The sequence below is a fragment of the Rissa tridactyla genome, chromosome 4 (assembly GCF_028500815.1).
Source record: "Rissa tridactyla isolate bRisTri1 chromosome 4, bRisTri1.patW.cur.20221130, whole genome shotgun sequence".
Taxonomy (NCBI): domain Eukaryota; kingdom Metazoa; phylum Chordata; class Aves; order Charadriiformes; family Laridae; genus Rissa; species Rissa tridactyla.
The window spans coordinates 1,080,400-1,149,664 of NC_071469.1; the positions used below are offsets into that span (position 1 = coordinate 1,080,400).

General features: G+C 50.4%; 3 protein-coding genes across 4 annotated transcripts; all 3 read right to left on the bottom strand.

Moving 5' to 3' along the window:
- Positions 1 to 11,566: 11,566 nt before the first annotated feature.
- IVD (isovaleryl-CoA dehydrogenase) lies at positions 11,567 to 31,323 on the bottom strand. 2 transcript variants are annotated; one of them, XR_008466288.1, is made up of 13 exons: positions 31,160 to 31,323; positions 28,374 to 28,463; positions 26,410 to 26,461; positions 23,506 to 23,675; positions 21,940 to 22,033; positions 21,342 to 21,478; positions 20,731 to 20,827; positions 18,048 to 18,141; positions 16,722 to 16,803; positions 15,454 to 15,558; positions 14,430 to 14,502; positions 12,905 to 14,288; positions 11,567 to 11,866 (listed from the first exon to the last, which is right to left on the bottom strand). XR_008466288.1 is itself a non-coding variant. In XM_054200604.1 (12 exons), exons 1-12 carry the CDS (start codon positions 31,304 to 31,306, stop codon positions 14,155 to 14,157), a joined length of 1,275 nt encoding a protein of 424 aa, XP_054056579.1. In that variant the 5' UTR covers positions 31,307 to 31,323; the 3' UTR covers positions 11,567 to 14,154. The 2 variants fall into 2 exon arrangements, 1 of the variants encoding a protein (XP_054056579.1); XM_054200604.1 differs by having other exon boundaries at positions 11,567 to 14,288.
- Positions 31,324 to 31,446: 123 nt separating this feature from the next.
- On the bottom strand, positions 31,447 to 37,135 carry KNSTRN (kinetochore localized astrin (SPAG5) binding protein). The gene is made up of 8 exons (XM_054199987.1): positions 36,999 to 37,135; positions 35,856 to 35,988; positions 35,464 to 35,520; positions 35,135 to 35,234; positions 33,334 to 33,448; positions 32,969 to 33,030; positions 32,762 to 32,836; positions 31,447 to 31,876 (listed from the first exon to the last, which is right to left on the bottom strand). The coding sequence occupies exons 1-8, from the start codon at positions 37,060 to 37,062 to the stop codon at positions 31,745 to 31,747; spliced, it is 738 nt and encodes a 245-aa protein (XP_054055962.1). The 5' UTR covers positions 37,063 to 37,135; the 3' UTR covers positions 31,447 to 31,744.
- A 1,765-nt stretch (positions 37,136 to 38,900) lies between these two features.
- On the bottom strand, positions 38,901 to 58,994 carry DISP2 (dispatched RND transporter family member 2). Its single transcript, XM_054200533.1, has 8 exons — positions 58,915 to 58,994; positions 50,278 to 50,724; positions 47,910 to 47,939; positions 45,667 to 45,790; positions 44,582 to 44,697; positions 44,007 to 44,125; positions 42,948 to 43,045; positions 38,901 to 42,317 (listed from the first exon to the last, which is right to left on the bottom strand). The coding sequence occupies exons 1-8, from the start codon at positions 58,992 to 58,994 to the stop codon at positions 38,901 to 38,903; spliced, it is 4,431 nt and encodes a 1,476-aa protein (XP_054056508.1).
- Positions 58,995 to 69,265: the final 10,271 nt, after the last annotated feature.

Below are 69,265 nucleotides of genomic sequence, written 5' to 3' on the forward strand. Positions count from 1 at the left end.
CCTGGTCGTCAGTGCCGGCTGCTTTGGCCAGGTTTGGGTTTTTCCAGAGGGCTGGAGGGTTTGCTGTGTCCCAACGGGAATCAGGACACATCAGCCATCGCCTTTTCCCAGGACACGTCCCCATGGGAGCACCTGCAAAGCACCCTCCTTGTCTGCAGGGCCCCTCCAACCCTGCTGTGCGGGAGGGAAGGTCTGGGCGACTGTGGCCAGCCCAAACCGCCTCATTTCCTTCCCAAAATGTCACGTGAGACCAGGTCTCAAGCCTTCCTAAAGTCAGAATATGTCCCATTCGTGGCTTCTTCCTCATCCCCTCAGCCCCTTCCCTCCTCAGAGAGGGAAATTAGAGAGGTTTGATGTGATCTTTTCTTGACAAACCCACGCTGGCTGCTTTTTATCACCTTGTTATCTTCCCGGTGCTTAAATAGATTCAAAACCCCTGGTACTCCAGGAGCTTTCCAGGCATCAAAGAACAGCAGAGAGCTTTATAATCCCCTTGGTCTTCCTCTTCACACTTGGGAAGAGGAGAAGGAGTCGAGCTGCCCTTCTCTCCCCCACCGCGGGTCAGGATGCTCACGGGGTCAGAAATGGCCGGGTCCTTAAGCCCTTCAGCAGCAGCATCCCCAGCCCCAGAGGGGCAGGTCCATGTCCCCATCCCCAGAGGGGCAGATCCCACATCCCCATCCCCAGGGGGGCAGGTCCATGTCCCCATCCCCAGAGGGGCAGATCCCACATCCCCATCCCCAGAGGGGCAGGTCCCATGTCCCCAGCCCCAGAGGGGCAGATCTCACATCCCCAGCCCCAGAGGGGCAGGTCCCACGTCCCCATCCCCAGAGGGGCAGGTCCCACGTCCCCAGCCCCAGGGCCACAGCGGGCAGGTCCCAAACCCCCTCCCACCTTGTCTTCCCCCAGCAAAACCCCTTCCCTCCCCTCCCGCTCCTCTCCTTCCAGCCGAGCTCCGCGCTGGCGGTGGGAAGGGGGTTTAACAGATGAAAGAGGAATCACCAAAGCAATATTTTCTTTCCAAAGCTCTGTTCATTAGCTATAAACGCAGGGAACTGCTGCGTGGGATACACGTATTTGGAAGAGGGTCATAGCTCTGTGGTGAGAGCAGGAATTGGGGGACGCAGATAAATCTCTGATTTTCTGTTATTTTAAGAGAAAATCATTAGTCTTGGACCAGGGCAGACCTCCTTACCTTTTGGCCAAGCAAGAGCACCCCAAATCTACGACACCCGCAGCACATCAGTCCCAGCACGCAGCATCCCCCATGCGGGCTGGGGAAACCTGGGCAGATGGTGCCGGCGGCCCACGAGCATCCCTCCTTGTGCCGGGAAATAACCCAGGAAAAGAAAGGAAAACAGTCCCGCAGTGTTCGGACACAGGTTTGGTTCTTATTTAGTATTTTCATTAGTAGCCTGGAAACAAGCTGGTGAGCGGGAGCGATCAGCTGAGGGTGAGACGATGCTCACGTAGGCTTCCAGGTTCACTGTGATTCTTTGGTGGGGTGGAGGCACTCATGGGGACAAAGGGGGACGTGGTGCTGGAGAAGATGGGGCTTTCCCTGCACACAGGGAGGTCTGTACCCAGCATCGCTCCAGCAGCCGCATCCCCACCTCCAGGGCTAGAGATGCTGCTGTGACGTGGCTCCAGGTTTCCTTCCTCCCATTAGCAGGGCTGGGACGGAGTATTGCGTTAAAAGCCTGCTAGTCCTGTTTCGGTGGGGAGAAAGAGAAAGGCGTCTTAGAATCATAGAACCATAGAAAAAGGGGTCTTCTTCACAGGCGGCTCGCCTGCTGAAAGTAACCCCCTTGCCAGGAGGGGGGCACACTGCAGCAGTGCCAAAGCAGCCCAGCCCTTCAAGCACCCCCACCACTGCAGGCGAGGACGCAGAGATCCACCCCCCCCCAGCCTGTGGTTCAGAAATGGGAAAATGGAGAAAAACATGGGATTTGCACCCCCGACGGGCATTAAATCCCCAGGAGCTTTCCTCGCGCCTCTCCTCCCGGGCCAGAGGGAGCCCCAGCGGAGCCTGGCCGAGTCCTGCCCGCCAGCCCTTCTGTGCCGCGGTTATCATCCTGAATTCCCGATTTCGCCACCTGCACTACGTTTCATAAAATTTTAAAGCTAATGCTCTGCCAAACCCAAATGGCACCGGAGCAGATGTTTAAGTGCAGCCCAGGATGAATAAATTATGGGGCTCGTGGATGTACAGTGAAGGAAGGAGAGGCTGGATGGCTCTGAATGGAGAGATAATTGATTTAAATGACATTGTCCGTTGTAATCACTCGGGATTAGCTCTTTGGGCACAGGCAGAATAAGAGACGCAGCAATTAAAGATACTGGTCTAATGACAGCAGCAATTTGCCCGCATGCAATCCCCGCTCAGCCCTTCTTTGGGGGGCAGCTCCGCGGGTTTTCTGCCTCTTTATCCCACCTCGATCAGGGAAGGAGAGGAAACCGGGGCTGATGCTGGTCTCGGTCCCCCCGCAGCGGTCCAGGACTGACCTTGCAGCGTGTGCCTGGGGAGCCGGGGCCGCGGGGGGGATGTTGGGGCAGCAGGAGCTGCCGAGGGAAAGCACAGAAATTATTTTGATGCTGGGAAAAAGCTCCATCGTGAGACGCTTCCGGACATCAACCCGTGTGGGTTACCCACCGGGGCACTGGGAGGGGGTTTGATTGCAACGTGCGAGTACCTGTGGAGGAGAATGTATTAGGCACTAAAGAGATTTTTAATTTCACAGAGAAATGCATAAGAAGAATTGATGGCTGGACACCAAACCCAGACCCAGCAGCACCAAGCTGCTTTTTTTAACCGTTAAAAAAAATGACCGTGCCACGGAAGCCCACCGGTATTTTCGCCCTGCGACAGACAACCGTGGTGGCCCTGGGCGAGTGAATCAGCCTTTTTAGCTCAGCTGGGTCCCCTCCGATGGGGAGGGCAGGGTTAAACAGATTAGCTTGGCAAACCCGCGGCTGCCATGGAGTTAATGAGTCCCTCGGATCGCAGGAGCTTGGATGCTGCGCTCCTGGGTGACCGTGTCTCTCCAAGCCGCCCCATTCTGGGGGCTCGATGTCCCCCCTGCCCTTGCGAATAACACCCCGGAGGTGGGATCTTGCTGAACTCCGGGCGTTTTTTGCACTTTCCAGAAAATGGCTTTTTTTTTTTTGCCGCTCTGAAACAAGCTCTGCCGTAGCGCACGGGCGTCTTCATCAGCATCTTGTCGCTGCCGCCTTACGGCTCGCTGGCGAGGAGAGCTGCAGCCTGGCAAACCCTCCCTCCAACCCTCCCCCCTCCCGGGGAGCAAACCCAAATGAAGCAAAGCAGGAGCCGAAGGATTCCTGACTGCACCTGGGCATCGCGCAGAGGCCCGTGCTGGCGCTGAGCACGGTCACCTCCATGCGGGAGCGGGGGTGAGGAGGAGGAGGGGACGGGTGTGGGGCGATGACGGGCGCTGGGGTTTGGATGTGCCCGCAAAGGACACCGGGCAAAAAGGGCTCGATCCTGCCTACGGCTCCTGGGCAATGCTGCCGTGAAGAAAACAGATGTACAGAGACGAAAGAGGTTTTTTTAATAAGAAAAGCAGCCGGGTGGGAAGCTGCAGGGGGAATTCTCTGCGGCTGGCGATGGCTGGTTTTCCAACCATGCTGAGTCAGTGGAGGGCGGGTGCCCCTGCCTGCGTCTCCTCGGGGGAGAAGGGGGTCCCGTGTGATTGTGGCTGCTCCCAGGGGCACGGCCATCCCCGCGGAGGGGTCGGCATCGCGTCCCAGTGGCGACACAGCGCCGGAGCTGCCCGAGGGGGAGCGAGCCCCAACAGCGCCGCACGGGGAGCGGGACAGGGTCCCCGGGAAGATCCAGTAAAGAAAGCGCCCACAACACCCTCCTGTCTCTAGAAACAGGCTCCAGATTCCTGTTCAGGTCAGGGTTTGTCTCTCGAACCTCTCCCCTTGCACAAGTCTAAAGGCAGATCCTGAACGCTCCGATGTGGGGGAGGCCGAGGGGACAGGAGAGGCTGCGCAAGGGCAAACGTCCGTCTGTCCCGCCGGCACGTCCCCAGCGGTGGATGTGTGTGAGGATAAGGATTAGGGACACTTCCCAGGGTGACGCTTTGCAAAATCCTGCTATTAATAGGCTCCGGGACTCCTCGAAACCCTTGGAAAGCGCCAGGATGAGACCTGTCTGTGCTCAGCGTTAATAAATGACATCAAAAAGCGGCTGTGCTCATTTCTCCTCCACACGCGCAGAGCCAGGCAGGGCTGTCGGCTCGGGACTGAGCGCAGCATCGCTCCGTGAGCGGCCCCGCTTCCAACCGGGGCTTTGTCCAAATTCCGCCCGTGTGAATATTCCCTGGATCGCCCTGATGCCACCCCGACACCGGGAAGATCGAAACAGGGCTGGGGGCAGAGGCAGCCCAAGCCTGACCCACCTCTTCAGGCCCACAGAGGGGTGGTGACGCCGGTGACGGTCCCCAGATGGACTGGATCCCCAGCAGCGAGACCCGGCTCAGCATCGTGCTGCTTCATGAGCCGGGTTTTTCCCTCTTGATCTCATGGATCCGGAAAGGAACCGCAGGAAGAGGGGCAGGACCTGCGGAACCAAAGAGGAAGAGCACCGCTGCCATGCTTACTCGTTGATCGCACCCTCGGCTCCTCTGCAAGGCTCAGTGGCTCCGTGACGCCCAGCCCGGGGGGTTTGGCTCTGCCCGAGGGGTTGGGGGCTGATCGCCGTGGCTGTGGGGCTGTGCCCCCTCCTCAACCCCCCTCTCAGCCAGCCCTGGGGGGTTTAGCGAGCTGCGCTTACAAAAGTCAGGGCTGTTTGATGAAGAAAAGGCCATTTCTCCCCCCATTTCTCCCCTCTCCCACCACGGCGTTGCAGGGGGATGGCTGCTTGTGGCACCCCCCCCGCCCCAAGGCTCTCGGAGGCTGGGGGACAGGTTGGCAGCTGTGGGTTGGGTTTGACCCCTCCAACCCATTTGCAAAGCTGCAGAACTCCGTCATCCCCTTTGCACGTCCCTACCATCATCTCCCCATCCCGACAGACCTCCCTGGTATGGTCAGGACCGTCGGAAGCTGACGGGGCGACCTCTGCACGTCCCCAAAGCCGAGCGCGGGCAGGTGGTGGCTGCTGTGGGTGGTCACGTAGAGCAGAGCAGCCTCGGGGCTGCTCCACTTTCTGCCGCCTGCAAACAGCCCCCCCACAGCCATGGGCGACCACCCCAAAGCTGTGGAAAACCACCCCAAAGGTGTTTTACAAGCCGGGGGTTGCGGGAGCCCCACAAGCTGCCCTGCACCCCGGCTGGAGGGGGTCAGCAGGGCAGGACCCGACCCCACGGGCTGCGTTTCTGGCAGGTCTGGAAGCCGAGCTGTGGTTTCACAGACCCTCGCCGGTCCCACCAGGCAGGTCTCTGCGGAGCCGCGCTGCAAACGCCAGCTCTCGGGAACGGCAGCCCCAGGGAGGGCGTTCAGTCGGCAGCGTGACGCCGGCACCGTGGGGAAGCGGGGCCCGGGGGAGCCGCAGGAAGGCTGGTCCTGCAGCGCTGGCGAGAGCTGCCTCGTCACTGCAGGACAGAGACACCCCGGTCGGCCGGACAGACAGCCCGCGGTACCAGCAGCCTCCGAGGCTCGGCAGCCAGAGCCCTGCACGGCACGGAGGGAGCAGCTGCCCGGCTCGGTTGGCCCCAGGTGGGTTTTTGGTTTTAAACCTCCCCGGCCAATGCCGCAAGCTTCGGCTGTGCCGGGGGTGTGGAATAATTACTAAATTGGCCAAGAATACAAAAATACAGCATTGTTCACACATTAAGGAAAGTCATAAAATCAAGAGGCTTCTGAGGTAGAACACAGCCGCAGCTGGCACACGAAGAATGCAACATCTGTGATTCCCTGTACAAGGTTGTTTGCGAAACTACACGAGGGATGGAACGGAACGCGCTTGTTCCTTGGCCTTCCCTTGTGACGAATAGCAGATATGGGGACAAGATGGTACTACGGAACTGATAAGCGGCCTACACGCTACCCGAGCCAACATTTCGTCAAATGTTGATGAAATGCTGTCCTTTTGTGCGAACTTTGCTCACCACAATGTACCAAAACACACCTCCATCCCGGAGGCTATCCGCCCCCGAGGTGTGAACACTCCTCCTTGAGTACATTAATCATAATAAAAGTACGTATGACTAAAGTCACTCAAACTCCACTTTGAAGATAAAAAAATAATATAAAAATAGCCCAAGAGAGAGGGGATGTCAGGGAAGACACCATCGTGAAGAATTCCACCGCTGTTTTCTGGGATCAGTTGCCGGGCTGAGCCTTTCTTCCCCCCCATAGGGACGCCTTTGGGTAAGACTTCGATTACACCGAGTGCTTTCTCAGGGACTTAGAAATTTCTCTAGAGAATCTCTACCCTACATTTATAGCCAGGCTGTATCGTTTATAATTTTGTCGCGCGTTTGTATATTTAACAATATCTTTATTTGCATGTGCTTTGCAGACAGTGTATTTATCACCGGCAATCCTAAAGAACCTGTATATCTGTTCTTTAAATAAACTGCACTGTTTCAGTAGCTAGTCGTTTCGCTTTCTCACTGAACGCGACCAAAACTTGAGAGAGGCCGTGCTAGTTCAGGAGCACGGCTGGACTGAAGGTGCAGTCCACTATTAGTGTATCCAAATTGTAGTAGTTTAATACATATTAAACACCATTGGACTGATAGTGCTGAATTGGGCATCACTCAGAATTTAAACCCAGCCGCACCTGGCCTCCCACCTCGGTGAGGAGTGTTAGAACGCAAGGGGGTTTATCTTCTGCCAAAACCACTTGGCCCTGTTTCACGCAACAGGGGGAAGCATAGGATCATAGAACGTGTTGGGTTGGAAGGGACCTTTAAAGGTCACCTAGTCCACCCCCCTGCAGTGAGCAGGGACATCTTTACCCTTAGCAGGAAGGGATGCAGCAAAAGAAATCGTCCCCGAGGGTTTCCCGGCGGGTCCCGGCGGCAGGGCCAGGGGCAGCCCCTTGGGGCAGCCACGTCTCCTCGTGCCGGCGTGAGCACCCGGGTGTTGAATCCCAACGGGGACCCCGCTGGGCTGAAAAAATAACCGTCTGCTTTTCTTCTCTAGGTCGGACTCACCAGCCAGCTGCTGCTTTTTCCTTTCCTGGGGGGGTCTTTCCAGGGGGTGTCAGGTCTTCAGACCAACGACGGGCTTGTCCTCACTCTGGAGAAGCTCCTTGCTCTGCTCAAGGCACGGGGAGGACACGGGCTGTGGGTTTCCTCATGTCCCAGCACAGCTGCTGCAGGGGATGGTGGCATCCCGTGGTGGGGAGAGCGCGGATCCAGGATGATCCCTTCGCCCTGCAGACACACCAGCTATTTTCATCCCTTCGGCAGCTGCGGGAAACCTCCCGCTCTGCACAAGCAGGCGGCTGCAGGCAGCTCTGGGGAGGGCTGGAAAATCTCCCAGCCGGGCTGACCCAGCTCTGAGACCAGCCATCCCTGTGCAGGAGGGGGCTGTGCTGTGCAGAGCCCATCAGCCCACTGAAACGCCCTCCGGCAGCTCCCCATCCCCTCTCTGCCCCGCTCCGTGCGAGATTTGCTCAGACGAAGGCGATGCTCCGATGGGGTCCGTGCTGAGCGGCGCATCCTGGTGCTCGTCCTACAGCCCAGAGCGATCCCAGCTGGCACCAAGGCACCTCGGCACCCCTGGGTGACAGTGCTGAGCGGTGCTCTCTGGTCCCGCTGCTGCAGGGCACCCCTGTCCCTTCCAGAGCGGGCTGCCAGGCCGTGTGTGACGGCGCAGGGCAGGACCGCGCTGCCCGGGGGGCGGCGGTGGCGGAGGGCAGGGTGTCCTGCACCAGCGCTGCCTCAAAGGCTCGCTCTGGGGGGGCACGCGCTGCACCCACCCGGCTCACCGCGAGCAGGGTGGCTTGGGGAGAGCTCCTGCCCTTCAGGATCGCCCCGTTTCTCCCGGATCCCTTCAAAATGAGGAATCCCCGACCCTGGGGCTGCCCAGACCCCCGTGTGCCGAAGGGGAGCCGGCTCCTCTCCCCCCGCTGCCGGCGGCCGGGCTGCCTGCCGTTCCCTTTGGCGAGCGCGCCCATCACAGCCTTTTTTTTCCCCCCATTCATGCTGACAACTGGGCCCCGGCATCAGCTGCTTGTTGCTCAGCATCAGCCTTTCAGCAAACAGCAGGTGCAGGCGGTGCGACCTCGGGCTCCCCGACAGTAATCCCCGCTCCCCCCCCCCCCCGGGGCCCCCCTCGCACAATGTTGTCCCCTCGGCTCAAGAATGTTTTTGTCTCCCCTTCACAGTTGCGAATTCTTTTAAATGTTGAAAAGAAATCTCTTTCTAATCTCGCTGGCCGGGCAGAGCTGGGGAAGAGCGGGTGCCTCGCTGCAGGGGGGAGCGTGGCCTGGCACCGGGGCGCAGGGGGGGCTGCTCCCTCCCCGGCAGCTGCCCGCAACGGGCAGGACGCGCGGGATCGTGCCCTCTCTGCCGGTGGCGGTGGCAGCCAGAGCCCTCACCCCGGCCCTGGCAGAGAGCCCAGCTCACCCACGTGTGGGAAGCAGGGAGGTGACACAGCAGCAGGTCCCTGCTCCGGGTCCCTGCTCCGTCACCGGCGTTTAACCACAGGGAGCTCTGCCGGGAGCCCCGGGGAAGGCTCTCAGGCAAGCGGGAGCCCAGACTAGCGGAGCTTTGGAATGCAGGGCTGCACGGGGGAGGCAGGAGCAGGAGGGATGCTCGCCAGCGGGGATGGAGCACTGCGCCGCACGATGCTGGGGCACCATCGCGGGGCTCGGCCCCAGCACAGCTCCGTACAGCGAAAACAAGACTCAATGACACTTTCGTTCTGCATCACCCAGTGCTGAAATTGCGCAGCAAAGCTCAGCGCAGGAGGGAAACAGCATCTTCCCCACAGGTTACCAACGCTTCCCTTCCCCTGGACCAGCCCCACCAGCAAGAAACCGCATCCTCTGCCACACGCACGCCGAGACAGGAGCACACACATGCGAAGACATGAGCACACACGCCGAGACACAAGCACGCACGCTCCCCGCTGGCACTGAAGGGGGGATGATGGTTCCTGCCTTCCCATCTGGTAGCCCCGGTGGGCACCTGCGAGACTCGGGAGGAGTTTTCTGGGGGGAAACCAACCCCCAAGGTCCCTGCTGAGAAGGGGGACAACCACTGCCCTGCCCGGGGATGCTGCACAAACGCAGGGCCCTCTCCCGCACTCTGAAGGGCTCAGCGTGGTTTGGCCTCGCAGACTAGATGGGTGAGACCCACTTTACCCAGGGTTCAGCCCCGTGATGCAGCCGTAGCTCCCTTTGCAAATAATCTTCGATATAAAGCACAGCTGGTCTCACTGCAGCCAAACCCCTCCACAGCAGTTCTTTACCTTGCGGGCATATCTTAAAATAAATGTCCTTGGCATGTTTATAAAGCAAATGCTGCCTTCCCGCTGTGGGCATCCCCGCAAACACTCTCTTTAAAGGCCAGGTTTGGGCACTGCTTGGAGAAGGCATGGTCCCATCTGCCCCGAGAAGCAGGAGGCAGGACCCCGGAGATGTCTCAGCCCATCTTCTCCGCTACAGCTTCCACGTCCCTTTCGACATGAGCTTCTGCATCAAACACATTTCTGCAGCGCCCCAGCCCAGCACAAGCCCAGCTTTTCCACCTCAAGCTGGCTTTTCCTGCAACCAGCTCCAGACAGGGCTCACAGGGCAAAGGGGCATCGATCAAGGACACAGAGCAAGTTTCCTCGTGCAAATGCCGTCGGTATTTATCGCAGCCCGGTTCTGCAGCTGAGGAGCTGGGAGAGAGCAGAGCTGCAGTGTCCGTGGCAGGATGGTGGGCAGGACCCAGACCCTCCTGCCCCCTCAGTGCTCCAAAGGGCTCGAGAACCCGCTCTTGGTGGTGGCACCCTTGGCCTCGCACACCCACCCCACCGCAGCAGCTGGCTGAGATCCCGAGGTTAGCACATCCTCGGGTCCAAGCGTAGCTGTTTCTCAGCAGAACACCTTCAGCCGCAAAATTCACCTGTAAGAGACCAAACCAAGCCAGAGCTCTGCTGCCTTCAGGAGATTACACTGTTCCTCCATCAGGTGTCCCACCGCAGGGAAGAAGCCGCAGAGCAGCTCTGATCGCACACAGTGAGAGAGAGATCCCCCGAGCTGGGTGCCCCAGGAGCCAGCAGCTCCAGCACGGGTTTTTCTCCTTTCCAGAAATCAATAATCCGCTATCCTGTGAATCCTGCCCAGCTGCCACAGGACAGGAGCCTCGCACACACAGAGCAAGGGTGGGAGTACCTCCAAACCCATCGGCTGTCGGGTTCTGCTGGAGCAGGTCCTTGGGCCCGGACCAGGACAGGCAGCACCCCTGGATTCCCAATAAGCTACAAGATGTTTCCTTAGGAACCTGCCCCATTCAGAAATCATGGAATCACAGACTGGTGGGGGTCGGAAGGGCCCTCTGGAGCATCCCCTCCAACCCCCTGCCAGAGCAGGGTCACCCACAGCAGGTGGCACAGGAACGCCTCCAGGCGGGTTTGAATGTCTCCAGAGACGGAGACTCCCCCACCTCTCTGGGCAGCCTGTGCCAGGGCTCTGCCACCCTCACAGCAAAGAAGTTCCTCCTCGTGTTCAGGTGGAACTTCCTATGGTCAAGTTTGTGCCCGTTACCCCTTGTCCTGTCCCTGGGCACCACTGAGAAGAGCCTGGCCCCATCCTCCTGACACCCCCCTTTCAGTATTTACAAGCCTTGATAACGCCCCCACTCAGTCATCTTTTTTCCAGACTGAGGAGACCCAAATCCCTCAGCCTTTCTTCATCAGAGAGATGTTCCCGTCCCCTCAGCATCTTGGCAGCCCTTGGAAAAATCTCCACGTTTTATACACGCTGCTAAAATAAACCTTGTGTTTGCCTTCATGACTAATTCCCCCTGCTCCCCACGCTGTCTCTCCCTGCTTGGTGGCCAGCCAGCGGCCAACAGGGCAAGCACCCGGCAGGCCGGGCTGATGCTGCACATCCAGGGCTGCCATCAGCCCAGCGCTCAGCGGGCCGGGAGGATTTCCATCGCAAATTCAGAGCAGACACGGTTCAGAGCCGTCCAGAGGCACGGCGCCCTTGCAGGCTTTCCCTATTAGCTCTGCTGCTCTCCAGAGGAGGCCCGAGGCACAGCCCAGATGTATCACTGTAGGTTTTTTTTTTAAAAAATGAGAGTTAGGGGAAAAGGCTGCGATTGGTAAGAGAGAGGGAGGGAGCCCTTGCCGCTGCCAGCCCGGGCACGCTGCAGTGGGCGCCGGAGAAGGTCTGCACCCACCCTCTGCTGGGAAACACCCCCCGCAGCACAGCCCACCCAGCAGATCTTATTTTATTAGGATTGTATAAAGATTGAAACCCTTATCCCCCTCCCCAGCCCTTCTTTTCCCGCCGCAGAGAGACCCGCCGAGCGCCAAGCACGCCGGCCCTTTCCCCAGGCGGCCCGCGGAAGTGCAGGAGGTTTCGTTGCCACAACCCGGCTTAAGAAGTATGAATCTCCCCCTCCGCCCCGTCCCGTGAGGCGTTAGACAGTGATCCATTTTACCTTCAACTCCCAGGTGCTGATCAGCCTAGAAAGTGAAGGCATTATTTATTATGTGTGTTAAAAAATAGACCTCTCCAACATTAGAGGACAGGTTTAAAGATCTGCAGGTCCCTTCCACCTCAGAAAACCTATTTTTAACAATCTGAATCTTGCAACATCCTGACGCTGCTCTAACACTCGTTAGAGAAGCTCTTCTGGCCAGCGATGGATCATAACACGGTGATTCAGTTCCTGTGCTCTTTTGAGAGTCTTCAAGGCAAATTGCAGTGATTCATTCCCGTGCTGAAGAGCTGAGGAACAGACAGGTAAAATATGAGTTTCTGATAGGTGTTGGAGAGGCTGTGCCTGCGCTCCCACCGCCCGTGCCAGTGCTCCCACCACTCGCCAGTTTGCTTGCACAGAACCACACAGAATCGCAGACTGGTGGGGGTCGGAAGGGCCCTCTGGAGATCATCCCCTCCAGCCCCCTGCCAGAGCAGGGTCACCCACAGCAGGTGGCACAGGAACGCCTCCAGGCGGGTTTGAATGTCTCCAGAGACGGAGACTCCCCCACCTCTCTGGGCAGCCTGTGCCAGGGCTCTGCCACCCTCACAGCAAAGAAGTTCCTCCTCGTGTTCAGGTGGAGCTTCCTATGCTCAAGTTTGTGCCCGTTCCCCCTTGTCCTGTCCCTGGGCACCACTGAGAAGAGCCTGGCCCCATCCTCCTCACACCCACCTTCTAGCTCTTGCTGAGCATTGATGAGGTCCCCTCTCAGCCTGCTCTTCTCCAGCTGAACAGCCCCAGGGCTCTCAGCCTTTCCTCAGCAGAGCAATACTCCAGTCCCCTCAGCATCTTGGTAGCCCTTTGCTCTCCCCTCTCCAGCAGTTCCCTGTCCTCCTTGACCCGGGGAGCCCAGAACTGGACACAGCGCTCCAGCTGTGCCCTCCCCAGGGCAGAGCAGAGGGGGAGGATGACCTCCCTCCACCTGCTGGCCACACTCTTCTTGATGCCCCCCAGGATGCCATTGGCCTTCTTGGCCACAAGGGCCCATTGCTGGCTCATGGCCATCCCGTTGTCTCCCAGGACTCCCAGGTCTCTTCCCACTGAGCTGCTCTCCAGCAGGTCACCCCCAACCTGTCCTGGTGCGGGGGGTTATTCCTCCCCAGGTGCACCCTACACTTGCCCTTGTTGAACTTCATAAGGTTTCTCTCCACCCAACTCTCCAGCCTGTCCAGGTCTGGCTGGATGGCGGCATGGCCTTCTGGGGCCAATGTGATTTTAGAAGCTGTTTCTAGCTCTGGACAAAGTGAAGTTCTATAACTTTTTTAGAAAAACACTTGGTGACCTACCTGACCATCCAAGAAGGATAATTTTTTCTTCAATCTGTGGCATTTTAGAATTCTATATTAGTCTACTGTCACCTGGTACAGACAGATGTCAACTACGAACAAAAAAAATACAGAAAGCTTTAAGCTTTTTTTTGTTAAAACTGCTGGGAGTTTGCCTACATGGCAACTGTTTAATTAATCATTCTGTCATATTTACAACATCCCATTTTTCTTTGTGATTCACTCTTTAAGGCTGGCAGTATACTGTGCAATTTTCTTTAATAAAGCTAGGTAAACGTCAATTTGCTGTATACAATATGCACTGAAAACACCCGCAAACGCTGCTGCGCTTGCTCTGACTTCTCGCGCCAGCCGAAGGTGGAGTGTGAGGAACGTGCTTTTGCCAAAAGAACAACCTTCAGAAAAAAACCCAACCAAATAACCCCAGCCCCAAAAGTCAACCTCCTCCTGCCCGCTCCATTCTTGGCTGTCACAATGCAGGTCTGACAGTTGAACTGTTCCCAGGATGATGGATGGCAACACCTCGGGATGAATAACGCAGCGGGAGGCAGTCAATCAGCGCAGCAAAGACTCGGGGCTGCACCGAAAGATCTCGAGAAGCAGCAGGAACAGGAAAGGAAGTAGGCAAAGAAAGAGATGCGGTATTTTAACGAGGTTTTAGGGATCATCCCCTAAAACACTGCTTGGGCATTGATGACGATTGAGAGTTCATGACAGCCGACCCCATGATGTGGCTGGCGTTGAGTTCCCAAAATGGAAGTTATTAATCCCATTGCAAGGTCACAATGGGAAATTTCACCTTCCGCTAGTAATATGCTAAATGCCAGCTATATAATGGCACTCAGGTTGGCTTTTTTTAAGAACAAAATTGTTCCCTCGTTGTCCTTTTTTTGGGTGGTGGGGGTATGGGGTGACTTTCTGTGCTCAGCAATGGCTGCCCACCAGCCGGCTTCGATGGCAATATGTCCCCTGGATGAACCTCAGCCCTGTGACGCTGAGAATCAGGATGGCCTATGAAGAGGATGAATCAGGATGATCACAAGAAGAGAAAAAACCCACTTTTCCTTCCGTGCTACCATCTGATTCATTTTGTCAAAGCCCAGTCCGGCAGCATCTGTTCACAGAGCAGGCAAAGAGTCCACAAGTGACGACTGCAGAATCACAAGCAGGAAGAAAAAGAGTTGTGCGCTCCAGCCCCTATGGTCAAAGGCCTCATGGTGGTCGGGGTGCTGCCTCTCCACTGGGGGATGTTACTTAAAAGTGGCATTAAAGGCCCTGCCGATGACAAGCCTGCGCACTTCACTGGTGCCGGCCCCTATCTCATAGAGCTTGGCATCACGCAGGAAGCGCCCCATCGGGTAGTCGTTGATGTAACCGTTCCCACCTGCAATCGAAAAGAAGGCACAAGTCATTCCTCCTCCCTGATTTCGGGGGCTGAGGGTGGGACGGGACAAGCACTGCCCCTGCACCGCCCCTGGCTCCCTCCAGCACCCGCCCAAAGAAACAAACGCTGCCAGCGGCTCACCCAGACACTGAATCCCATCCAGAGCCACCTGGGTAGCGCACTCTGCCGCGTACAGGATCACTCCAGCGCAGTCCTAAAGGAGAGCCACAATGACAGTCAGGAAAGGTGTCCCCTGCCCGTCTCCTGTCTCCCTCTGACCTTTCCATGACTCTACAGACACCTGCTCACAAGACTCGGCTACTCGGTCACAAAGGCAAAGGATTCATTCCCCAGCGAGCAAGAAGCTGCAGCAGTCTCTGCCACTGCAGAACACTTGTGTCAGGTCTGCAAAGGCCACATGACGACAGGAAAAAAAAAGAAAAAAGAAAGAAAAAAGGAGAAAGGAGAAAGAAAGAAAAAAGAAAGAAGGAGAAAGAAGGAGAAAGAAGGAGAAAGAAGGAGAAAGAAGGAGAAAGAAGGAGAAAGAAGGAGAAAGAAGGAGAAAGAAGAAAAGAAAAAAGAAAAAAGAAAAAAGGAAGAAAAGGAAAGAGGAAGGAAAAAGGAAGGAAAGGAAGGAAAGGAAGGAAAAAGAAAGAATAAAAGGAAAAAGGAAAAAAGGAAAAAAGAAAAAAGCAAGAATAAAGGAAAAAAGGAAAAAGGAAAAAAAGGAAAATGGAAAAAAGAAAGAAAAAAAAAGAGTGCCCCAGGGGAGGCGTTCTCTCACAAACGCACATCACACCCACAGGAGACCAGCGTCATTTGATTTGGGATGCAGGGCTCTGTGCTCCTTCTGGAAACACTCCATCCCCTCTGACAGGTGTGGTGACAGTGCCCGTGTGGAGATGACAACAGGGAGATGACACCACCTCGGAACAAGGCTACAGACCCTTACGACAGCCAGGATGTGCCTTTGGGCTTCCAGTAAACACCTACTGCTGCTAACTCTGTTGCCTTGTGGAACCCGGCTTTCTTTTTCTTTGGGGAAAAGAAAGCACTTTGGGCTGTGAGCGAGTCGTTTCAACCCCCAGGACAGAAACTCCACCCTCAGGATCAGGGACGGAAGGGAAAGGAGCTCCCTGGGCAGAGGCGGCAGCAGCCAGCTCACCTTGGCATTGAAATGGCCCCGGTCGCAGGCCTTGGCCACGTTGTAGACGTACTGCCGGCAGGCCATCAGCCGCGTGTACATGTCAGCCATTTTGCCCTGCATCAGCTGCACGGCGCGGAAGAGAGAGACATTAACATGAGCGAGAGGAAGATTTGAGGTTCAACAAGGCCAAGTGCTGGGTCCTGCCCTTGGGTCACACCAACCCCATGGACGCTCCAGGCTGGGGGCAGAGCGGCTGGAGAGCTGCCCGGGGGGAAAAGGACCTGGGGGTGCTGGTCGGCAGCGGCTGAATGTGAACCAGCAGCGTGCCCGGGTGGCCAAGGTGGCCACCAGCATCCTGGCCTGTGTCAGGAACAGTGTGGCCAGCAGGACTGGGGCAGGGACCGTCCCCCTGTACTGGGCACTGGGGAGGCCCCCTCTCGAGGGCTGTGTCCAGTTTTGGGGCCCTCACCACAAAAAACGACCTTGAGGGGCTGGAGCGTGTCCAGAGAAGGGCAGAGGAGCTGGTGAGGGGTCTGGAGCAGGAGTCTGGTGAGGAGCGGCTGAGGGAGCTGGGGGTGTTCAGCCTGGAGAAGAGGAGGCTGAGGGGAGACCTTCTCGCTCTCTACAGCTCCCTGAAAGGAGGGGGCAGCCAGGGGGGGTCAGTCTCTTCTCCCAAGGAACAGGCGATGGGCCAAGAGGAGAGGGCCTCAAGTTGTGCCAGGGGAGGTTTAGGATGGATATTAGGAACAATTTTTACACTGAAAAGGTTGTCAAGCATTGGAAGAGGCTGCCCGGGGAAGTGGTGGAGTTGCCATCCCTGGAGGGATTTAAAAGCTGGGTAGACACAGTGCTTAGAGATATGGTTTAGTGATGGCTTTTGTCAGAATTGGGTTGATGGTTGGACTCGATCTGAAAGGTCCCTTCCGACCTGGGCAGTTCTATGATTCCATGATTATTTTCTGCATGAGCACCGCTTCCCCAAACTATCCCAGAGAAACTAGACAAATGAGAAGACGTGGATTCAGCAGACATATGTGAGGCAGCTGGAGGTTCTGTTGAGTCACAGACTCCCAGATGTCATCCACAGTCCCTCACCCACCAACCATGGCCTCAGGTAAAGGGGCTCAGAGATCCCTTCACCTTCTCACCACGCCATTCCAGCAGGCAGCCCCAGCACTAACTCCAGCCAACCTCCATGCAAAGACCTCCCATAACGGAGCTCCTGGTCTTCACATTTTTGAAGAAAAAAAGCATGACAAAAATTTCTAATTCCTTTTCTTCCTCACCTGGAAGTGGCCAATTTTCTGTCCAAACGCTTCTCTTACATGTAGGTATGGAATTGCGTGGTCAAGAACAGCTTGCATGAGCCTAAGAAAAGCGTGGATATGCATGAAAAGGAAAACAACAGAACTATTAATTAATAATAATTAAACCTGGGAAGTGCAATCCAAGGCAAAAGGGTTGTCCTACCTAAAATGACTTGCTGCTGTCTCCCTATAGCTCCACTCAAAGAATGCTAAGAATAGAATCCAAAGGTTCAGTCTTTCTCCCTAGTGCTCTACATATTGCTCATTTGGGACATCTTGTGGTAAGGTCTTACCTTCTTAATTCTGGGGACTGAGACGGAGAGACGAAGAGCTTTCTTACAACTCTGGCCAGGACAGTTTGTGCTGCATCCCCAGAGACCACTAAACTCAAGGAGCACTAGCTAGTAGCACCATAGCTAGTAGCACTAGTACCATAAAAAAAGGGTAGGCACGAATGAGAAGGGTGAAAAATCCTCCTTCTGCTTTGTGGAAGATGGTCTTTCCACATGAGGATTAATACAGAGTCACCACTTGGGAAGACAAAAGGACTGTAGTGTAAAAGTAATTACTGGGGAGCTTAAGGACTGAATAAATGAAGAACAAACCCTTTACCCAGTCCGGTGATCCCTCTATGTGACAGTCTGGATAGTGTTTTAGATTTTAAGGAATCGGTAACGCAAATGGGCTGGTTATTCCCAGAGTATCCCATACTGCAGGGACACACAAGGAAGCAACCAGGGACCAAGGCAGATTTTCCATCTCTGGAAATGTTTTACGTTAAGACGGATATTTTCAAAAGCCCGCTCTGGGGGGGCTGCAGCCTGTGCTACACTGGAAGGCAGAGATGAGCAAACTTTCTTTCTGGCATCGCTGCTTCTACCCCTCGCCCCTCAGAGGGTGTTCCACGTAGATGCTTTCAAACGGAAGATGACTGCCCGAGGAGCGGAGAGGGGAGGAGAGCTAAAGGAAAAGGTGGAGCGCCCGTGGACGAGCCGTAGCTGGCGGGAGCGCCCGGCTGAGTGCCCTCCGGTAGGAGTCCACCAGAGCAGCTACCACAGAGCCAGGGAGAACCCAGCAGGATCTCCCTGCTCCTGCCTCCTCTGCAGCTTCCTTCCTTCCTGCCACTCCGACCCAGCCTCTTCCTCCCAGCCCTTCCTCTTCCCTCAGAAGTTGCCTCAGTATCATGGTTCTCCATCCAAGATGGATCCCACTGGGAGCTGCTGCCCTGGTTGGAGACCCCCTGGTCTGGGTGATTGTGAAGGATCCTTCTGGCCTTACAAGCCATGAGAGATGACAAACCCTTACCCCAGTGGCCCACCAGACAGCACGAGTCTCTCCAGGTCCAATCCACTCATCAGAACGTAGACTCCTTTGCTCAGCGTCCCCAAGACGTTTTCAGCTGCAATCAGCAAGCGGAGGTGATTTACTTACGTGCAAAACCAAGACAAGCTGTTGTCTGAGGGCCTGCGCTCGCTGGGGAGAGGATTCAAACTTTCAGTCCCATCCACCTTTCTCTTTCGGCTGGAGACAAAACGTTGGGGATGAGCTAGACAGGCGCTGAGTTTCGGTACATATACTCCCTACCACTGAAACGTCTTTTCAATCCAAGCAAAGCCAGAAAGGAAAAGGCAGTAAAGGGTTATAAAGTGCATCTACAACCACTGCTCTTCTCTTGCCGATTTTCTAAAGAGTAAGGTGCTCTCCAGAGATCTTCCAGCTCAGCATTTGTACCAACAAGAACAGGAGATTTAATAGCCTGGGAGGACAAATTGGGAGTCCCCTTCACCATCCCATTAGTTTGTGTCTAAGCCAAACCGACAGCCTCACCGCCTGGTGTCTGAGTGCGAGTTTGAAATGAATGCAAAGCCTGGTCCGATGTGCCGGGGTGACCTCCCTGAGCATTCCCAGCACAGGAACCACAGCTTACGCGGGCAAGCAGGCAAAGCTCACCACTTATCACACACCGGAGTGATGTATATTAGTCTTCTGAAATTGAAGAATACAGTCATTACCCCTCCTTCTGTGAGGGGGGGCCGAACAGAACATTGCAGTTGTTAGAAATGAATGTTTTAAAAAGACAAGTATTATTTCTGTGAAAACGGAACAGGAAAATAGCCATATTAGATAATAGGCTGAGAAAAAAACCCCAAGAAACCGTTTCACTTTGGGACAATCTAAAGCACGTGCTGATGTTAACAAGCATCAAAAAAGAAGTAGGAACAAAAGGCTCATCTCAGCAAGGCTCTACTCTTACAATCAGGAGAGAACTTAAAGCCTAACAACTGTGCTTTGTAGATGGCCAGAGATTATCCACTGATCACGCCATCCAGGAGAGCTGACACGTACTGCAGGCTTTGATCACAGGAGATCTGAGAGGTGCGATACGCAAAGTGAAAATGAGACAGGGCTTGGACACATGCAGACACATCCTGAAATAAATAATCTGTTTTTCAGTGGCAGCTCATGGACTGCACTGTCTCCTGCTTATCGAAAAGCACGTTGATGTAGCGTATGGAGAAGCGCAGCCTCTGCAGGGCCATCATCATGACGCTGGAACCAGAAAGAGGAAGAAGAACGAAGCTGGGCTTTCAGAGAAAATGCTCAAAATCCCCTCTGACAAGGAAGAAAAATACTAACAGCAAACACTACTTTGAAGCGCAGAACACAAACGCCAACATCAGTAATAATAAAGTGACAAAGTTGTTCATGAATAATGACATTTCGCAGCTAAAAAAGGACTGAATGGCCTGAACACTTTCCTGTACGTCCAGGAAAAGGGATGGGTAGGTTTGCGGTGAGCTGAAGGACACGTGTGCTGACTGCACAGGGAGGGCAGACCTGCTGGCTGCGTACCACAGCCAAAAAGTAAAACACTGGGGCTCTGAGCCAACTTTCACCAACGCAACACGACCGAATGGATCCGTGGGCAACACTTGCTCTGAGAAAAAACCCAGCCACTCAGTGGAGCGTGGCTGACAGTGAAACCCACGTACTTTAAAGTGATGGAATTGCAGTGCTAGAGGACATCTTGATCTGAGAGAAAGATCCTGCAGACACATGAAATGGCATCAAGCTGGTTCAGCTTCCAAGGCAGAAGCAGCATTAATGGCCAGAGTGCAAAGTGTGTGAACTTTCAACACGGCAGTGATGTGCTTCTCCGAGTTACCAGAAAATGGAAATCCCGTTACCATGAGAACACGCTGTTCTGTACAGATGATTACCCGGGAGATGATCTGAAGACTGGGGCACTGGCCTTTCTGATTTCAGAGTGGAGGGATCCAATAAAGTTAGAAATGACAGATTTCAGCTCAAACTCTCCCACTTACTGCAAAGCAGCTTTTGGTGGTGTATGGGGAGCAGGAGAGTGACCTGCTCTGCAGATAAGCAATTAGGATTTTCATGAGCTCAGATAAGGCATCTCCTCCTCCGCTTGCTATAATAGAGGCCGTAATTTTTCTATCAACACAAATAGCCACCGGAGTAACAAAAACGGCCATTACAGTGGCCCCTGCTGTACTAACTCATGGGGGAAAGGATGTCCATTGTCAGGCCCTGACCCCAAAAGAACTCAGAAATGTTACAGGCAAACCAGAAGTCTGTTGGATAGTCTCCAGCGATTTTGGAGAAAAAAAAAAACAAATTCAAGGCAAATAAGGTCTCCTACATACAAGATGGGGATCCCCAGTGGAAACAAACGTGTTTCTGAGGAAGCCTCACGGAGGCTTTGCAGAAGCCGTGGTTAAGAGTTAGGTCCACCAGGGCGAAAGAGGAGTGACACAGTAAGGGCCGTGCTCCTTCGCTGCCATCCAGCAGACTGCGCTTTTCCAGTTTCACCAGCTCTCTTGCGAGGCTGCCAAGGAGCAGATAACCATCTGCAAAGCCCTCCAGGTCACAGTCTGAACAGGCACGTAATTAGCGATCCAATTTATCTGATGAAGAAGACAGGAAACCACCACATGCCTACTGCCATGATTTGAACCCAGCTCACCGGGGATCTTGCAGTCTTCAAAGATCAGTTCGCAGGTGTTGGACCCTCTCATTCCCAGCTTGTCGAGCTTCTGGGCCGTGCTGAAACCTGGCATTCCCTGCAAAGTCAGGACAGTAAAAATACATTTCAAATCTCAATTCTGACCGACTAAATAAAATCACTAGACGTCTGTGAAATCAGGATCACAAAGGGGCAGTGCAAAAAAACGGGGGGAAGAAATTAATAGCGCTATTTTACTGTCTTGACTTAAAAAAAACCCGACGAAGATAGATAATGGGATAGTAGGATGTATTTACAAGGCCTCCCATATCTCCGATAATTTTTGGCAACAAGCAAGGCCTTTTATATTAGAATCTTGTCCGTTCTCTCTACATTTCTAACCCTAAAGACTGGCTGGATACCAAAACCCAGGAGTGCCCAGCTGGGCATGTCACTGGGGCAGTGCACAAATCTCGTATCTTTATAAAATTCACGCAGAAAGTAGTTTTTGTTTGAGCAAGGGAGTGAGTTACAGAAAGAAAACCAGCTGGCTTCTAAATGCGCCACTTAGGGTGAAGGAGTTAGCTTTAAAAACTGCACTACAATAAGCATGAGAGAATTATCAAACCTACCCTCTCCACAATGAACGCAGTTATACCTCGGGAGGCTGGAACAGCATTAACATCAGTTTTGGCATAAACAATGAGAACGTCTGCATCTGGCCCATTGGTGATCCAAAATTTGTTCCCATTCAAAACAAAGTAGTCTCCTAGAAGCAAAGAGCTGCCATCTGTTAGCTCACAACAGAGCAACACCTGTATCCTCACTCCATTTATTTCAAAACAAGCTTCCAAGGATGCTCTTTAAGACCCCCGCGCACAGCATGCACAAATCCTCCCCAAGTTCAAGAAAACTAATTTCTGGAGTCCAAAGACAGTTTAACAAATACCTGACAAACTAAGGCACCTACCACTGGCTCCGTCATACCACCAACCTCCACCACCACAATCAGAAGTCCACTTTTGGACCTTCAACCATCCACCTTGTGCCTTCACTACCTGCCTATATCACATGTTGAACCTCCTGGGAAGCAGCACAAACCTGCAAACGTGGCCCCGTATACCCAAGACTAAGCACCGTATCTCGGTGGTGTTGGGGAGGTTAGTCTAAATTTACAGGAGATGTTATTTCCACCAGCTGTCTACCCAGGCAGCACAGGATAGGCTTTACCTTTCTTATCTGCCTTCAGCTTCATGGACACGACGTCAGATCCAGCATTGGGTTCGCTCATTGCTAAGGCTCCAATGTGCTCCCCACTGATTAGCTGGAAGAAAAGACAAATATGAGAAAGGGAGGAAGAATGGTCGCATTGTTCCTGTCCCCTCCTTAGCCTGCCTCCCTTTTTTCCTCCCGCGCTGGGTCTCCCCAGCAGCAGTTCTACGCAGGAACTGTCACCGGGAGCCGTAGCTCCCGGCAGAGCCCTGGCAGGGAGCTCCCTTTGCCGCTGTGCCAAGGGAACAGAACCAAATCCCAGTGGGATGAGAAGGATGACTCAACTCAACTCGTGTCTGAGCTACACGAGTACAGCCCTGCTTATAAAACACCGTCCCCAGCAAGGTGCCGAAAGAACCATGCAGGCAGCCATACGCCTTTCCCCCGCTCCCGGTTCCGCGCTTTGCGACTGCCCTTTTGCATAAACAGGAGTTGTTGTACACAAAAGGCCAATGAGGGGGATAAAAAGAGATTGCAAAGCTCTTCGCAATGTTCTCACAGCCTGGTCCCCCCACCGGCACTGCGATAGCAGGTGGACACCCTCCTTCCGCGCCTGCTCGTACCAGGCTCTGGCGTAGCTGTTGCTTCCTTGCTTCCTCTGCACTGTTCCTTTCATCCTGCCCTTTTCTCCTTGCCTTTTTTTTTTCCCCCCTCCCTGTGTACTTTATCTGTCTTCTCCTCCTTTTGATCTCTTTTTTTTTTTTTAAAACAGACTCAATGTGTTCCACCAATCCAATCCATCAGTGCATTTCTCCAGAAGTCTCCCTGATCTGCTTAAAACTGGTTAAGTACCATTAAGTACTCTGTCATGAACCCAGAGGAGAACTAAAGTGATCGCACATCTCATTGAAAGGAAGCAAATGAGGGCATTGAAATACACCTGAGCAGCAATGAGGACAATTCAGGGTTACACATTAATTAGCAGGCTGCACAATGCCTTGAGGAAGCGATGCTGTACTTTGCATGTGGTTTAAATCAAGTTCCTTGCGCTGATAATTTCACTGATGATTTCAGTAGCTGGGATTCAATGTACTAGTTAAGTTTTTCCACGCATTTAAATACTGAAATCTGTTTAACACACTTTAGAGTCACAAACATTAATACCCCAAACAATGAAGAAATTTCACATGTAATTAATTAGCATAAACAAACCACGCATTTGGGCAGTGAGACACAGAGAATATAAAACAGGAAAGCGGCGACTTTCATTCAGAAATCTCAAAACACTTTGGGAAGTTGGAAGAATATCACCCAGCGTCACCTCGAAGCCTCATTTAGGGACACAGCTCCAGAGTCCAGAGAGCTGGACTGTGCTGACCTCAGCTCAGGCCAAGGTCAATATGGATTAACAGGACAAAAATTAACACGCTAGAGAAGGGCAAGTTTGGCAAGTACAATATTTCCTAAAGGCTGTGTCACTGACACTGGCCAGTGCTTAAAATGCTACACACCGTGAAAGACACTCATCCTTCCACGCAGCCAAAACCCACTCGCTTTCTGGTTTCCCCTCTTCCAGCCACACACCTTGGGCAAGTACTTGTTTTTCTGGGCTTCGTTGCCGTTTCGCACCAGCTGGTTGATACAAAGGTTTGAGTGGGCGCCGTAACTGAGCCCGACAGCTGCTGACGCACGAGAAATTTCCTCCATCACCAGCACGTGGTCCAGATACCCCAAAGCAGATCCACCATATTCCACTGAAAGGAGAAGAGAAACCTCACGTTAACCACCATGGAGCACATCACACACCCCCCCCAGGGTCGGGCTCGGTCTTGGCTGAGATCCCCGACACTTGCAAGAGAACTTCTGGTTTTGACTGACGCTGTCCCTGAGCTGGGCACCTCTGCCCTTCCCCATCCTCTCCGAATTTCAGTTTTCTTAATTTAAAGGCACAGTGACACTACTTCTTCAGCATAATCAATTATTTACTTGTACGGCACAGTTTTATACATATAACACACATAAGGACACATCTAAAACATGCTGCTGATGTTTGCAAAATAGCAAGTTCTTCTGGTCAACCATCCTTAAGTGCAACCTTAATATTACCACGAAGATTAAATCACAAAGCGGTGACCTGTATTAGGTGAGAGGACAAGGGAACCCAGGCAAAGTTTGTAAAGTACACGCACGCTTGTCATAACACGGACCCCTAAACAAGTGAGGAATCCTCAAACTGCTCACGATGTGGGGCACTAGGGACTTTTCCAAGCCCACAAATGCGCAGGGGAGCAGCATTTTGATGGGTGGCCGATTTGGAACGAGAGTGATCCATAAATGTAACTGCCGTAATTCACCAGTGGCAAGAATGTGGATTTCAAGAGAGCATGAAGTGAGAGTGAGCAGCGCGATCATTGTAACTGGGAATCTAGCTGGGCACGCTGAGCTGAGTCTGAAACCAGTGGCACAGATTAAAGGGACACGGTAGAACAGGGAGGGAGAAGGCTGAGAAATGCATAATGGCCTGGAGCAGCTGACAGCCTACGTAACTATACACACATATATACCTACACACACTTATATACACACAAATACAGGCGCATCCCAATATAAAAGCTTTGTTCTACAGGCCAGAAGCGAGTGGCTGTACTGTGAAGAGAAGAACTGAAGCGGGAGGACGTAAGGACTGCAGAGCCGTTGGGGACGTCACCCGGGAGCGCTTTCTCCTCATCACCACCAGTGCTGTGAGCGAGCAGCAGCGGCGGTAAGGGCAGATATCTTTGTATGCTCAGAGCGGCCAAAGAGCCGAATGCACAACCTGGGCTGGAAGAGGGCTACTGCCCCTAACTCATCAAATTAACATGATGGCCACCGGCGTTACACGCAGCCTTTCCTCCCTGTCACTTGTCCCGACTCGTGTCCTTGCAGGGCTCTTTAGCCTCTGAAATCGCCTCTCTGTCACAAACCAGAGTTTAGGGGATTACTGTCAATATCCTAAAAGATGGGTTTAACAATTTCTCGTATATGCCAGAAGAAGAGAGCTTTCTATCCATTCCTATAGAGCGGATGGGTTTGGTGCCCACGGATGGTAACCGCCTGCTGTAAGCGGTGCTGGCCCGTGATTGCTTTGTACGGCAAGAAAATAATCCTGCCAGACAACTTCACATATAATACGAACCACAGTGTGATGTGGGATGATGCTGCCCTTTCAAAACTACTCTTTATATATATTATTGTTCCATGGTAGCTACGTATTTGCATTTCTTAACTTAGGTCTTTATAAAATAAACGGAAAATTACATCAAACCAACGTAGTTTCCTTAGTTTTAAGAAGAAAGCAGACAGCACTGCTATTTAAAACGCTCCCTTAATAGACCTGATCCACTGGTGCCCAAACATGCCACTTAATTGAGCATATGCCCTCGTAAGGTTTCACGTTACCTTAAACCCCAGGCTCCACCTCCTACGACAAAACCAATGCCAAAAAAGAAAGTGCACACAACTATACAATCAAAAATAAGGCAAAAAATTCTGGGCATAGGAGGGTTTTAGAGGTAAATCTTTGAGGAAATCAGAAAGGACAGGACTCGTGAGGGGACGGCTTATTTATAATGTGGGAAACTGCTGTGAGCCTCAGGCACAACATCAAAGAAGAAAGAAGGTAAGAGTGAGAAGAAACAGGAGCAGCAGTAAATTGGGAAGAGTAAAGAGAAAGAAAGCAGAAATACAGACTCTTTCAAGCAGACTCAGCGCCACTGAAAGAAACGCAGAGGCATTATTTGAGGGCATTGCTATTCAGCTTGCTTCTGCAGAAGCTTTGCACCCGCACATCCAGAAACACAGACTTTACGATGGGGAAATAAAGGCCCCATTGGCTGCTTTTCTCCACTGAGGGCTTCTCCTCATTACACCGCGTCAGTGCATTCAGCATGACCAGAGCGGCCTCAGTAATCTATAACATTAATCAAAACACTTTTCAACTAACCTGGACAAGGCTGAATAAGATTTACCCTGATTTTTTTCTGACCGGTTGGATGTGGTCAGCTCTCCGTTAGTTATCACAGCTTTTCAGAGCCTTGTTTTATACCCTTTAACTTCTCCTATTAGAGATGGCTGTTTGTTCTAGGATACTTTTTTCTGTAGCTCTCATTCTTCAGAACTTGCAGCAAACAATTCATATTAGAGAAGCGCAAACACAGTCAAGCTGCGTATGTTATACCTGGAGAAACCATTTCTGAACAGCACTTTTAAACTGTGAAAGGCATTTTGCAATTGTCCAGAAGTCTAACAAGGAAAAAAAGATTCTGAGCCAGTGAAGAATAACAAAAGTTGTGAAAGAGTTTTTAAAAGACATGAAGGTAGGAGCTTCTGGACAAAACGGATGTCACATCACAGAGAAGTTTGTTATGAACTGGAAAGCGGGAGTTTAAGAAGTCTCTCTTTTGTTTGAAGGATCACCCAGTGGAAGGTAAAAGGTGGGAACAGACTTACCAGGAGCCGTGATCCCCAGAACTCCCAGTTCCCCGAGTTTCTTCCAAAACTCCTACAAACACAGAAGCAGCAGTCAGTCCAGACCTGCAGTCGGGGTATCAGCGTAAGAAGCCTTCCCAGGTCGCTCACCAGACACATCCATTTACCTTATTCTTGTGGCATCTCAGAGATAAATACACCGACACCTATTCCTCCTGCAGCAGCAGCTCCATCCTTCGGACCAATAACCCAGCCAGACTTAGGACGTTAGTTATGCTACACGTGGGAGTAGTCAGGTGAATTCAGCGAAAAATCACTAAGTTTAATTCTGCAAGGAGAGGTCCTAAGATTTAACTCATTACCCTGTTTAAGGAGATTTTTTTATAAATTAAAACCTCCCATTAATTTCAAAAACTGCACTTCTGGGCTTTCAGGTGCTATCTCTTGCTGAAGATTATTTAGGACTTTATGACTTAAATTTATGCTCGTCTTTTATTTCATGCATCCTTGTTACTGTGCTTTGGCAGCCGATGGGCCCGCGGTTGCCTCAAATAGCTGTTAGCACAAGCTGCCCATGACTGAAACCCTGGAAACTCGTAGAAGAGTTGCTATTAGCTGGCACTTTAAAACTCTTCTAGTAAAACAGAAACTAATAAATAAAGCCAAGGAAGCGTCCTTGGGAGAGATTAAAGAGAGAGGATGTTACAGCTGGGGCAGACGGAGGTGCTGCCCACCTCGCAGGCGGGACTAGGAATGTTATAAAGGGCGTCCACAACAAAGAATTTGTGAACACTTCGGGCTTGTGAAGCTAAAGGAGCTGAATGCACACGGGCCACCCAAGCAGGTAACCTATAGGTTTTCAAGACTGCCAGGACAGCAGGCACACGTGGGGACTGGACGGCACTACTCAGCTATCCAGGCACTACTCAGCTATCCAAACACATACACTACGGAGTTCACCTGCCAGAGGACAAGCTGTTCTCCCTGACCGCCGACTCCTCCTTTCGCCCGTTACCCAGATTTGTCACCCTGTCAATGCCACTGCCCAAGTGACAGCTGCGTGACTGGAGGCACAGGGACAACCCCATCAGCTGTGCCTGGATCACGGCATCACGGAGCAAGAGGGAACCCATGAGATACTGCAGTAGCAGAGGATGTCACCAATGAGGACCACACGAACGCTGGCGGGGCCAGCTCTCTGCTGCTGCTTCAGCCTCTCCTCCACCACATGAGGGACACACAGAGGAATGCTTGTCACACAGTCTCGGTGTCCAGCAATAAGATAATTATCAGTGAATAGTCTCCAGAGACTTCGGAAAGTATTACTGAATAGCTCTGGATGACATCTGGTGCGCCAGGCTAAATTTATACACTTAACTTCAAAGCTGTGCATATATCCCTGAAAATGTCAACATCAGAGCTCTGGGAAATCCTAGCAGATGTTCTGAGCTTTTTAAGTCTTGTGGAGCTTATGAAAACCAATAGTTAGGTCTCTCATTTTCATCAATCAAACCATCCCGTTGCACAGAATTTGTTGTTTTTATTAGGCAGGCAAGTTTCAGCTCGACAGTCAAAGAGCTCTACATTTCAGCATTTGCACACAGTACTTTCACAGTAACTTTGAGAGGGAACTGAGATGTCCAAGAATGGTCTCTGCCAGGAGAATACAAAGCACATATCAGAGAAGGAGTCTGAACAGAGCCAAGCAGAAATGCCACAATGAGAATCCAAACAAAACCATTATCAATCCATTATTTTTTTTTTAATTGCATGCTGGCTGAGTTCTGCCCCAGGTTGCTGAAAGTTGCTAAGAAAAGATAAAACAGGAAATAAAAATCTGTTTCTCGATGGCTTTCAAGTTTGAAAAGTTAATGCATATGTTCCTGTGGTGTAGACTGGGATTCTTCGTCTGGACTAATGCACAGATCAAAGTACAGACACGCTTTCGCTACCATCTATTTCAAACGCACACATGAAATACTTGCCCGCATGCCTTTGAATTCGTTTTCCTGGTCAATCTGTTGGGCCTTCGGAGCCAAATGCTCTTGACAGAACTTTGTCATGGTTTGTCTAAGCTGGGGAAAGAGATGAGGAGAAACACACACGTTACATCTCATCAATATATTGTCATCTGCTTCCCTTGGACACTGCCAGGCGTCTCCAGGATCCCAAACCCAGAAACACGAGACCATGAGGAAATCGACGTTCCAGGTTAGCGGCTGACAGACCATACGAAATGTCCTTCAGCGTCTTAAAGAGAAGATACTGATGTCCTTAAGTTCCTCTCAGCATTTTACCTTACCAATTGTACCCCAAATGAGAGAATGCTACTGAACTACTGCCTGCTGCCGGGGATGGTTTTGGTCAGGGAACTTAGAAAGCTGATGAGCAGAACTTATGATGAATTATCCCCATCCAGTAGCTGCCTACAGTTTCATTTAATTATATGCAGATGCCCGTAATAAGCGTGTATGCATGCTAATTAAAATGTGTTGGTATATCAAACTGGAACTACCTTAGCTATCCCACTATTCCTACAGAGGGGAATTTTGATAGTCAGGTATGTTCATTCATCCAAGTGTTAAAAGTCTCAAAAGCCTTTTCTAAATTTTAAAATCTGAATACTTAGATACATGTATTCTGCAGAAGTCTATATGCACACTAAGAAAATATATACACTGTCTTAAGTGTTTTTAATACGAAGATTTAACAACTTTGTCTAGACGTTATGGTAGAGTTTAATAATCCCATTTTTCCTTTTGGTTCTTTATTCCCACAAATTAAAGCTGGTGAAGGAACAGTCTTAGAGACTGAAAGTCTCTGCTGTTTAACCAGAACCTGTAGAAGGGGCAGAAGCGACAAACCAAAACACGCCCATGCTTCTCTGCCCTTCTCTCGAGCCCACAACCAAAGCAGCCTCTTGTCTACACTTCAGAAGATCTGTTGTTCCCATGGCTACCCAGACCTCCCATTCCAGTACCACCAAACAACCTTACCCCTGGTGAGAGATTTAAAAACTTAAAAAAAACCAAACACTTTAGATATGTTTCCATCGTGTCAAAGTTGACAGAAGTAAACCTGAGCATAAAGCTTAAAAGAAGGGGGAAAAAAGCAGCTTAAAATAATAATAAAAAAAACTTTAATCAATTAGAGACTGAGGGATAGACTCAGACAGGCATCACTGGTACTCTAAGACAGTTTGTAAGAGTTACAGTGCTCTTAACTCACAGCTTAACTAACATTACTAAAGATCTATTTCTGATACCTTTTTTAGTTTTTCCACCAGCCGGATCTGAATTACAAGAATATTTTCCTCCTTTCACTGAATGTAGAAGCACAAAGAAATATTGAGTTAATTCAAGCTGATACGGCTATAAACCATGAACACAAACCTGGTAAAGTATAATTCTGTAGTAAGAAAAAAGCAAGAATGACTAAGTTTATTGTGTACATCCATATGCCTGCGCTGTCATAATTAGCTAGAAAGCATGGCTATAGCTCCTGACCTGAGAAGCACCAAGGAGAAGAGTTTCCTCGGCAGGAGCCTGTCTGGAGCAGCAGGGGACAAGAGCTACGATGGGTAGCGCTCGGCTGCTGTCAAACACAGGAGGAAACAGCAAAGCTAAGAATTATTACCACAGAATCATTTAGGTTGGAAAAGAACTTTAAGATCATTGAGTCCACCACTAAACCATGTCTCTAAGTGCCACATCTACCCATCTTTTAAACCCCTTGAGGGATGGTGACTCAACCCCTTCCCTGGGCAGCCTCTTCCAATGCTTAATGACCCTTTCGGTGTAAAAATTGTTCCTAATATCCATCCTAAATCTCCCTTGGCGCAACTTTGAGGCCATTTCCTCATGTCCCATCGCCTGTTCCTTGGGAGAAGAGACCGACCTGTTCTGGCTACCCGCTCCTTTCAGGGAGCTGTAGAGAGCGAGAAGGTCTCCCCTCAGCCTCCTCCTCTCCAGGCTGAACACCCCCAGCTCCCTCAGCCGCCCCTCACCAGACTCCTGCTCCAGACCCCTCACCGGCTCCGTTGCCCTTCTCTGGACACACTCCAGCCCCTCAATGCCTTTTTTTGTGGTGAGGGGCCCAAAACTGGACACAGCACTCGAGGTGGGGCCCCATCAGTGCCCAGTACAGGGGGACGGTCACTGCCCCAGTCCTGCTGGCCACACTATTACTGACACAGGCCAGGATGCTGCTGGCCTTCTTGGCCACCCGGGCACACTGCTGGTTCACATTCAGACGGTTGTTGACCAGCAACCCCAGGTCCTTTTCACCCATCCTAAATCTTTAAGACCCCTATTGGGCAAGAGAACAAGCTGGGAGAGCTGCAACACTTCTTTTGAGAGGATTTGATGAGTCTCAATTAACTCGTTTCATTGGTGACCACATTTCTGATTACACAGGCCCGACGGGAACGCAGTAGAATTTTTATTTCCCTCTCCGCAGCGCTCCGCTGTGCGGTGTTTACGGTGAGGAGACGCCTTCCCCCGACGATGAAAGGCCAGGCCGAGCCCCGCGGCCGGGCCCGCCGCGATCGCTCCCGCCCGGGCCTGGCGCACACGTGTCCGAGGCGCGCCCTCGCCGCGAGGGGCCGCGCCACGCCCCCTCTGCGCGCCCGCCGATAGGCCAGCTCCCCCCGGCCGCGGCCAATCACAGCCCGCCACCCCGACACACCCCCACGAAGGCGCGCCGTCCGGGCCCAGGCTCGTTCTCCCCCTTCGCCCTCTCGCCCGGCGGCCGCCTCCGGGGCGTCCCATACCTGCCGCTGCTCGTCGCTCAGCCCGTTGACCGTGTCATCCACCGCCAGCCCGGCGCAGCCCCGCCGCAGCAGCCCCAGCCTTTGACGCCGCCGCGCCCCGCGCAGCCCCGCGCCCGCCGCCGCCCGCCCGATCACCGCCGCCGCCATGGCTGCCCCCGGGCCGGCACCGGCGCGCAGGCGCGGCCCGGCCCCGGGGGAACGGCCCGCCCCGCCACCCGCCCCTCCGGTGGGGCGGGGAGCTGCTCAGCGGTGCGGCAAGGGCAGTAACGGCGCGTCTCCTCCTTCCGACACGTTTAATGGGTTAAAAACGGGAATAATCACAACGCGGGGACGGAGCGGGCCAGACGGGCCCTCACCGGCGCCGGGTGCGGCGAGACAGGGCAGGTACAGCCCCGGCAGACCTGGGAGGCGCAGCGGGAGCGTTCGGCACACGGGCAGTCAGCCCTTGCTGCCGCTGTCCCCCAGAGCCATCACCCGCTCGGGGTTTCAGACCACCAAACGTAAGAAGGAGGTTGGTGAAGTAGAGACTACCGAACTAAGGGTAAAACATCCAAAAAGAGAGACAATGCAGTCTGTCCTCGTGCCTCACATGGCCAGGAGCAGCTCCAACTCATCAAGTATTGCTGAACATTCCTTAATTTCCCCTTGAAAGGAGGAATGCTTCTCCAGGGACTGCTGGCTCCCTTCTTCTGCTGATTTCCACTTGGCCATCGCTGTCTGCGTAGAGAAGTCAGCATTTTACCAACACCAAAGTACCAAAAGCAGCTCCAACTAAAATACTTGAACTATTTAGCAGAGTCTTGTCTGCTAAACTATGATTAGTCTCGCCTGACTGGGATGTCTTCTACCTTGGCTCCTTGAAGAAAATGGCAATTTATCTGTGACCAAAGTTTAGGAAGTCTTATATAATAGCAATTTCATTAATTAGCTCTTAAGCTTCTTACCAAGGATTGTAGAACTGTAATTTAATGACTCTTTTGGTCATTACACAGACAATATTATTGAAGCTGCTTGTGCTTGCATACTTAGCTCCCAGAGAGACTACCCGGGGTCGCTGGTCTGCAACACTTTCCAATTTGGATGAAATCTCCTGAATTCCAGTGTGACAGCCAGACTGTGGATCAGTGCTCTGCCGATCTGTGGATCTTTGCTCTGGGGGCTTACGGTCACTTGCAACAGAGTCTGGAAAACTCTCTCTCTCAAGAGGAGCTGGTCTAAGCAGAGACAGCTCCATTCCCAGTACCAATATCCACCTTTACTTTGGAACTGATACAGCCAAACTTGAAAGCTGTCAGTCATTAACATCACTTCCACCTTCTACCTTGTTTCAGGTTCAATTGTACACAATACAACTTGAAATGACTGAGATGAGAATTAATGTTGCCCCACCATAAACTTTGCTTTAAGCCCTCTATTTAGAAGAGGAGCAACACATACAGTTTCCTTAACACACGTAAAGACAAACCGTCTGGTTCGTTTGGAGACTAGAGCAATGCCAGGAGGAGCAAAATAACCTTCAGAATCTCACTCAGCACCAAGTTCTCATTACCTGCACCAAGTGCTCATGACCTGATTGAGCCTGAAACAAAGTCACAGTCTTACCTGAAGCTCTTCGTTTTCCTTTGTGGCTGTTTGATTAAATAGCCTCAATTCTTCTATGAGCTTCTCGGTTAACAGCTGAAGAGCCAAAAGGAAAACGCTTTAATATAATGCCAACAAATGCAAGTCTCAGCAGCTGTTTCCAGGGCAGTGGCACAAAAACTTCTCCAAGCCCATTTAACCCCCTTCGCTATTTCAAAATTTTCTTACCGTTGTCTGCTTCTGGCATTCTTGTGTCCTTTCTTCCTCCTCCAAAATGTTGCTACCTGTAACTAATTTATGACATGCATTAGTGAAACTCTAACATACAGACAATTTTGCTTATAAGAACAGCTTTTCAAAGTAACTTTCTATAGCAAGAGAGAATAAACTATTTTCAAAGTTTATCCAGAACAGGGCCTACTACAGGAAGTAGTTTTTTCTCTTGAGCTAGAAAAAAATAAAATCCCCTGGAGTTACAGCAATATTTCCTTAATGAGGAAGCAGAGTCCAAATGTCTTACGAACAGTCACAAAAGGGAGGGAGCATTCTGAAGAACGAGTACCGGAATGGTATAAGAAGTGCTTAGTCCTTACCAGGATCAATGTTTCTGCTTTCTAAAATCACCATGCAAGTCTCCTGGAATTTCTTCAGCTTCTCAACTTCTTGTACCAGGCCTTCATTTTCCTCCTTTAACTCCTTGATAGTGCCCTGTCATTAACACAGGTTGTAAGTGAATCAAGTTTCCAAGGAGATTTTCTTCTCGTTAGTAATACCAAGTGTGATGCTAATGGCTTAACAAGTGCTCCACTAGCACCAGGAATCAGACCTTGCCCTTCTGTCTCTACCACCACAGCAAATGAGTCTGCTGTAGAGCCTTCCTCTTGCTTCTGGACAGGATTAATACATTTACCACATCCACATGTCACAGCAATTACTAGAAAAATTTGATTCTAGAGATAAATTCCTTTTAGGCAACCCCAGCATCTCTTTTCTTGTGCTCCCTCTCATATACATAAATAATTCAAAAGTTGTATTGAGGAGCATATGAACACCTGGGAGGAAAGGGCATCTTAGAATCTTTAAGCCGCAGCATTATCCCCTACACAGTTCAGGCAATTGGGTAAGCTGATCAACCCCACAAGTTCAATGGGATTCTCCAAGAGAATCGATAAGCGTGCGGATTAGGGTGATCCAGCTGATAGTGTTAGAAGCTTTTTGAACACGTCATAGGAGGTCTCAAAGGCTCTTAAAGAAATCAAGCTGTGAGATAAGAGGAACAATCATCTCACAGATTAGTAACTGGCTGACAACTAGGAAACAAAATGAGCTTTTACGACCGAAGGTTACCAGTAGGGCCTCTTGCACATGACAGAAATTGCGCCAAGTGTGTCCTAGAGTGATCTGTAAGAGGAGGTGAACAATGAGGTGCCAATTCTGAATCTAAACTTGATTCAACAAAGTCAAATCTGTTTGAAACAGAATCCACTGAACAGTCCCAACTCTCAGCCTTTCCTCCAGTCCCGTAATCATCTTAGTGGCCCTTTGCTGGACTCTCTCCAGTACGTCCGTGTCTCTCTTGTACCAGGAGTCCAGAACTGGACACAATACTCCACATTTGGCCTCACCAGTGCTGAGCAGATGGGAAAAAACTTGCAGAAGAATACAAAGACACTAAAAGATTAGGCAACAATATGACACAATAGCGCAGGAAGAAACATTAGCTTATATGAACTGAGCTCCACGTTAAATATTCAGAAGAGAATGAGGTCACTGCCCCTCCGACTTAGTGCACAGCAGTGACCAAAATCCCAGTAGTGTTCTTCATTACTAAAATGAGACCATACACATTCCTGAACTCACATCTTCAATACTGTATGCATTTTCACACCACGCTATGCAATGGGTTAATAAAGCTAGGAGAGACTGGGCAAAAGGGACAAGGAAATTGAATAGCTTGTCTACCATATGTTAGGAGCTACAGAAGAAAAAGAATTAATAGACCTCAAATCATCAGTGGCAAGTGATTATTTACAGTTTCTCTTGATGTTGCTAGGAAGCATCTGGCAATGTTGAGGCTGTTTTAATAAAATTTCATGCGAGTGTATAGATGTGAACTTGAAATATTCTCCCACAATGAGTTTAAAATGGAATTAGAGCTCTTAATTAACAGTGATCTGGATGCATTATCCATCCAGATACATCTGCAGTTCTGCTGATTTCCAGGTTCTAGCAGACAACACGAGTTTCAGAGGAGAAAACCCAGCCCACTCAAACTCTACTGACTTCTGATGGAGACAGGAAAATGAGCAAGACAAAGCCTTTGATCTGACCCTGTAGGGATCAGAACGTAAGAATTATTCAATGATTTATTTATTTCCCTCCCCCTTTCCTTACTTGTGCTCCCGTTAGTCTGGAGTGTAGCTGCTGTTTGGCTGTTTCTAACAGCTGATTCTTGGTCTTCAGCTCTGCTTCTAGCTTGTATCTGTTGAGGGGTCTGTAGAGTCAAACATCAAAGATACAGGGGCAAAAATATCAGTGTTACACACCTTCTCTTACACTTCCACAAACGCGCTCTTTTTTGAAGCATTTGCTCTAGTTTCTGACCAAGAGCTTTAATCAGCAAGCTTGGCAAGAAGGCTGTAGATGGGTGAGAGCTCATCATAACCTTCCAAGAGGGAACATTACTGCATGACAGCAACTAATAGAAATTTGAGGAAACATACCCTCTTGCAGCTGTCTTTTTTGAAAGCGGTTCCACTTTCTTGGCAGATTTAGGCAACCTTAAAAGACAAGTAAAATACAATTACAAAAAGATCACTGTATTCTTGCAGATTAATTTGAGGGTAGAGGAGCACTGGCACAGGCTGCCCAGAGAGGTGGTGGAGTCTCTGTCTCTGGAGATATTCAAAACCCACCTGGACACATTTCTGTCCAACCTGCTCTGGGTGCCCCTGCTCTGGCAGGGCGTTGGACTAGATTACCTGCAGCGGTCCCTTCCAATCCCCACCATTCTGTGATTACCACGTCTGTCAGTTTGACAAAAACTGCAGAGTGCTAAGCCATCTTTAGGACATTTGCCAAGTAACAAATCCATCAATATTTCACTTTCGTTTACCCTTGGTTTGTAGCTTTGAAGACACCATCTGCTGGAATGTTTGAGCTAAAGTTAAAATTGGGATCTTTGTTGAACTCTAGATCTGGTGTTTTGCCGACGCATTGTTTCTTTGAAGGAAAAGCCATTTGCATTTCTGCAAGAAAAAGACAACAATGAGAACACTAGAGTCTACAAGATATCACCATAATACACTGAACTACTGGATCTCTTATGCCTTCAATTTGAGGTAAATCACAATTATATCTGGCTAGAACGGAGACTTTAATGTAGCAGCAACTAAGGGCAGTCTTCAAACTTTACCCAGGATTAAGGGTCCAGAACAAGCCACGGATAGCTCAGTTGGTAGGCAGTGTTAAAACATAGTTACCAGGCTGGTACTAATGAGAGGAAGTTTGAAAGTGGTAACACAGGCAGGATAATAAAGGAGGTCTCAATATCAAGCAGACAGCATGGCACAGGGCTCCAGGCAAAGCGTTCAGTGCCGGAAGCAAAACAAGCACAGCCCCCTTGAAACTCTCAGTTAAGAGAACTTTGTATTTCAATTCACGCTTATAAAACAACACTATAGAGAACTAGCTTTCTATGTAAAGTTTGTTCAGCTTTAAAGCACAGCTGTTTGAGTATATAAAGCTTTGTTCACACAGTGGGTTTAGGAGTCTTTTTTTCCCCCCAAGGTAAGCATTTTTCAAACAACATACCCATAAGCACATTGATATTACAGTAACACGGGAGTTCCCACTGATATAGACTAGCTCCCACGTTTTTAATGTTAAGCCTGGGTGTGTCACATTTCCAAGCTGCTGTAAGTAGTGCCAAAAAGCTTTTATAAGAGCGAGCCTCTGAAATAAAATATCTTTACCCTCAGCAGGCACCACCTTCAGTGAGGGGAGATACAGGCCCTTGGGCCCGCACCAGATTGTGCCTCAGCGGGCAACTGCCCGGGGTGCACGCTTAGCCAAAACAGCGTTAGTCGAAGTCTTAGAGACAAAATAGTTGGATAAAGCCCGTAATTAGACTTTGCAACGGCCACCACAGGCCAAGGCGGCACTGGAGCTCCGCGCCGGCCTAACCCGCATCCCAGCGCGCCGCTCCCCCACGGCGGGGCGGAGTCCTCTTTCCCCCCGTCCCGGGGCGAGTACGCACCTGCGGGCGGCCCGGCACGGTAGGACAAGCCGTAGACGGGAATGCGAGAAGTTCCCCCCTCCATATCCCGCCGCCGCCGTTTGAATCGAACCCGCCGTCAAACGGTCCGGCGGCGCCGCGCATGCGCAGAACCCGGCGGCGCGCAGGCGCGGAGGGCGCCCGGCGGCGGCGCGCGCCCTTTCCCGCCCCTTCCCTCAGGGGTGGCGGACGCGCTCCCTGGGCTGGGGGGATGTTGCTTTTTCCCCGCAGCCGCCCTCAGGGCAGCCGACAGTCGGCCGGGAGGGTCGTCCCACCCTCCCTTCCTCCCGCCGCCTCGCCCTGCGGTTTGGGCACTCGAGGCCTGGAGCCCTCAAGGCCTCTGTGGCTTTTGGGTGCGGGGGGCGCTGCGGGCCGTGGGCCCTCCCTGATGTTCCCTCAGGGGGCTGTTGCTGCCGCTGGCGCCTGAGGCGGTTAAAATCGCCTTTCCAGCCTGCAAGGAGAAAGGGTGCACGTGTATAAAATGTTTCCCTACTTTATTAAATGCTGTTGCAGCGTTTTCCAACCCAGTTTTTAAAATGGGTGAGAAATCCCTCCAAAGAGTCGTGGAGGCAGCTCCCGCGTGGGGAGGATTTCTGTCAGTGCTGGCTCCCAGCCCAAGGATGGCCCGGTTGGCCGAAACACCCACCCGAGCACCCAGAATGAAAATGGCACTGTGAAAACGCAAAACTGAAGTACCTTGCATATTTCAAGCATTCAAGCATTTACTAGCTTTAAAAGACATCAGGCAGTTGTGGCCCATCTCCCAGCGAGCTGTGAAAACCACTTGTGGGTGTCAGAAGGGGCGAATCTTTTTAAGATGTGTATTTTCCTCTTGCTGGTTATATTGGAAAATATATTAGGCGCTTAAAAGATGAAGAAAATGAACCACAGTGTTCCTGGTGAAAACGAAGTATCACTCAAATGTAGGAAAGTTTGTCATAAGCGTTTATTTTATGTCAACTTGTATAGAGAACGTTTTCTCTTTTTAAACAGATAAAGGCAAGGAAGCGCTTGTTTTCCTGTTTGTTTCTGGTAGAGAAAAAATGTAAAATTCAAGATGCACCAGATACGCAAATTTTAAAAAGTTACATGTTTGTGGGGAATGCCTTGAGTGGAAACAAGCTATGAAGACGACACACAAAAGCACTCGAGTCACTGAGGGGACGGGGACGCTTTTCTCAGAGGAGAAATCTCGCACTGAAAACCTTTGGCAGTACTAGAATTTCTTCTGATAAAACCAACTGAAATTGTTACTGAAAATAGATTTGGGCTGGATTCTGCAGCCTCCTCCGTGATCAGTATGAGACTGTATCAACTCAGAAGTCTCGATAAGATTTTTTTGTATTTGAACTATTTTTATGAGATCCATGAACCTGGACTTCACATAAACCAGTTTCTGATTGAGTAGAAAATTACTTTCTTTTATTAACAATACACTCTTCACTTGATATCTAGACTTTCAATAGTTGTGGGTTTGAGATTTTTTATTTTTATTTTTTACATGAGCTCTCTTTCTCTGTTGTTAAATATCTGTTAAATATCCCCATTATTTCCCTCCTATGGGACCATGACAAGAAAACAAAATCTAATCACGTTGTAGGAAATGAGAAAACAGGTTTACTCAATAAGTTTTGCAGTACAGCTGTGAATGTGGCACCAGACACTGGAAAGTCAAAGGGTTTGTACTCCATCAAGATTGATCTCACATCCTCTCACTAGTGTCAGATTTGCTGGTTCTGTGAAAACACAGGTATTTGCACAGCTGATATACTAAGAAGTAGTCTCAGCTCTAGGAGAGGTGGGAGGAAAAGACGGATATTTACAGTTCCAGGGAGATTTCGACTTCCCCTTTCCATAGCGGGACAGTTTGTTTTCTGCAGAGTTTCAGCTGTTGTAACCAGAACTTTGTGCGCTAGATCGTTTGATCCAAACATCGGGCATGTCTGGTTGGCTGTTCGGTAACACAACCGGACCTTCGCTCCCTAATCCGTATCGGTTTTTCCATGAAGAGCTGTTCTGCTGCGATGCAGCTGGAGAGATATCAAAGACAGTCTCCCTCAGGTCCAGCCGCAGGGTATCCCTCTTGCCGTTCAAGTAACCTCTCTCTGTTTGACTGTACGAATCAGACAGCTCTAAGACATCAGGACAAGAACTGGCTGATTCAGCAAGCTTTAGGCCTTGCTCAAAATCACTAATCGACGTCTCACTGGAGATGTTGAGCATGTCGAAGGAGCTGCCAAGAGAACAAAGGCATCTGTGAATTTTGTAGATGTCAGCAGCAGGGAGATGGCTGTTGTCTGAGGTATAATCCGACTGCTGCTGGGCAGTGTCACTAGAGCACTGTGATTTATTGAGCTGCCCTTCTTCTTTCATGCCAGCCGGCTGGATGTGGTCCAGCCCAGACCCATCCCAAGCTTTCGGGCCGTATTTTCGACATTGACAATCTCGGCAGAGTCTGTCCCTGTGAATTTCTGCTCCTGAGCTGCTGTGCTTGTACGGAGAGGAAGTTTGCAAGGCAGGACACTGGCACAGGTCAGCCTGCTGGTCTCCAAGGGTCTCCTGCAGATTCTGTCTCTCTCTGTCTCTCTCTGTCATTCCTATCCTGGGGCATCTGTTATCTTCAACCTGCGTGTCTTCAGAGAGCACTGACGGCCGGTTGGACAGCTTGCTTGTGGAAGTGCTGTTGTCAAAACTGTCACTGAGTTTTCTGGACAAGGGCTGGAGCTCATATTGCTCGTTTGCAGTGTTGGACTCCTGGACCTTCCGCAACCGGTTTTGCTTCTCACTCCCCCCACAGGCAAAGCTTCCATTCAGCCCGGAGTCATCGGAATAGTCTTTCATGGTGTGGGCACAAGGCCAAAGGATCTGCCCGCAGTTCTTCTCTGGGCCGAAGAAGCAGCACAGTGACTGGAAGAAGAAGCTGGCAAACCCACAGCTGATACACTTGATCATCATGATGAATATCCCCAACTTCCTATATGCCAGGACCGTCGCAGGCAACATAATGACCCCTGCAGCGAAGAGAGCAGAAGCTGCCATGGCTGTGGCACAGCTCATCTGCTTGAGGGAAAAGGCCACTCGGCTCAGGCGGTCTGAGTGGGGGCACAGATGATAGGAGATGCAGTAGTTGACGGTAAAGTCAACGGAGAGACCTACTGCAGCTGAAATGAAGAGAGACTCCACTGCGTTGAGCTGCCATTCCAAGAGGACTAAAAGGCCAACGGTTACCAGGACAGTGCCTGCAATGGCAGTGACAGAGAAAACGCTAAGGAGAACGTTCCAGGTAGTGAGCAGCAGCACCACAAAGGAAATAGCTATGGAGAGCCCCATGACCACCATCGTTTCTGTGCTGAGACTGTGCTGGAGATTGTATAGCTCTAGTTTACTGGTAAACCATCCATTCTGAAGCCCCACGGGGGCAGTTTTCATTTCCTCTGTTACCCAGAGGTTGATTTCCTCATAGAATTGTTTGGCTTTGCTGTAGTTGAAGCTATAGTGATAAATAGTTTGAAACTGCAGCACTAAGGCAGCGAGATTTCCCTCCCCATCAAACCTGAGGCCCAGATCGTACGTTTCTGCCCCTTCCCGGCCTTGTTCCAGGAGCATCATTTTGATGCAGTGTAGGAAGACTTCGCTTCCATAAGGGAAGGAGAACTGGTTACAGCAAAGGTTGAAGCTGTGGTCTCTCTGGGAGCACTGGCGACTGTCCATCCACCTGAGGAACTCCTCCATGAAGCACACAGTAGATTTCTGCTCTGCGTCGGGGTAATAGAAAGTTTTGTTCTTCACTTTTTGGCAGAATTCGAGGAGCCACTTCTGGGCATCAGGGTTTTGGATTGTGAAGGTGATGTCTGACACCAGGGTGCCATTGCTTTTTGGATTGAAATGGTCCCCGTTATCCACGGGCAGAATGCCCCAGACTATCGTGACAGGCATACGCTGCCCTTCTCCATGCTCCAGCCTCTCAAACATGAACTGGTGGCAGTACTCAGAATCGTACCTCTCAAAGGGGTGGCTCAGTCTAAACACCTGGACAGATGATGTCTCGAGAGTCGGGAGCTTGAGTTTTGGGTTGGAACAGGAAATGTAAGCACCTCCTATCGCTAAGGCAGCAAACCAGCAGATCCAGATGTACCGAAACTTGATGACCCCACAAGGCAGAAGCTTTTCAAATAGCAGCTTGGAGGTTTCAGACAGCGTGTTCTGGAGACCCCTGAGAACATAATGGAGGGACAGAGCGACTCTCTTGTGGCCGGTGTTGTTCCAGTAATCTTCTGGCTTGTAAACGCAGGTCGTTGCTATGTAGCGCTCGTACAGCACAGCCGAAGAAGGGAGCCAAGTCATCATGAATACCAGATTCACCAGCACGGAGGTGCCCATGTAAATAGCAAAGCAGCGGATGGCTATTATATTGCTAATGTAGCTGGCATAGAAGGCAGCACCCATTGTGAAGCACGATGCCAGCATGAGATACGCAAAATGGTGCATGGTTTGACTCACCCACTGGGAAAGCCCAGCGGAAGGGTTCTGGCTCTTGCTGAGGTTCCAGAGGTCGAAGAAGACAAAGGTGTGGTTGGCACAAATGCTGCTGAGAATGACGACTGCTGTCAGGTTTACAAAAGGGAAATAGGTGAATCTGAAGGCCACCTTGTACAAGAAGTAGGAGATCATTAAAGAGCTGACAACAGCGAGCAGGACCATCAAGGTAATAAAGACTGAGCGTAAATAAAAAGAAATGCTTAGAAAAATAGCTAATATTGCCAGGACTGGATACTTAGTATCCAGTAAAAGATAGTGCTGGAATAGTTTCTGTTTAAGGCCCAGGTCCATTCCAGTGATAGATGTATAGTTATCAAACAGATCCCAGGATTCAAGATTGTCTAAGTAGATCCCCATCATAGATGCACCTTTCCTTGTAGGCAAAAAGAGCAGGCTGTATTTGAGAGATGGCACTTGGTACTCCATCGTCTGGGGACTAAGAAAGTCTCTGTCGACCAAGAAGTGAAGAAGCTGGTAAATGGCATTGAAGCGGGTACATTTCTCTGGGACTTTGGCACACTGAGAGTGTTTCTGTCTCGCAGACTCAGGGCCTATGCAAGACGGAGTGAGGATGCCTTTGTGGTAGTCTGGAGCACAGGCACGAAGGAGGGCCAGGGTATGGGAGATGTCTCCTTGGGTTATGTCCAAACAAGATGACCTGTTGTACAGGACTGCAATGTAGTTCCCCAGAGACCAGCTTGGGCAGCATTCGTTGGCTTCAGTACGTTGGCAGAGGTCTCTAAAGTGGACATGTGAGCGTATCTGAAAAACAGAGGAGGGAGCATCATGTCAGACCCTCTCTGCACGCTTCATCTTGCAGCCCCATAGTGCTCCTTGCTCTGTGCAGTAATCCTCCCCTCCGGGTGTACAAGCCATGGCTTGCCATCCTCCCAGTGACGAACTGCAAGTGCTACAGTTACTGAAACATGCTAGCCTTTTGCAAAAATTAAACCCTGCCCATTATTTATATTTTATAACCTCCAATTTGAAAATTTGGATCCTATGGCAAGCACAGCTAATCCAATTAAATTTGCCACTTGCAAAACTTGCTGTCACAGTCTCCAAGATGACAGCTCCATTTCGGTAATTAGGTTCTGCTGCCCAAAATTGTCAGCAGCTTCTAGTGGACCCCTTTGGCTTCTGGACCAAGCTCTTGTCCAGTGTTCGTTTATTCTTGTTTAATGGCAGCTGCAACTTTGCAGCTGGACTTTAGTGACAGGTGGAATCACCTGTGTATTGCTAAGTAGGTAAAATGCTTTGGAGTCCTCTAGGCTGAAACCTGTTCTGTAGCTTACGTTATTTTTTGTCTGGCTTTGTTTCAGCTAGTGGTTAAAGATTACGGCAGCCAGAAAAGAGTCAGCATCTATATACGTTCTTCCTGACATTACTAACCTTGTCTTGTTCAATTTGACACATGGACTGAATAGCTTGCAAGTTCCATAAACTCCCAGCAGTCGTGGACATAAATACCAGCTGGGAATAGCTCTTTTCTGAAATAAAGAGGAAGAAAAAAAAAATTAAAAAGGATTAGGTAATGAAGATGAATCAGGCAGGCTGTTTGGAGTAGACTCTCTGTGCATGGAAAAAAAACATATATGTTGCTGTCTATACGACTGCTATGGAGGACTCCCTGAAGGGACGCAGGGCACAAAGACAGTAGTTTGTCCTGAGTGGTACGGTCTGCCGTGTGTGATCTGACCTCTGCTCCTCGCCCATCTGTCAGCAGCAGGAGAGCAGTGTTGGGACATTTTCAAAATACTCTCTCTGCGGTCAGCAGGCTTTTGGTGAGTGTTGGCGTCTGGTTCTGCACCCCTCGTACAAAGAGAGGGGCTCGAGTTCAGCCAGAAACTCCCAAGGACCTGAGGGTTTGGTGTTTGACTAGTTTCAGAGGTGAAGTAGAGGCAGGGAAGGGAGTAGAAATACCGCATTCTACTGAGTAGAGTCCATTCTGAGACAAATTTTGGGTGTCTTGGAGTTTTCCTCTTTTTTTCTCTCCAGCTTTTACTGCCACTTCCATTTTCAAGAAGAAAAGAAGGAACAGGGAAGGAGTGGAAAGAGAGAGGGAGTGGGAACAGAGAGGGAGTGGGGTGTATGTCACTTTTTCAGAGTATTCACTTTTGATATGGGTAAATTGTGCAAACATTAGTCCTTTTACTGGTGCTTTTAAGGCATATTTCTAAAGGGGAAAAAGAAGTATGGCAGAAAGTTAAGGAGAAAGAACTCTACTCTTCTCCAGAATTTCAGAACAAGCTTCTTCTAATCACTCAGTTATGAAGTGCTGGAAGATCACTTTCCAAAAGGTGGCACAGGTTTCACAGGGTGGTATTGTATGCGCTGCTTTCTTAGAGCACTTTTAGAACATTTCCCTGTGTCCTAAACCACTTTGACAATTCTGTGAGCTGTTGAGTTCTGGGTGTGCAATACTTATGACCCCATCAAGATTTCACTCACCTGGGGGACCACAAAAGAAACCATCCGCTCCGTAGATTTGTTCCACCATTCTCCGTGTCCTCGCTTCTTGTTCTCCCTGGGCAGCCTTCTGTCCTCTGCTAATGCCAATGTCATCATAGCTAGCAAGAGATCAGATTATTTGTGTGACTAGAGATCATCTGGCTATGAGTTATGTTCACTGACAGGGCTCTGGTGCCACACATAACACTGCTGCAGCAATAAAAGGTGTCATAGTCTTGAGAGAGCACTGCTTGGATGGCAGCTTTCAATATTGGGTTGACTGCATGAAACTAAGTGAGAAACGGCATCCGCTTGTGTAGACATGCTGAGTCGCCTCTGCGGTTTCTTAAAGGTAAACAGTGACGTGAATGCATGAAGAGTTTAGAGCCTAATTCCCGGTTTCAAGAATAGGGAGCCCAAGTCTGCTGCAGGCAAACGGCCTTTAAACTCTCCAGTGCCTTGATCACTTTTAAGCGTAGCATATATGTTGTAATTCACATAGGTATCTTGGAACATCGAATCTGTAACTTTACAGCCAACATCCTCCTCACACCCCCATAACCAAACTTAAATACCTTTTCTTCTCAGCATAGGGAGAAAGGGAAAAGGTCTTCTTGTAGCCTGTGTGGCTCTCTACATTCCTCCACACAACGAGCTTTCTGCCAATGTCAGTATCTCGTGGCTCGAAACCCTGCAGCCAAAGAAAAGGGTTTTGTCATCAGCTTGCATTTTAGCTTAGCTTAGCTCTCCTTAATCCTTCTCCTTGACACAGAAACTGTATGAGATTATTACTCCATCTTGGAGAGATACACAAATTGAATTTTCCCTGGAAATATTGCATCCCAGAGCTGACAGAAAGAAATATTTCTCCTTTCCTTTCCTTTTTGGGCAAGGATGGCTACAATTCTCTCTCCCTGATGTCATAAGGCTCTTCTCCTCCTCTTCAGGTAAAATAGTCACTTACAGAAATGGGAGTAATTTTCCTCTTCCTGGACAAACTCTAGTCTATTCTTTCTTTCTCAGGATTTTTCCATTAACGAGAGACAGGGATGACTTTAGAAAATGTGGGATTCTGCATGGAAAACAGGACCCTGTGCAGCAACGCTTGGAACAGGGCAGCCTCTCCATTTCAAGAGCCTCCCACACAGGCTGTAGGAGCCAAAGCCAGATCCTCCATCCAACCTCCGCCCAGCCTAGCTAGTGCTTTTGGGCAGCGCCAGCCTTCCAGCAGTGGAAGGGGAGCAAAAGGAGCAATCCCAGTTTGTGCTGGCAGTGTCTCCATACAGGGTGAGGGCAGTAGTGCGAGTCCACAGCACTGCTGAGAGGTGGCTGCCGCTGGCACAGGCTGTGCTCTTCCTGTGGTGTCACAGAAACAGCGAATGCTGTGCATTACTCTGGCACATTGTGTTCATCCTGAAGGAATCCTGCTTTGGTTGCACGTTGTGAAGATGTGGGTTAAGGACAGCAGATCACTGATAAACATGGTCATTTTTGCTAGCGGCTTTAATGTCCTTCTTGATTTACTGTCCTGCCTCGCCACCTCTATCTGCAGAGAAGGAAGGCAGCATAGGCTCATTTCATATGGCAGAAAGAATATATCACTGGTTGGCCCGTGGATTTTCCTTACGTTCATGTTGACGTATTGTCTGAAGGGACTTACCATTAAGGGTTCTGAAAAGTCGGGCAAATTTCCAACAAGCAGGCCAGCTAAAGTGCACACCACAGCTGTCACTGAACACAGCACCAGGACGGCTATGGGCCACTCCGCGATCATTTGAGAATAACTGGAATCAACAGGAGAGAAGAATGCAGCTGTGAAGGCGCTTCTGCTGTTAGCACAAAACCTGCTGTTGAACCACTGTAGTGTTAGTAAAAGGAAGTAAAAGAATTAGGGCTTTCTGGTTTGAGCATTTCTTTATTGAAAAGCTTAGAGGCTCTAGTACAGCTATTAATGAACATATTATACCTCCAACTGGATGCTTGCAGGCAATTCTAATTAACTTGGGTAATTACATTTTGCCTCCGAACATTTTCCTGCTTTTTCAATCAGAAATAATAAAAACCAGACTCTTGCATCCTAGGGCAAAATGAAGCTTTAAATATTTAACTTAAAAGATTGCATTTAAAAAGACCTTCTTCCTTTTTTAACCCATCGTGCAATGTAAGCTAATGGCTGCCTAACAGTTTGGCCTGTAGATTTTCGACCTATGGACCCTGGAGAGTCCTTGGGCTATTCTGAAGGGTCCTCTGAAGATCACTAACTAAAGCAAGTCTGTTGGCATTAGTCTAAATTCACTCACTATATAGGGGTCTGCCTTACTGTTGGGAAATGAATGGACATCTGCACAGTAAAAAACAATGGAAACCACCGATCGGATGTGTGACCGGTGTTAGGATTGACAGCAGCATTCAGGGAGTGGACAGGTGGCTTCAGCATCCACAGGATGAGGGAATCTCACCCTGCTATCAGCCTCAAAACCAAATGCTGAACCTACAACACGAGCATTGTGAATGCAGCAGACCAGTTTTCCTTCGGGGTTTGGAGAACACATACAAGCCCAGAGGCCAGGGCTGTGCCTGGAACACGTATCAGTGTGGAATGGTGGCACACATATTTTTAATGACATTTCTATGCAAACAAAACCCTTCCAGAGAACCAGCTTACTCTGGCCAAAACTCTTGCCAGTTACTTTTGTTCTTAAGATCTGGCCTAAAATTTTCCATCCAAGGTCTAGTTTTCTTTTGGGACAAACTGTGTCTCCTATAGGATGATCTATCGGAGTTACTATCCCATGATTTTTTACCAGTGCAGGTTTTACTGCCTCAAGATTTTTGTCTTCCTCAAAAATATCTGTTGAGATATAAGATACCGGAATGGGTTCCTGCTCTGCTTTGTCAGGTTCTAGGTAGTTCTTCTGTATTCTGATGTATTTCTGAAATATAAGAAATTCTTTGTTCAAAAATAGTTGACAAATATTTGAGCTTCATGGGGAAGTGCAATAGTTATGAGCTTTAGAGCGGCTGTGCCAGTGCGTATCAGCCTCAAGGTGTAATGTTCCTGCTTGCCTGCTCTTTTGCTTCTCTTGCCTCCAGCTTCACCCAGTCAAATAACGCAGCTATTCCTCGTAATTAGAAATCATCACAAGCCCTTCAAATAGCTTTCCACATGACTTTTGGTCAGGCCTGGTATTTTTTTTCAATTTAAGACTGCTTTATCAAGTTTGTTTTCATAGATGAAGTCTTTGCTATGAAAATGAACAAAAATTGCCCTTCACGCATTAGAGTACATAATTTCTGGAGGCTGTTTTGGGTGATTCCACGTCAAATTACCAGGGGAAAAACAAAAAAAAAAGAAAAAATAATCAGCTGCAGTGTCTGATGATGGAAGATACCCGAACCTTCCAGAAAAAATAGTTTACAAAAATCAGCTTTTAAACAGAAGTTGAAAGCAATCAAATTATTTTAATTTTGAGAAATGTATTAAAAATCCTCTGTCTTTTTAAAAGGTGAACTTATGTCATGGGTGGGCTGTCGTTCTGATTGTTCATCTGGTGGGCCAAGCTGGATTAATCCTATATCGATATAGATATAGATATATACACATGCATATAGAATTGTTATATATATCTCAAAAGCTATTGTATGGACTAGAGCCAGGCACCTGCCCCAAGAACAGCTCTGAAGACAGTGTTGCTATTCATTAATGCAGGTTAAATTGATCTCACAAGCAAGCAGATTTTTCCGCCCGGATGGGAAGCCCTGAGCGGGGAGCGCTGCCCTTGCCTCTGAAGCTGTGCTGGCCAGGGATGTCACCAGCAATAATACCTTGCCTTTCGTAACAGCTGGGTGGGAGAGCAATGATAATAGGGTAGAAGGACTGGAAGCTTTTGATATTAAACATACCTTTTTGGCATCCTGAAAGCTTTGTCATGTCTGCAGACAGAAAAAAAAAAAAGGTGTGATCATTTATTATTTTCCTACGAGACACAGTGCTGTTCATGAGCGAGGTCACCCTGTCAGGGGCTGTAGAGCACCAAGCTGAGCCATTGCTGCAGGAGTACTGGCACTGTGTGGATTAGTCTAATGAGTAACAGAGTCTTTCCCTCTCCTGTTGGCATTTTAACCAAACAGGATGGGAAGACACGTAGTCACTCCTCGGTTTTGCCCCTCTAAGAAAACCCCGTGGAAGGTAATGGACATTAGCAATGTAATCCCATAGAAATCACACCACAGCTCTATCCATGAAAATCTGTCTGTTTTAAGCACTTTTCTACTGAATTTTTAAATTGTGTCTTGACAAGAGCATACCTCTTTATTAAATTTCATCTGCTGGACTAGCAATGCCTGTAGATAGTTTTTATTTCCTGTTCAGCTCAGCAAGGATTTTCCAAACAGGTGGCTCTCATTTGTTTCCCGGGCCCTTCCAAAGACAGTGTTCGTCCAGTCTAGAGGAGCAGAAGCCCAGTGGAGCTGCTGAAAACATTTCACCAGGGTTTCCTTCACAGAGGAGCATTTGTCATTCCTAACTGTAGGGCTCTGAGGAACGAACTTCCCCAGAGGGATCCAAGGTTACGTTTGTTAATGAATCCCTAAGAGCAAGCTTTCCTCTGACAACAGAAAAGCTGCACCTCAGCGGCTCACCATATCTGAGGCACCTTTCATTCTGCTCTCTGTTTCCACTGAAATGTCCCCACGGTCTTGGGATGCAACGCAGCTTCCAGCAAACTGCTCCCAGCCTTGGCTTCCTCCTCCCTCCAGAGCCATGCCAAGCTCAGCTCAGCAAGTGCTGCCTCCTCCCTTTGCTCTTGGCTTAAACTGGGAGAAGGTGCTGCTGCCCTCGGACATCTGCGTGGGGCAGATGGCCCTGCTCTGTCCCGGGCAGGCAACTGGTGACCTTGTGGCAGCGTATCCTTCCTGGCAGGTTGTTATAAATGGAACAAATGAAAAAGCAACGGAGGAGAGTTTCCCATGGAAGAGTCACTCTCAGTGGCATGCGTAACAAATTCTATCATGTTTTCCTCATCACGCTGATGCTCTGTAGATTTGGGAGAGAGAGGAGCAAAGAAAAATCCTCACCAGATTATTAAAGAGAGGTCTCTCTGGCAGCACAGTGCCCATCCTGTGCTAATTCTCTCACAATAGCTTCTCAAGCAGATTTGCTTGGATTAAAAACCCCATTCTAGCATTATTATGTTATCACTTTTCTGTCTGCCAGTGCTGCACATTCTGCCAGGGATTTGCAATCCAGCTGCGTTTCCTACTTAAATAACCTGTTACGGAGATTGTAGTTGACAATTTTGTTGATAGCATATGAGCTAAAAGGGATCCAGGCTCCATTCCTCTGGCTGCAATTGCTCCACACTGCAAACACAAGCAAATTAAATCCTCTGTTAATGGCTAGAAAATGAGACCATAAAGGGCTTTTGCACCTAACCCTGCACCGCTGGGCAAAGGCAAGGAAGGAATCCTGTGCCACCTTTTGTCGGACTTTGGTGGCTACTGCTGTGGTAGCAAAGGGATCGTGGTCTTTGGTGCCCACAGTGGGCTCCAAAAGGCACAGGCAGCAAGGACAGATGGTGCTGGAAGGGGCAGAGGCTGTAGCTCAGGCTGCTGGGGATGCCCATCCCTATGCATCCTTACAGCGCTGCCCGAGAAACATCCACCACCCAAGCTCTCCACGCAAGTGGAGTTTGCCCGATTCTGTCACGGACAATACAAAATTTACACCCTTGTTGCTGCGCAACCTGGAAAACCAAATAATTGTCCCCACTTTTGTATTTCTCACTGTTCAGCTGTAGCCAGTGCTTACCCTCTGCTGCCTCTCCCTTCCAGCACAGGCAGCAGCTTCAGTGGGGGAAGAAAAAGAAATTACCTCTGATCTTATCACTAATAAACTCTGCCAAGATAAAGGATTAGCCAGCTGGATGTCTTGGAGTGCAAAAGGAGAAAATACAAAGATCACAGAAGATGGGCATTATCACAGCTGCATGATCTAGGAGCAACCTTGGCTTTATCCAACGAGTCACTTTGAGAAGCAAATCCTGCCTCTCCTGGGGTGGGAATGGCAGCTCTCCGTACACCCTCCACAGGGCCGGCAAGAGCAGACTGGATCCCTGCGTGCATTGTGGGGCAGCTGCCATCCCAAACTGAAGAGGAAAACCATGTTTTGTGCATCCTCACTCAGAGCCTCCTCATCCCCTCCTGCTTCCCACCCAAAAGTTCACGAGATGCTTTTTGAAAGCCCCTGAGCCACTCTCCGCCTGCCTCTTACCTGACTGTTACAACGTGATGCTGCACCGGCCGTCGCTGCCTGGGGGACCACTGTTTCCAGGGGGTTTCTGAGGCCTCGTGGTGGGAAGGTGGCGTGGGATCACCGCTGGAAAGGTGGGAACACAACATGGGCCTCTCACCGTGCCCAGGGAGTGGGGGGAGGCCATAGCTGCCTCGGGGCTCCTGCTGGTTGCAGGGGTAATACAGGTGATGCTGCTGCGAGTCCTGGGAGCTCGATGGCACCTGGCCATTGGACTGGGTGGAGACTGGCCCGAGCGTGTGGCTGGAGGAGGGCAGGTGGTCTCCCCCCAGCCTGGGGGATGCAGGAATGGGGCAGTGATGGACTGGGCAAATTCTTTCCCAGGAAGTGCCACTGTAGCTGGGCTCGGTGTTCCCAATCTCTGGCATGGCGAGACAGGTCTGGCAAGGTCCTGCATTTTGTTTTTCTCTGTGAAGGAAAATAAAGGTATGGTAAAACAACAAAGCAGTAGAAAGGCCATGCAGGGAAATTGCATCCTGCAAACTGGAGACGCTCAGAGGCCTCCCACATAACACAAGATGTAAAACTTTGCCCACTATTTGCTGTACCAAGAGCCATTCTCAGGGCTGAGCTGGATTATGGTTTTTATAAAGACATCCGTGACTCAGTCACTCCAACTGATGGTGTGTAGCTCCAAAAGTTTGAAAAATTGGGTAACATTCTCTCAAACAATTCTCCAAGATATTTCACTGTGGAGGGAGCAGAACACGCTGGCTGGTGATAACGGCAGGGTCCTGACTCAGGACCACAGAGCAAACACAGAGATCTGGGGAAACAGACACCAAAGGAGACTGCATGTGAAGAAGACGCTCAATTATCTGCGCTTCTTGGGAAGATGACTTTGATTGCGCTGCAGAAGGACTGGCTCTGCTCCACCTTGGGATAAGTAGGAGAGTGAATCATCCCCGGCACTGAAAAAACGGAACAGTGAACTGTTCAGTGAACACAACTGATGGCTGTGGCGGTGTAAAAGGGGCTTCAGCCTCCAGCCTGGCACATGCCCTGACAGCTCCCAGGTCCGGCAGATTCCACTGGGCTCTTCAGGATCGTTTTAGACATAAAACTCCCAAGGGTGTCAGCAACAGATGTTACTGGTCTTGGTGTGTAGGAAGGGGATGGGCTAGGATCTCTCAAGATCTTTTGAAGCTTGACTTTTCTCTGACTGCTCAATTTACTGAGACAAAACATTTGCAGATTTGTCGTGGTTTAGCCTCAGACGGCAACAAAGAACCACGTGCCACTCGCTTGCGCCTTCCTAATACAGGAAGAATCAGAAGAAAAGGCAAGACTCTTGGGTTGAGACAAAGGCAGTTTAACAGAACAGCAAAGGGAACAGGCAAACAACAACAGTAACACGGATAGAGGAATATACGAACACGATTACGGGACCGCCGCTCCCCGCCGCTCCCCGCCGCTCCCCAACCGGACCCGGGACGCCCCAGCCCGCTCCAAGCGCCGACTTCCTGCCCCCTCCCCTGGCAGCTCAGGGTGGGCATGGCTCACATGGCATGGAATACCAGGAAAAATTAACCCTATCCCCGCCGGAACCAGGACAAGATTTCCATTCCCAAGCAATGAGGTCTCTGCAGGATACGCTCTCTTCTCTCCAAGGAATTAAAAAAATTATTCTGTTCCTACAGTTCTTGATTTACGCAACCTGAGAGGTTTTGCTAGCTTGGGGCAAGTTTGAATAATACTTTGAAGTCTGGTTAGTCTGTGTGACACCAAAACCACCTTCACACACGGTAGACCAAGGTCACACTGACCCCCAAAATGCCTTAGGAATTGCTGTCTCAGGAGATGCAGCTGGCCAAGGCGTCAGGGAGTTTCAGCAGCACCCCGCCATCTGGAGCTCGAAAACAAAGCACAGTATGGAAACACCAGTAGTCTCTGGTCCTTGTTCAGGGCATGTGCCATGGTGTCTACAGCTGACTTATATGTCTTCCTCTAGCGTCTGCAGTTGAGGATTAAGTATGATGAATGATTCAGGCCAGCTAGAATCACAAAGTGTCTCAAGTCATCAAAGAGTTATGAGTGCTGGAGCAAGACTACAGTGAGATGAATTTTAGCCTGAGGCACCTGATGCGACATGGGAAAAAATGAAAGCAAAATGTTTGAGAAGGGAATATTTTTGAAAATTTGCGGAGTGCCTCTCATTTCTTTTTCAGATAGCCACGGAAAAAGACGGAATTTTAGCAATCACAAGTCTCTGGAATTGCACCCAAAGTTAAATGGCATAATAATATCAATGACAAAAGGGAATTGAAGAATGCTATTAGCTCAGTAATGCTTGAAAATTGGTATTCTTTCCAGAAAGAAGACCATATTGGCCTTGGCAGCTTGTGCTGTGTACTTTCCAACAGCAATTGAGTTTATCAACACTGAGAAACTATATTTCGTGATTGTACAAAATGGGCTTATTTCATTAAAATCATCACAGCAGAGTGATGTTTGTGGTGGCGGTTATACCAGTGGAGACTCACGTCACAGACATCGCACTCAGCTCTACTTGCACAGCGTACCATTCCAGGGACTAGGAACAAAGAAATCTTGACTGCTTAGCCACCATCAATGCTAATTTTAGCTTTTGAGCCAGAAGACAGCTGCAGCACCATTACAGACCCGGGTAGCACCTTCATGGGTCCTCATTACAATGACACTGACTTCAGAAGCAATAACTGACGTTCAAATGCAGATTTTCTGACGCTCGGGCTGTGCAGGAGGGGGGAACTACATGGGAGATTTTATTTTGGGTCATCAAATTCCTTTGCTGAATATTTTTTGGTAGTGGCCAAGGAAGGAGAGAAGAAATGGCAAATTGATGTGTATCTGTGTAAGTGAGCTTCTTTGCGTCCTTGGAAGAGGCCGTACACCCAAAGAGAGCAATGTCAGACAGAATCTGCACAACCGTTAACGTTCCCTATGACAACAGATATTCAAAGTGGCTGGAAATAAGTCAAAGTTTGCAATGAAGCAGGTGCCAGAAAACCAGCAGCCAGATGTGTGCACACCCCACTGAGAAGAGGTTGTCCCCAGCAGTTCCAGTGCTGGGTTGCCTCTGCTCTGCAACCCAAAATACCAGTGAGACCTTGACCTAGACCAACGTAGCAAGAGGGAGGGCTGTTGGCCAGAGCAGGAGCTCCTGAACAGGTTGTGACGATGATATCCCACTCACCCACAGAATTTATCAAACGAATAATATCAACCACACTGCCTGAAGTCCTCGCTGTCCTGGCACAGATGGATTAGGGGCAGGATTACCCAGCCTTTCAAGCACGTGATTTGTGTTACAGCTCTATATAAAGATAGTTTACAACAGAAGACTACAAATTTGTCACTGGTGTTTATGAATGCAATACATGAGATTATGAATCAAATGCCAGCAAAGCTGTTTAGGAGATGTCATCTCAAGTCTTCTCTGGAGTGGTTACAGCCTCATCAGAGCCACCCCTGTCCTGGGAGGGATTCAGCTCTGCTGGTGCAGCACAGGGCAGCTGCGCTGCAGACAGGTGAAAGAAAGATTGCCGTCTGTGGTAGTCAACATATAAAATGACATCTTTAATTAGTCACTGCCCATCTGTACTAATTATAGAACCAACCTGACTGGGGGGTGCTACTCACCACATCCCAAACACACAGGGTTTGGCTGGGAGTGCTGACCTGCAGAGTCCCTCTGTCCCCTCTCTCAGGCTGAACGTGTAATTCTTCTCACTCTTCCCACGTGTCCAGTCACTGAAGTGCAGGGACGTCTTCTGTGGGGTTCGTAGCTGTGCACTATCAGGGAATTTTCATCAGAGCCGGGATTGTGGTAGGGTTATGCTTTGGCAAGGTCTAGACCTTTTCTCACTCCCTTTTTGATACCTCTAAGTTACTGTTTTCCCTCTACCTTGATCCTCTTGTTTTTTCTAATTCCTAAATTTCCTAATTTAAGTGGTTTTCTAACACTTAAATAGGTGATGGTTTCCTACAATGCATAATAATTCACAGAGACACTGCTGCTCTGACAGCTTGGGCTTTTGGTATTCCCACATCTGTACAATATTTTTTTTTTTAAAAAGCAAAACCAAAACTATTTTTCATTTAAACGCCTGGATCTGCATAGGGGATTGGGACCAGAGGCTTTTTGTAACTAAATTAGTCTGATGGTTTTACTGCCACGTCTGCCTCAGCTGATGGTGAATATTTAACGCCGGCCAGGACAAAAAGACTTTCACAAAACACACTTTGACGATGGGCAGGGAGATGCAGGAAGCAGGCAGTGAAGAATTCCTTCTCCATTAAACCCCTCAGCTACAGAACCTCCTGGTGGGGAAAGGAGATGACAAACTCTTGGCTAGCGCAGATTGCCTCCAGTTTTTAAGCACATACGCTGATGTATTTGATGTTAATATTTCACTTGAAAGCCCATTCTTCTTGTTTACCATCTTTGCTGTGAAATACTGTCAAGTTCCATCCTTCCCCCGCACGTTGTCTCTTAACTCAAACCCCTGCCTGCTCAGTGACTTCATATTTTAGAATAACTTGGGCTCGTTCAAATCATTCACTCGTGACTCTTCTTCATTATCTCCTTTTCAGACTGGACAATTACAGTTCTGTCAGTCGCCCTCCGGGTATGAGTTGCCTTGTGCTTGCCTCTCTCCAACTCCACGACGATGTGACCTTGGTTATCCAAAATCTCCAGGGAAACCTGGAGCTCACAAATAATGATGGGTTTGGATAATCACTGCTGGCAGCTCTGCAGAATTCGAGTCTTCACTGCTACACTCCCAATTAGCCATAGTGCTAGCAGGCTTAACGTTTGATCTGCTGAGGTCTGCACCAGAGATGGAGGCTGGTCCTTGTTTGCCTGCAACCACATCACTGTTACTTTTCTGGGCCTGCAGGACCCTGAACTATGCTAGAAAAATGGTTGTGGGGGAGTTTGTGACACCTCTTTACTGTCAGGCAGAAGAGGTGGGCAGAGCACCGCACTGGGCTCCGCTTGCCACGCTGACACTAGCAAAGATTAACATCAGGGGAAGCGAAACATTTTTTTTAAATGTTCCTTCCCAGTCTGGAACCGTGTCAGATGCTTGACATTTTTGGGACTGAGTGGACAGAAGTGTCCCAGCCACAGAAAAGCCAACAGGGGCAGCCTGACAGCCTCCATTTTCTTCTTCAAGCTCAGCTGGATGCAACCAAAGAGATGCTGGGAAAAGAGGAGCTGTAGGGCAAGGGGTAGACTGGAGTTAACTGCTCCTGTTACCCATGACAAGGAGATGCATTTCTCACGCTATTTGCTTCCCCATCTCTTCCTTTGAGATGTCTAGACAGTATAATAATCCAATTTATGGAACTACTCGAGCCACTTGGAGTGCAGCAGTGCGTTTCTGAGACAAGTACCAGGGCACAGGCAGTCCTCCATGTGGGGGAACCACCAAAAGGACTGAAGCTTCTTCTCACCAGAAACCAGGCAAGATTTCTAAGGCGACAGCTTTCTGCCATTCCGCCTCTGCTGGGCCGCGGGGCAGTGGCAGGCACTGCAGAGTCTGGCAGGAGCCAAGGGCTGAACGCTGTGAGTCCCCCCCAATGCATGGGCTATCTCCCTCCCCCCAGAGACCAGCCTCCCGCTGTGAAGCTCAGACTCTGCCCCGCAGAAGGTGTCAGCAGGACACGGCTTTAGCTGCCCACCTCCCCACCAGCTCAGCACCGCAGCCCCAGCCAGAGGGTTTGCTGGAACCACGCCGTGTCGGCTGCCTGCCCCCAGCTCCTTCCCCCTGGGGATGGCGTCGCTGCCAGCACACGGAGCTGCACTCGGGCGGAGGAAGGTTTGCGGGGCAGGGAAATGAGAGCATGTGGTCACCATCCCTCTCCTCAGCCACTCCATCTCTGTGGCACGTCTCGGGTCTTGCTTCCCTCGGAGCCACACAGCAGCAGAGCGCATGCGTCTCTGAGAGAGCAGAAACGGACCAAAAATATTCCGCGTTTTGAAGGAATGGCTTCTTCATTGTCTGCCTAATGCCACCCTCATCCCAAGAGTATTTCTATAAGCACTTCCTTTTTTTTAATAGAAAGCATATCTCACCCTCTGCATACTAAGGAGAGGATCAGGAGAGCAGCACTTTGCATATGAAAGATGGGAAACACCTACCAAGTGAATGGAGCTGTCTGATGCCTGAGTCAAACCACAACTTCTCCTGTTGACAGAAGAATCTCAAGGGGAAACAAAAACAAGCAAGAGAAAGGGCAGGAGTCTGTGTCTTGACTACAACCAGAGCCCTTTTTCCCCAGGAACCTTTGCTCAATTAGAGATTACGCACTGCAAAATTTCATTCATAAAAAAGAAAGTGGTTTTATTTTCTTGCCCTTTTTTTCTTACTCTAGAAAGGTTTTGCTTGCATATCAGCTGTATAACTTTTCCCAAATGAAAAAAAAATCTTTCTGAATTAAACCCATGTGCTACAGGTCAGCTTCCATCTAGATTAATGGCTTTTTCTTTGAGAGCTGCAAATGACTTTTTAAGAATGGGGTTTTATAATGGAATTTAAATAGAGGTTTTCTCTTTGAACGTACCACCAGCAAAACAGCAGTGGAGCTCTCGAGAATAAAGAGCTCCTTTGCTTGTGTTTCCTAAGGAGCCGAGAGTGCCATTGCCCACGGATTAGGGAAGGGTTCAATGCATTTCGCTCTCGCCTCGTTATCTCGCTCCCCTGTCTGGCTGACAGGGAGAAACGGGCACCTCCCGAGCGATTCATCTCCTCCTTAGGCTGGGTGAAGCCCTCCTGCACCGAAAGATTCCTGGCTAGCTGTGATTTGTTTTGCTTTTTCAGTCTAGCAGCAGGATAGTGCATATCCTTGAGAAGACCTACAATCTTTTTGTTAATGAGACTCCTGAGTAGGTTAAATCATCATGAAAAATTAATGAGACTGCAAAACACTGCTTCCCACGTAGTCTGCCAAGGAAAGTTTAGTTTTATAATCCTCCCCATTGACTCATCTGAAGAGCCTTGCCTTTACCCCCGGCAGCTACTGCTCTGCGGTGCAGGTGTGTGTGGTGGGATCCCGCCAGCCCCAAAGGGCTGAAGATCCGCTCCCAGTCTCCAGTGCCAGAGCAGGACTGGGTGCACTTTGTTCTGTCTACACCGGCCGTGTGAAATGCGCTGGCAAAATCATGTTTGCTAAGCCTTGTTTTGAAGAAAAATAAACAAATGAAACGAAAAGAGGAAGGAAAACAACACCTTGCTATCCCAGTCTGAAAAAGGCCAGAAGGCAGGCAGTGTTTTCAAACACCTGTATTTTTCTGATGATGAATTGAGCACTGATGATAAAGAGCATCAGCTGGGGCCAGAGGATGGGGACTAGAGAGCTAAGCCTTTAGTGGCTCTATAAGGGGCCTTGCATAAAGAAGCATTTATGTTTACGCATGCTCAGGGGTGAGAGAGCTATCTTCTTGTACTTTATTGCATACATTTTAATTTCTGAGTGAGCAGCCTGAGTGAAATTCAAAATACACCTGTTTCAGATGGCTTAAGTCATCTCTGTAACTTAACTCTTACAGGCCACAGCATTCCTTTCAAAAGCCCTGTTTGAATGCGCAAGGATTACTCAGGCAAGCAGAGCTAACAGGGCTTCAGCCGTAGCTCTGACCCCACTGAATGCCCGAGATTTAAACCCCTGCCGGATTGTGTAGCAGTCACTCAGCGAGCACTGAGCACCACAAGCACACTGGCCTCTGGCTGAGATCTTCAGAGCTGTCTGAAGAAAAGAGACTGCACCGTTGGTTCCCCCAGGCAGGTGGGGATGTCTCAGCATGGAAATCCTGTATCACACCGAAGCGAAACTCTCTGGCTTTCAGAAGGAATTTGAGTGCTGCTGACCTCAGGGTGCACTCTGGCCAAACAGAATCTGAAGAGCTCGAAAGATCTGCTGCCTCCAGTCTAACAAATGGCAATGTGCTTGCAAATTTGGGGATGGCTCCTTGCCCATGATTATGGGCTTGTTGACGTTTCCACAAAATGACAATGCTTGTAGCTGCCAACCTGGCTTAAGACAGCAGGTGAGGGAGCATATGGCGCAGCGGGGAGCAGCTGAGGGCTGCAGGGGTTTATGGAAGAGATCTTTGGAGTGAAAACCGTGCTTGCCCCGAGCCTAGCGCAGAGAAGACTAAAACATGCTGAACTTCACCAACAATAGCCCACCCGTCTCTGCAGAAGGGAGAGCTCACCGTGTTGCAGGATAAAAACCTGCCAGGGAGGCCGAGCCAGGCCATTGTCCCCAACAGAGTGGGCTCTGCATGGTGTGCCTGGACCAGCCCAGGCAGCATCCACATCGCCCAGCCCCAACCGAGGGGTGGGCAGCTCGGCAGGCAGCCAGGGGCTCTGCCCGCTCTCCCGCTGGGAGGACGGGACACACCTCAGTGGGGCCGGGGGGCTGTGCCCAGCTCCGGCGACACCCCGGTGGCACCGGCCACCTCCACACCCACACAGCCGGGGGTGGTGGCGGTGCGGCAGCTCTCACCCGCCGGGACGCCGGCTCGTCCCCGCCGCACCGGGCACAGCCCTCGAGGGGAGGGGAGCCCCCGCGCCCCCGGCCCCGCCGTCGCGGCCCCCGCGGTCGTACCTGGGCGAGGCGGTGCGGCGGCCGCGGCGGGTCCCCTCGGGCCGCTGCTCCCGGCGCGGCGAGCCCGGCGCGGCCTCCATGGCCGGCGGCGGCGGCGGGGCGCTGTCCGCAGCCCGCGGTGCTGAACGCTCCGGGCGCGGCGGCGGCGGCGGCAGCGCCCCGGCGCGGCTCCGCGCGGCGCTTGCGCGGGCGCGGAGGCGGAGGCGGACCCGGCGCGGGCGGCCAATAGCCGCGGGGCGAGCGCGGGCCCGGCGCTGCCGCTGCGCCCGGGAGCGCGGCGGGGGGGAGGGGGGAACACCGATATCGGGCTGCCCGGCGCCTCCCTCCGCCCCCGGGGCCAGCCCCGCTCCGGGCAGGGTGCAGGGCGTGCGGGGCAGGAGCTCCGGGGCGCATGGCGGTGAGGAAGCAGGGGCTTCGGCAAGCCTGGAGAGGGAGCAAACCGCCTCCCCCGGCCCCAAAATCCCCTTCCTGTCCTCTCCCCGAGCAGTGCTCCGTTCCTGAGGGAAGATGCTTGGTGAGAGTGCAGCGAGGGGGACTGTAGGCTCAGGCAGAGGCAGTGCACAAATCATAGAGTCACAGAATCATAGAATGGTTTGAGTTGGAAGGGACCTTAAAGACCATCTAGTGTCAGCCCCTTGCTATGGGCAGGGCCACCTCCCACTACAGCAGGTTGCTCAAAGCCCTGGTCTTGTTTGGGTGGCAGTGCCCTCATCTCAGCAGTTGTGCTCCTGCTTTGGCCCGTGATGGGAAAGCTCCCGGGAGCGCTCGCAGACCCACCTGGCAGGGCAGGGCAGCATTTTGAAGTGTGTGGGTTCACCCTCTGGATTTTACCAGCATTAAATACGTAAGCAATTTTTTGAAATAGATGATAGTTTTGAAACAACCGAGTTGAAAGGACGGAGAACACAAGGAGGTCTGACACATTCCCCTACCTGCAGGATCCTGCTAAAGTTGGCTATTGATACCATGAAGTTGCCCTGAGCCGTGTGGTAGCCGTTCATGTCCCCTTGTGCCAAGGGAGAGCTTCCCACAGAGCTTGTGGAAGACTCATGGTGGCTGCTCCTTCTGCAGCCCCTTCCACGCCAATGACCATGACACTACTTGTGCTAGGAAGGGCCTGGGCCTTTTTTATGACCGTGTGTATGGTCATGGGAGTGGCAGTGACCTTCTCCCTTCTCATCATCCCGTGTGTGGCCATGGTGATGGCTATGACCTCCTTTTAGCCACGCCTGTAGCCCTTACTCCTCACTGTGGCAGTGACCTTCTTTCTCATGAGAGTGGCATCCGTTTTGCTTCACGTGCTACAGAAAAGCTGAGGGAAAAAGGGAGAGTATAAGACCAGAGAGTATCCTATAACTCCCACTAATCCTCTAGCTGCTTAGAATAAGCCCTTCCTGCCTTAATGTCTTAAATGCCCAAGACAGTTTAAAGAATAAAAAGCTTTTCCTAATGCCAGGATGGGTGATTCTCTCCGATCGTAGGTTGACGCCTCTCCCAATCCATCAAGAGGGAGTTTCTGAGGACAGGCTGCAGCTAGCGCCAGTGTCCCAGTGCGATGATCCCTGCTGGGCTGCGTCACAGGGTGCTGCCCGCAACCCCGGGGACCAGCCCTCTTTTCTGAGCCTTAGCCGCAGAAATGTTGCTTGCCTGGTAGGATCAGATACGCTGCGAGGAGCAGCTACAGAATCGCTTGTATTATGTGGCCCAGCAGGAAAGAGTGAAACCTGGTATCTGCTGAAAAGATTGGCTGGCATTAATGTGATGACAAGGACATGGGTGCTATTTCCTTTTCTTTCTTCCTGATGCTAAATAATAATACTTGCAACAGTAATGATAATAATAAAGCCATGGGAGCTGAAAGGATGGTGGGAATAGGCTGAATTGCAAACATCCCACTGCTTCTGACAGACAGTCGCATCTTACAGCTTTTAGTTTGGCTCAGCCCGATGTGCGAACTCCTTGTCTGTGAAGTGGGGGGATCACACTTCCTCACTTCCACAACTTGACAGGTTTCCTCTGTGGCCTGCAAGGTATTTGACACATGGATTAATTTTTTTTAATTGCCCTTACCCAGGGTCCACAGCAGGGCTCCTGCTCCCAGCTAGCTGCAAAGCACTGGGCGAGGCAGGCATTGGGGCTGCCGCGTCCCTGTGGGGCTGCTGTTACTGGCCAGGGCTGGAGCGGTTGGTCGGAACGTCACCTTATGTTGGCTTTTTCCGCTCTTCGGCAGTGCGGGAGCTGGCTCTTTGCCATGGCAACCCCCAGCAGAGACCTGCCAGCATCAGACAGGCCCAGCTGGTCCCCGGTGTCCCTCTGACATGAAGGAAGCTGGAGGAGGGTGAGCAAGAGGGGCAGAGAGAGATGACCCAAAAAAAAGTGTAAGCAAAGAGAAAAATAGCAAAAAAGGGTCAGGAATACTAAAAAAGCTGACAGACAGTAATGGATATGTGTGGAAAAGAGAAAAAAGCTGGTGAGCAGAGAAAGGGGGAGAGAAGGAAAGGAGAGGGAAAATATGTGAGCAGGTGAATGGGACAAAGATGCACTGGGGGTGATGTGAGAGGGGGCTGAGGGAGGAGGCAGGTTTATGAAGCTGCTCTGCTGCAAAAAAACCCTCTGTCATCTGAGAGAGCAATTTTCTGCTGGTGACCCTGAGAAACTTAGGGGATCCATCAACTACCCCTTTAATGAAAAGTATCCAGGAGCAGAAAGCCTGCTGGCTTGGGGCTTGAGCTCCCCAAGTGGGGCTCAAAACCTCTGCTATAGTAAAAGGCTTAGGTACTGACACATGGAAAAGGGTCAGAAAGTACTGCTCCTGCGAGAGCCAGGGCACCCATCCCCTCTGCACCACTCCTGAGAGCCAGGGCAAGCATCTCCTCTCCACCTCGTACCCGTTGTCTCCCCAGGAGGCAGGGTGAGGGCGGCAGGCTGCCAAGGGGACTGCCTAACAGTACCCCGGGGAGCAGAGTTGGGTATTTTTGACACTAATTGGTATTTCTAGCAATTGAAGACCGATTTCTTACCTCTCCTGCTTGACGTGGGAAAGGGGTAAGAGAAAAAAACCTTCACATTTGAGCTTTGATATGTTTTTTACTTGAAGCATCTCTTTTCTTCATGTTGTATAGCTTCTTGCTTCTCCTAGCCCTCCTGCTCACCATCCACTTGCATTTCTTTCACAAACAAAAAACAAGACATTGTTTCCGCAGCTCTTCTCTGTCTCGAGAGAAGTCGGGGTCAGAAGCGAACGCTACACTTCACATGCTGTGTGTGCACAGTCCCCCACTTTGGAGGTTCCTCCCTCTCCCACCAAAGTCAGTAACAAGGCTCCCTTTATCTTTAGGATACTAAAGATATCCTAAAAGCCAGGCTTTAGGAGTACAAGCCAGGCATGTCATAAGAGAAGTACACAAAGGCAGAATAAGGCTTTTATCTGGTGGGCTGGCAGACGTGACCAAGAGCATTTCCCAATGGATTTGCTTTGCACAGACTTCGAACAGTCACAGTTCAGCGTGGCTCATTTCACGGTGCCCTATTTTAGCACGGCTACTTTCAGCACAATTCGTTTTCCTTCACCACAAATCAACATTTCCCCAAGCAGAATTTACCTCGATTCACGATGTCCTGGCTCCCGTTAGCAGAGCTCAGCATTTCGCACACCAGTCACGGTGGCTCGGCGCAGCCCACGCAGCACCCGGGCAGGGCCAGCTGCTGGAGCGCGGCGGTCCCCGGCTCGCAGTGTTTGGCAGTCTCTTGGCTGATTGCTAACATTTGCCATCGGCTGTCTTGGCTTGGATCACTTTGGTTCATCTCCACTGACACTGTCACAAGACAATCCCCCCTGTGCTCTGCCCTTTCTGCTTTTGCTCCTATTCCTCTTTGGATCGTCATGAACAGGCAGTGACACATCCCAGCGGATCAGGGGATATCAGCTCCTGATAGCCCGCTTTTGCTATTTATGCAGTGCTAGCATCGCCCTCTGGGATAACTGTATCTCTAGGACTGACGTCGCGGGCCCCTGAGCCTCCAGAATCCCTCCTGTACACTGCAAATAGATTCATTAATATAAGGCCTTGACCTCTTTTTAGCAAGGTGGACCTACGACCTGCTGTTGAGTCTTGGGCACTGGTTTTGGCATCTGGTTCTCCCTCTTGCTGCCCCAGGAGATGTTCCGGGGTTTGGCCCCCTTTGCAAGCGCAGGCCATGCTATTTTGTGGTTCTGAACTATATAACTGCTTGTTAAAGAGACTACGCTGTCTGGCATGGCTGGGATGGCACCGTGAGCAAAGATGATCCCTGCCCCTGGAGCTACATGTGCTCTTCTTCCCGTGGCTGCCAGTCATTCTTAGTCCCTTTCTGACATTTGGCTCCCTCGGAGTAGGACAGAAAGAGAAATCCAGCGTCAGCAGCAGCCTGCAGAAGAAAGCCAAATCATGAGCAAAACCTGAGAGCATCTCGGTAACAGCCAAAGGACCCCTTACCTGGGCCGTAATGGGTTGCTCAATATGGGAGTGACCAATGAAGAAAAATAAGAATAGGGCAAAGGGAATAAAAACTGAAGCTGCTTTTATTGCAGCTGAAGATGCCTCTTTCTCAGCCCCCGTGTGTGTCTGTGACGAACTCCGAACGCTCTGTGCCAAGGCAGGTCCCGTATGCAAAGAGGCTCCTGTTAACAAAAACAGCACCGAGCTGTGCACAACCTCACGGCCGGACTTTAAAACTAGAGAGAGCTGTGACGGTCATCTCGCTCCTCTACAACACAGACCATCATATTTCTGCCAGTCACCGTGCCGGTCACCCGGGGGCTGCTGCACTGGAGACGCACACGTGGGTGCTGCCCAGCCGCGAGCAGAGCTCCCATCACCCGACAGTCACATGAGCTGCAAGGCAGGTGCGCGGTGCTCTCCTGGCACCAGTTCTCTTAGGGCCCTGGGGCTTTAAAATAGGCATTTTGGTGGTTTGGTGGACACCCCAAGCACCCGGGGCAGGCAAATGAGATGGAAATATTACCTACACTCTGGTGCTTCTTCCAGTTAGGGCGAATCCTCAGGGTTTTGCTTCCCCGATTGAAGCGATTCACAACAAGCAGCACGAGAGCGTACACACCACATGGTTATCCCCCAGCTGCGGCATTTCCACCAGCCGGCGCAGCCATGTTGCACGGAAATGCTCCAAAAGAAGCCCCTGCCTTTCTGGCCAGACACCCGCGTTCTGCTGCTTCCCTGCTCTGCCGTGTGTGTCTGCCGTTGCGAGCAGCCAGTGCCAGCACAGAGAAAGAAACAGCCAGTCCTGCAGACCTTCTGCCAACTGATACGAACAAGCTGCATCCAAGGAGGGGGCTGGCAGGGAGCAGGAGCTCCTCCTAGGCCTTTGCCTGGACCTGCTGTGTGGGCTCGCTCCCCCCGCAGTCAGTGCTGGGAGGGAGCAGTTGTGGTGGCCGAACTGCTGGAAGCCGGGAGTCCCTTTCTTCAAAATCCGCTTGGCTCTTGCCCCTGCCCTGCAGCGGCGGAGGAGCTGCCTATGCCCATCAGCACACACCATCGGCCAGAAGCTGGTGCCATCCATCCCCAGTGCCTGTTGCCATTTAGAATATTGCCACTCTGTGGCCTCTGTGCTTGGCCAGTTTGAGTCCGGTGGAGGAAATCTCAGTGCCATTCTAGGGGAAGAACGTGCTGGTCCCAAGATTTCATCCCCTTACAGAAAAAAAAAACAAAAATGAGCAGGAAGGATGAGCAAATGGGGCTCCCAAACTGTTTTAGGAGCATAAATGATGCCCACAAGACAATTCCTTCAAGCTGAAACCATCCTTCAACCAGAGGAATATTTTCTTCCCAGTGCCTGGCAAAGCACAACGGGTGAGTCAGCAGGATGGAGGCAGAGCGCTCTGGATCGGTCTCTTTGGAAGGGGATGCATCCCTGCCTCTCCCGCTGTAGACAATGCTACCCTGAGTCTCAGGAAAACCACGCTCAAAGCTCACTGCTTGCAATGGTGACACCACCACGGTGTTTTGAACAGTGCAAAATGAGTGCAAAATCACTCGTGTTCTGAGTTGCCTGGACAGCCAAGCCCTTGGACACCGTGGTGAAGGCAAAGCTGGAGATGTCTGTGCAGCTGCTTCGGTTTGCAGCAGGCTGCCTGTTTCCAAGCAATGTGCAACGACTCGCAGATCTGCAGCCAGCTACGCTCCAACCCTGGCCTGTCACTGCTCACTGGAGCAATAAAATAGCAGGAGTATTTTCGTTCCTCAAAGCCAGCGACAGCATGCCAGGCACCTCCCGTGCTGGAAGATTTCCATGGGTACAGCAGCAGCAGTCCTGGCCTCTTCTGCTTCATAAACCTCCTGTTGTCTCAGCCCGTGAAATTGCTTCCTTAGCCAGAGTACAGGCCCACGGCGGGGCTGGGGCTGCGTTAGCACATCGAGCCCACTCACCTTCACTGCACGGGGCTTATTTCACAGGTGAATGTAGCTACCCACCTTCTGCAACATCAGGAGGGTTGAATTTAGAGATAGAAATGTGCTTTAGTCGCGGTTTGAATGCCAAGACCTGAGTCAGACCTGTTTATCCGAACAGCCACTTACATCTAGGCTGAGGCTTACGCCAAAAACGTCGGCGCTGGGTGCCTAAAGAGAAAGGCCTGGGTGCATGGCGGGTCTCCTCATAGAGCCGCTCCGATCTGCTGCTGCTCTGCTGCGCCGGCAGCACGGCACGAGCAATGCCGTTGCGCACAGCAGGACATATGTCTCCGCAGACATTTGCACTCAACAGAGCGCGCAGACATTTGCACTCGACAGAGCCCATCTTCTTCCTCCTCGCAACTCCGTTTACGTGAGTCAGCTGAACTGGCCCATGATTGCTTTTTTCTGGCTTGTCGATGCATAGATGCTGTGAATTCTGAGAAATGTACCTGAGAAATATAACTACAGACAAAATAATATTTAGTGCCTATTTATTCAAAGTCATTTGTGACCGCTCTGGCCTGGGCTGGGCTTGGAGGAGCTGCCGCCTTCCAAAATTTACGCGAAACTGTCTGTGCTGATGGGAAGCATCCTCCACAACATAGAAGATACGAGATTTCAAAGGGACTGGGGAATCAGGCTCACAGGGCAATTTTAATGACCAGTTGTTATTTCTGTCCATCGCAAGCGCCCAGGGAGCGTGCTGGAGCGTGGCCCACGTGCAGCACAGGGAGGAGAGGTCCCTGCAGGGCCCCTCTCTGCTTCTCGGAGTGACTGCCAGGTTCCTGCAGAGCTGGAGACCTTTGAGTGGCTGTTGACACAATACCGTGGGCTGAGAAGGTACCAGGCATACGGCAATTATGTTTCTGGGCACCAGTACATTGCAAACTGAAGCAAATAAGAGATGTGATGAGTTTGCTGTGTGTTTGAAGGGGCAGGAGGCCCATGGAGACCCAATTCATCATCGTCTTGGCAGGGAAAATCTGACTGTAGATATATTGTGCCATTTTCTGCGGTGCCTTGTGCTGGGAGCACAGCCACATTTGCTCCGAAGCAGCCCATATGTTCGCACCATTTCCCAGCGTGACTGAGAGTGAGCCAGTTCCCTCCGAGCATCCTGAGATATCCCAGACTGACTGATCCTTTGCAAGAAAGTGTTCTTCTTATGAGGATTGGGACATAAGTTCTCAGCCTGGGGAAGGCCAGAGGAGACGTTGGGAGATACCAACATACCTTGACTAACTGTGTCTGTTACAATACCTTCTTTAGCTTCAAAAAGGTTTGAAAAGCACTTTCTGGCTGACTTTTAGTGGAACTGAGGATTTTGCAAACAGCCTGTGTGGTGTGGTCCTGCCAGGACTTGGCCAAATACTCGTATGAGATCAAACACTTCAAAACCAGCCATCCCCTCTCCTAGGCTCCTGCAGTTCACGAGACCCACATTTCAAGCCTGATTCTGCAAAATACACTGTACCCAAGTGTCTCACAGTGCACTAAAGCCTAGCATTGAAATACCGTGGCTGTGGAGAAAGGAGGTCTGGCCGTGATAATGCGCTGAATGGGGAAAACACCCTCTTTTTAAAATAAGAATAAATAAAAGCGTGGGACCGGTTGTCTGGAAGGGGTTGAGCCATCAGGGAAGCCATGGTACTGCGTCTCTGCACACCCTGCTTCTCTCAGATTGTGTCTGCTCCTGGCTCCATGCAGGCAGGTTGTTGCTGAATATTGCACGTTGCAGGTCAGGGAGTCTCAGGCATCAAGTTTTCATTGCAGAAGGACAGGTCGTTAATGAACGTGACAAGGAGTACAGTGGGGGGCACCATTAGCTGGCGATACCTTGGGCCTCTAAGCTGTACAGTGGAGCAGCTTTGCACAAAAGAGGGATTTTGATCGATGCCGGAGAACACACAGGTGAGAGATGAGCTCATTTCTGCTGTCTGTGGGTCTGGGCGCTTTGTTTGGAAACGCAAAAAGGGCCACAGCTCCGAGATTTCAGAATACTCTTTTTTTTTCTTTCTTTTTTTTTAAACAGGAGATTTGCTGACACAGGGCTTTTCATGTGAAAAAAATATCTTTTTCTGAACTGACGTTATCCCAATGGGGAAAAAAATATATTATAAAACCCCCTCCAATTACCTGAAGTATTGTCAGATGGAGGTAGATACCCCCTTGGAGCCTTATGTCCCCTGCTTTGCATACAGCCCTTCGGTGTCAGCAGACAACAGTGTTTGCATGCAACGTGTTTTGGCGGAGGGTCCTCCACAGGAGCCGTGCCATGCTCCGTGGCGCTCACAGCTCTGGCTCTCCCTCCCCACCTGCACGTCCCTCCTCTCTTGCTTCATTAGCGGCGTTGCTCGCAGGGGGTTACCAGTGCTGCCTGCTCCCGTGGTTTTGTCTGGTAGCTTTGCAGGCTGACGCGACCTGCGTTATCACCGCTCGGCAAACACGGCCGAGGTATCGGTTACCAGGAGACGCTCAGCCTTCCTAATCGAATTTTTCAGTCAGGAAGTTTGCCTGAGAGCTCCAGGGAGTTCCTGCTCCAGCCCTGGGAGGACAGGACTGTGTTGCTCTTTCTGTCGGGGCAAGGGCTTGGTGCTCCCCGCTTCCTCTTTTGGGTGTGTAGGGCAGTGACAGCAGATTTAAGGACAAGAGAAAGTCTCAGCCTGTCTGAGTCTGTCCATGCCGAGGAAAAGAAAATCAGACGAATGGTCTGCATAGCAGGGGTCCCAGCTAGGAAGTTCTAACATGGGAAGAGCTTTTTCTTTTACAAGCTTATTGTGTCATTCTTTTCTTCATGAATCTAAGCTTTGCCACAACAGCTTCAAAACAGGAATATTACAGTCTTGCCAAGGACGAGTTTAAATTCCAACCATAAAAGCTAGTGCTAGCAGGGATGGTTTCCCGAAAATCAGGTTGGTCGTTCTGGCAGGTTTCTGGACTGTTGTGAAGGTGATGATCAAAGCTGCAGTGGGGAAGAGGAAAAGCTATAATGAAGGACAGAAGAACTGCTCTGAAATACAACCTTAATCCTGGCTGTTGAAGGTGGCACTAAAAGGTCTTCGGCTCTGCCAGGGAAACTCCTCCTGCCTGCGCAGGGCTGGCAGATCGAGGCATCCCATCCTTGCGGAGCTGAACTGCCAGCCCCGTTCCTGATCCTTGTTTTAATTGCTGATCAGAGCTGAGCTTCCGTTAACTTTCCTCCCGTAAGCTACTTCATGCTGCCTTAGCCTTCATTGGTATAACACGGGCGGCAGCTGACACCAGCTCAGACCCAACCCATCGCATGCCCAGGGCCACCACAACCACAGAATTAACCATGAACCAATCCCCCAGCCTGTATTCAGCTGTGAATTTGCCCTTTTTACTTCATAATAACAACCCCAACCCTACTCATACCACAAATACTAGCTTTACAGCCAGATCCCGCAAGATTACAGCTGGTCTGGCTCTTGCAGGGTCCCCTGCAAGGGGAGGAAAACTCGAGCGAGCAGAGCTGGCTGCAAAGTGCTGCTCCCTGCCCATGCCAGTCCCATCTTAACCCCACAGGACTTGCAGGCTTCCGCAAGAACCGAGCCCTTCTGTCCTGACGGCATCAGTGCCAATGAGTCAGTGGCATCCAGGGATGATCCAGTGGACATTTTGGAGAGGAAATTGGCCAAAATGGCCCATTGCAGGAGGATCAGAGCCATGGGGGGATGAAAAGAAGTTGTTTTGGCATAAAAGCAAGTAGCAGAGCAGGGGGAGAAGGTTCCGTCTCTCAAATTGTTTAAATGTTTCTGCTTTTTTTGGTTAGAAACTGAGCTCCAGAAATGCTCAGAATATTTCAGCTGATGCTTGCAGAAAAAGGCATCTTTAAATGTTTTTTCCAACCCTTTTTCAACAAAAGGTTTAAGTAATAA

What these genes read in the sequence shown, in the direction of transcription:
- DISP2 (XM_054200533.1), bottom strand. Translation starts at nt 58,994, where the DNA reads ATGGAGGCCGCGCCGGGCTCGCCGCGCCGGGAGCAGCGGCCCGAGGGG. An exon ending in GCTTTCAGGATGCCAAAAAG is followed by an intron (nt 45,791 to 47,909) that starts GTATGTTTAATA and finishes TGTTGATTCCAG; the next exon opens with TTATTCTCAAATGATCGCGG. An exon ending in CCCTATGCTGAGAAGAAAAG is followed by an intron (nt 44,126 to 44,581) that starts GTATTTAAGTTT and finishes ATCTCTTGCTAG; the next exon opens with CTATGATGACATTGGCATTA.
- IVD (XM_054200604.1), bottom strand. Translation starts at nt 31,306, where the DNA reads ATGGCGGCGGCGGTGATCGGGCGGGCGGCGGCGGGCGCGGGGCTGCGC. An exon ending in TCTGGGGATCACGGCTCCTG is followed by an intron (nt 23,676 to 26,409) that starts GTAAGTCTGTTC and finishes TTCTCCTTTCAG; the next exon opens with TGGAATATGGTGGATCTGCT. An exon ending in CTGCGTTCATTGTGGAGAGG is followed by an intron (nt 20,828 to 21,341) that starts GTAGGTTTGATA and finishes CTGACTTTGCAG; the next exon opens with GGAATGCCAGGTTTCAGCAC.
- KNSTRN (XM_054199987.1), bottom strand. Translation starts at nt 37,062, where the DNA reads ATGGAGGGGGGAACTTCTCGCATTCCCGTCTACGGCTTGTCCTACCGT. An exon ending in TTCAAAGCTACAAACCAAGG is followed by an intron (nt 35,521 to 35,855) that starts GTAAACGAAAGT and finishes TTGTCTTTTAAG; the next exon opens with GTTGCCTAAATCTGCCAAGA. An exon ending in AATGCCAGAAGCAGACAACG is followed by an intron (nt 32,837 to 32,968) that starts GTAAGAAAATTT and finishes TTGGCTCTTCAG; the next exon opens with CTGTTAACCGAGAAGCTCAT.